Source organism: Sylvia atricapilla, chromosome 6 (assembly GCF_009819655.1).
Source record: "Sylvia atricapilla isolate bSylAtr1 chromosome 6, bSylAtr1.pri, whole genome shotgun sequence".
Lineage (NCBI taxonomy): Eukaryota > Metazoa > Chordata > Aves > Passeriformes > Sylviidae > Sylvia > Sylvia atricapilla.
In genome coordinates this window covers 39,321,748-39,386,239 of record NC_089145.1, presented here as the reverse complement: position 1 = coordinate 39,386,239, position 64,492 = coordinate 39,321,748, and the positions used below count along the sequence as shown (strand labels likewise).

The following is a 64,492-nucleotide window of genomic DNA, read 5'->3' as shown; positions in this document are numbered from 1 at the left end:
AATAAAAAAGGGAATGAGTTGAAAAGACCTGAATTTTGACGCAATGAACTCTAGTGTGGCCCATGGCAGAAGTTTGTGTGAGTGCTCCTCACAGACCACTGCTCCAGCAGGAGAGCTGAGGGCGCTGGAGCAGCAGTGCCTTCCTAAGACTAATTGTTAGGTCTCATCTGGAGTCCAGAAGGAAGCACGATGAGAGCAGGTATTGACGGAGAAACTGAAGCCCCATGCAAGTCACACAGAAGACCACAGCAAACTCAGCAGAAGAAAACAAGCCCCTGAAGAGGGGTCTGAGTTCCATTGGCACAGTCAGCTCTTTGGGGTGGAGGTGGGTGCAGTTTATCCAGTCTGTAGAGCACCTTAACACAGCCAAGGATCAGCATCCTGGCAGCTCCAAAAGTACAGAAAATGGCAATAACTCATGTCAAGCTTTTCTGCTGACATCAACCAGCTGAGTCTGCAACTGTGCAACTCCAGATGAACCAGTGTTATTGCCCAAAATCATCTGGAGTTCTTCCACCAGAGCAGGTGGCTCTGAGCCACATCCAACTTGGCCTTGGACACTTCCAGGGAGGGGTTGCCACAGCTTCTCTGAGCAGCCTGTGCCGGTGTTTTACCATTACCTCATTGTAAAAACTTCTTCCTTATATCCGATTTCACTTGACCCTCTTTTAGTTTAAAACCATCACCACTAAAACTTTTGTCTCAGTCCTATGGGTCACACCACCAAAAAAAGAGAGGGGGGCTGTGCATCAGGAAATGCAGCAGGGCAATTTCTCCTCCAAAAAAAAGCTACACAAAAGACTGAAAAAACACCTTGGTGCCCCAGCTGAGGGAAAATGGAAAGGTAATTGTATGAGTTATGACATGAAGCTCCCAGAACAGCATCACTTGGAGATTGTAGCAGGCCAGGGTGAGGCTGGTGGGTACAAAACTTCATCCCAGGAAAACAAACCCACTTGGATTTTGTTTAAGCTCAGCAGTTTCCATCCTCAGCTCTCCTGGAAAGGGAAGGGATGAAGGGCAAAGGCCATCATTTACCCAGTGTGTAATTCCAGGGATGGTAAAACACATTCCCCGCTTGTACCTACAACCCTCCAAATATAACGCAGAATATAATAAAGCCTGTTCAAGGTAAAGGACTGGAAAGGGCTGACATGAATGTGTTATTCAACCACAACCAAGAAAAAATAGACTTTTATTTTTAAAGTTCTCTCTCTTAAAAAGTTTTTTTTTTCCCTTTGGAAACAATCAAATTGTTTACAATTCTTTTCCTCACCTTTTTAAACAAAACAAAAACTTACTTTGAATCAGAAAATATAAAATATACAAAAATTGATTTCAACTGATAAATATGAACTTAAGGGGAGTTAAATATGGTCTTCGGGAGCTGCAAAATGTTCAGAAGGTAATGTGCAGCAGTAGGAAAAGAGGTTTTGTGAACCCCCTCAAGAGATGCTAAAAATAAAAACCTGAAATAGTAGAAGGTTTAGAGGAATGCAACGGGGGGGGGGGGGGGGGGGGGGAAAGTAAGTAATTGTGGTGCAGAGGAAATACATTTTGTTTTCTCCATAAATAATATAGTGTGGGTTACTATAGAATTTAAGACTCTCTGTCATTCAGAGACTGTTTCAGTCAGATTTCACAGCCATGACAAAGAAAATTCCCTGTGAGGGAGCTGGATCAATCATAGAATATGTGAGAGTCCAAACTACTGAAAAAAAGAAAAAGTAAAAAAAAAAAAAAAAAAAAAAAACCTAACCAGTAACTTGTAGTAATAAATAATTAAAAGAACACACGAAAAAGTATTTCCATCCAGTTTCTGGAGCTTTTTAAATATAACAACCAGTATAAATCTTGCCCTAGCTTAGCACTAAGTAGCCTGAGCACACAAGTTGCAAAGGGGATCTTGTCTCCTAAAAGCAGAATTTCTGCTAAGCAGGATATTAATTTTCAGGTATAGTTTTTAGAGACGTTTTCTCTCAGAAAAGCTAAAATTAAAGTGGACACCAGGGTCAACCCAGAATAGTTGGATCACGTCCTACCAAAAATAAGGATCGCAAGGGATTCTCCCGTTGATATTTTAAACTTTTGTTCATGCAAGTTTTAATCAATTAAAATGCATTATCTACCCTCTTAACTTTCTCAGAGAGGATTATCTGACATTTACTATTCACCAGTTTTGCTGAAAAGGTTAATAGTTCACGGGCTGGAGTTAGGGGTAAACAGAATTGATCATTCCTAATGCCTTGGCTGGAACGGAGGGGCTTTGTGTTGACAGGCTGGGAGATGTAATGAGCCTCTAGTACATTCTTAAGGCTTGTTTCATTTGCCCTGTGAATGGGGAAAGTAAAATTATTAGTCTATAGGTGTTTTCCGTGGTTCTTTCATAAGCAGGCCTCCTGACACCAATTAAAGAGATTATGTCATCAACTGAAAAGAAAGCCATAACCTTGTATGTTAATGCCGTGATTACTTAAGACAGGGTCACTGGGCCCAATAGAACAGGGAATGACCTTGGTGAAATTAACTTCGGAGCTCAATTCCTAATTAACTGTTTTCAATGAAAGAATGTGTGATTTCAGGCTATTGGTTAAAATAGTCACTTTTTTCTGTACAAGGACTTTGCCACCAGAAGTTAGTCTCCAGCAGCATTAATAAAAAAAAAAGAAAAAAAAACCTTAGAAAACCAGGAGTAAGATTAGGAGATGGCAAACAGCATGTTCAGAGCTTTATGAAAGCAGATATTGTCCCCTCGATATTTTGCCTGAAAAACTGCATTCTTTTGAGGCTTCTTTGCCCACAGTGCAAAATTTCCAATCTTTGGGGAGGAAATGACACATTTCACCACACATCCAGGGCAGGAGGAAAAAAAAAAAAAAAAAAAAAAAAGTATTGAAAACACAACACTACTAAAAAGTAGCTATGTATAAAATATAAGCCTGTGTTTGTAGTATTGTTTGTTAATTTAACATTTTTTTAAATGGAATTACAGCATATATAAAAATTTTTCCAGGGAAGCTGTATTTTGTAGCATTGGAGGAATATGAAAAGAAGGCAGGGAAGGGTTTTAAGCAGCTCACTCTCAGATAAGGGTAGAAGTGAGGCTCCAGAAGGATGGCAGATTGCCAGGGCACCCCTGGACTTTGAGTTCTATTGGAGATGCTCACTCAGAGATGCACTCTCAGCCCTGGTGAAAGCACTGGCAGGGGCTGTGCAGTCCCCTTGAAACCTTTTTTGGCACTGAACCTGCCTTGGATCTCTGACCAGCTATGTTAAAGTCACACCTGTACCTGCTTAAGTTTCCCAGGAAGAAATACACACCTGAAAATGCTTTCAGCACTAATAATCCAGCTGATCTGGTGATTTAAAAAAAAAAAAAAAAAAGTTTAACTTGTAAGCCTTTTTCTACTTTCTTAAAAACTGTTTTAGGTGTGGCGCAAATCATACTCAGCCTGGGAGTACAAATCCTGAGGGTGCTGCTAATCCAACACTGCAGGAAGCAGAAAATTCCCTTTCAAAATGGTGGCAAAGTTAGTGGTAATTGCTTCCTGTGTAGGAAGACTTCAGACCTGAGCTACCATTCTGAACAGGTTCCACACCCATAAGGTTGGGTTTCACAGAATCCTGGAATACTTTGAGTTGGAAGTGTCCTTTAAAGGTCCAACCCCCATCCTCAGCTGTGGTTTACAGGGTTTAATGCTGTGTCTGCACAGGGCAGAGGTTCCTTCCTCTGAAGGCTGTGAGCAAGGCAAGCAGAGTGGACCTCCAGGGTGTCACACTGTGCAGGGTGTCACACTATCCCCAAGCCAGGACAGGCCATGGGGCTCTGCATCTGCTTCTGCTACAGAACTGGGAGATGGAGCTCACTCCTCTCTGGTGTCTGTCATGGGATAAACACCAGAGGAGGTCCTGAAGTGGAAGCAGGAACCTCTCCCATCTGCCCACATCTTATTCTAAAGAAGTGATCACACAAAATGTCCCAGAGAGGCCTGGAGTACCAACGCTCAGAGACAGCAGAGGTACCTCTGTGCCACAGGCAAGACCCCAAAGGGAGCCTGCAACAAGGCCAAGGATGAGCCAGCTTCCTGAAATTCCATCTCTGTCCACAATCCACATCTGGGCCAAGCACAGAACGTGGCTGGTTGGCCACTGGGCCAGCTGCTCCTCTCCTCACCAAGAGCCAAAACCCGCCTGGGCTTGGGCACAGACATCCACTGTTCACAGGAACACTCTGAAATATCAGAGCACAAAAAATACTTTTCCCACGGTCTCCAGGTCATCCAGCAGCATGTTGCATTGGCAATCCAGCTCCAGGAGACAGCTAAAAGGACTGGCACTGGGAATAACACTGGTGTGATCACTGATACCTGCCTGGAGATACGGTCTGCAGATAGGAAGGCATCAGCTAAACATAGAGGTCTGTGAACCTGTGACCTTGTATTGCGGGCACAAAACACTCAATTCCCTTCAAACCCAACCAAATGTGGGCAGCTGCTTTCTCTAAGAACCAAGAAAACAAAACTTCATTTGGCTTCCTGGCTTTCTTTATTTCCAGGGCTAAAACATCCCTCTCCAACAGGGCACGGATGTAATCAAATAAACCCCAGGGTTGGATATCACCACCCTCCCAGAGCTCACTTTGGATAACCACCTTTCACACCCCAGCCCCTGGCAAATAAATGGCAAAGGAGCAGTTGGTAAATTTGCTGCAAGGTGCAATTAAAAGCAAATAGAGACATTCTGCCTGCTGAAGGCAGTGTATTCTTTACTGCTTGTTTGTGGAGGAAGGAAAAGAAAAAGAAAGGAAAAGATTCCTCCCTTCCCTGTGGACCACCCAGGGAACTTTTTGTCCCCTAAATCTGACACAAGAAGAAAAAGAGGTACTTGTTGCTTACAGCTCCTATGCACACTCTCCTCCCCATACAGTACCTTGGGAAGTAAATTGCATTAATGTGCTCCCTGAGTAAAACGCAGGTGTTGTAACACCTGCATTTTCTAAAGCTGGATTTCACAAAGAATGTGAATTTTCAGGGGCTCAGAGCAGGTGGTTTGTACAGAGGTGATATTTAAGGGACTTGGGACAGCACAGAACAACTAAATTGGGAAGGTTCATAGCTTTATTATGAATTCCTGCAGTATTATGAAATCCTGCAAATTATTGATGACCAGAGCTAAACCTGGACAATGCTGAGCTGTTCTCAGGAATTCAGCATGGGTGTGATTTTCAGGGGGTGGCACTGGAGTCCCTGTGTGTGATTCCCCTTCTGGCCCATGCTTTAGCCGCTGCCTGGACCTGACAAAGCTGTTCAGCACTTTACAGGATGCAGCTCCTTAGACAAAGCCCCTGAGCCCTGCAGGCTCCGAGCCACCATCTCCATTGAGGAGCCAGCCCAGAGTGGATGGGATGGAGCAGCTCTTAGGGAATAAATATTAGAGTTGTAAAGAACATGACAGCAACAGCACCACGGCTGGAAAGCCTCCTGGTACCGAGGATTTTCTAGGAATAGGGAGCAGCTTACAGGCTGCAAAGGTTGAAGTGGAAGATCTGCTTACTCACATGAGTAAGGGCTACTAGCTGTAGGAAGGATTGCAAGATTAAGCTCTTAAGGAATGAAGTGCTAATGGGTCTGACGCTGAAGTGGCTCTGCAGTTGCTTACACAGCTGAGGAGATGGCCTGTGACATAACACGCTCAGCCATGCAAGCTTCATATGTACATGTCCATGTCATAACACCAGCAACCTGCTAAGTGCACATCATCCCTCCCACCAGGGACATGAGGGTTGCCTCCTTGTAAAAAGCATGTTAAAATCCAGAGAATATCCACTGCCTTGTGCCAACACTCATCTGAACATTGAATCATGTCAGGGGGATGCATCTGGGGTGAGAGGCCCTTCCCTCAGCCCTCCTCCCCCACTTCTCTGGGTTTTTCTGTACACCAAAAGGTCAGAGCCACAAGAAAGGGTTTGGGAAGCTCTATTAAGGGCAAGAAGATGATTCCTGCAGTGGAGACAGCAGGAAGTGGCAGAGCTTTCCAGGGACAAGTTCTGGTGCTGAGGGTGTGCAGAATACGGAACATAAAGAGGCAAACCACTGAACAAAGCTGAGTGATAATTGAGACAACTTAGCTCATTCAAATACAAGTGGAATTGGGGCTTTCCCCGTGGTTTAGAATATTTAGAAAGTATCTAAAATCTGTGTTGCCTCAAATCCAACAGTGAGCATGAGTCCACCTCTATGTCCTTCTAAGTACCATGGCCATGTTTCATGCAGCTTCAAATTAATAATTAATACCTAATTCTAGTAGGTATATTATTGCTACTACTACTACTATTATTATTATTATCCCTGCTCACATCCAGCCTTATCATACTCTCATGGTCTGTCAATAAAATGCTATATGATTTCATTCCAACTCACTACAGTTTTTACCCCAATCAAACCTTTTGCAGATAACTGCTTGTTGCCAGCAAACACAGAAGGAAATGCTGCTTTTTTTCCCCCACTGGGTGCACTGAATTTCCTTGCTGGAACGCAGCACTTCCATGGGGTGTTTGTTGTCCTGGACATACAGGCTAGAAACACACCACAAGGGAAAGAGGTTAAATGCTGGTGTAAATCAAAACATTTAGTTCAAATGCTTTAGAGGACAGAAAAGCAGTGGAAGGCTCTAAATATCTCCTCCAGAAAGCAGATTTACCTTGTAATGAAGGTGGAATAAAACTTTCCAAGGGGAAATGAGAGATGAGCAGCAGAAATGACTGACATCCGTTTCCTTCCTTCTGTTGTGGGCTATTTTCAGACATGGGTGACAATGCCTTTTCCTGCTTCCTCTGAAGTCCACTCTAGTAAATTCAGAATACAGAACTGCAGAATTGTTTTGGTTGATAAGGACCTCTCCTCTAAGACCATTGAGCCCAGCCATTAACTCAGCACTGCTGAGGCCACCATGTCCCTAAGTGTCACACCCACACAAGTTTTAGACCCCTCCAGGGAAGGAGACTCCACCACTGCCCTGGGCAGCCTGTGCCAGTGCTTGACAAATCCTTCAGTGAAAAAAAATTACTCGTAATATCCAAAATAAAACTATCATGGCACAACTCGAGGCTGTTTTCCCCTGTCCTGTTGTTTGTTCCCTGCGAGCAGAGCCCGACCTCCAGCTGGCTGCACTCTCCTGTCAGGGAGTTGTGGAGAGTGAGAAGGTGCCCCCTGAGCCTCCTTTCCTCCAGGCTGAGCTCCCCTCCATCCTTCAGTCCCTCCTGGTGCTCCAGCCCCTTCCCTATCTCCATTCCCTTCCCTGGACACACTCTAGCCTCCCAATGTTCTTCTTGTAGTGAGGAGGCCAGAACTGACCCCAGGATTTGAGGGGCAGCCTCAGCACAGGGGGACAGTCACTGCCCTGCTCCTGCTGCCACACCAATCCTGACCCAGCCCAGGTGCCAGTGCACACCTGGACACAGCTGGGCTCGCCTCCAGCCCCTGCTGACCAGCACCCCGGTTTGACAGAGCGATTCTGTGTCTTCCTGAGCTGGGGGCCTGGTCCCAGACAGCCTCAAAGCCACCTGCTGTCCTGTTTTGGGACACGGCTGCTGGCAGCACACCATGGCTGGGGCCAGTGTGTGAGGGGAGGACACGGAGCTGGGTCAGGCTGGAGCAGCCGGGGCCAACTCCTCTTGGCCTCTGCGATGTTGGAGCACAAAACCCGAGGCTCTCGCAGGCTTCCATTCAGCCTCACAGATGCTTTCACGCTGCGGTTGTTCCAGGTGTTCCTGCTGCCATCCCCCGGGCAGCCGGGCACAGGCACGGCATCTCCTGCCGGCTCCTCCTCACCGCGCTCCGGCACTGCCCGCCGAGGATGCTCCTCTCCGCCTCGCTGTGCTCTTTGCACCAGCTGGGATTGATTTTTTTTCCCCCTGACAAAAGGAGCTGGAGCCCTCTTGTGTTGTTGAGTTGCGTAGCATGCAACGATCCCTTCGGAAATCCCTTCGGATGAAGCCGGCCCGGCTGCACCGGGATGCTGCAGGCTAGCTGCTATTAATAGGAGCCCATCTGCGCTGCTTGTCTTTGCTTGTGTAGCAACATTGCACGTGATAATGGCAGGAAATGGATTTCAGCTTAGAAAGCCACGTGTTTAATTGTAAAAGAGAAATAAAAATCTTATTATTGAAAGCCCTTCTACTCTAATCTCAGCTTCTGAAAAATTTGGCTTTTTCATAGACTCAGAGAAACACAGAATGAATGGTTTGGGTTGGAAGAAACATTAAACATCATCCAGTTCCACCCCTGCCGTTTGGAGGAACCTTTCACTCTCTCAGGGTGCTACAAATCTCATCCAATGTGGCCTTGAATACTGGCAGGGATGGGACAGCCACAGCTTCTCTGGGAACCTGTGCCAGGGCCTCACCACCCTCAAAGGGAAGAATTTCTTCCTAAAATCTAATCTAAGCCTGCCCTCAGTGAGTTTGAAGCCATTGTCCTGCCACTCCAGCCCTTTGTCCAAAGTCCCTCCAGCTCTCCTGGAGCTCCTTTGGGCACTGGAAGGGGTTTTAAGGCCTCCCCAGAGCCTTCTTTTCCCCAGGCTGAGCACCCCCAGCTCTCTCAGCCTGTCAGCTCCAGCCCTCTGTGAATATTCTTGGCCTCCTCTGGATTTGCTCCAACAGGTTCACTTTTTTAATCCCTGCTGTTTAATTAGTAGGATTCAGAATGTACCATATAGGTAAGGAGCATAAGTTAGAACGATGACTGCAGGATTTGGAGTTTCACTCAGATTTCAAAGGTGCATGGGATAAATCAATCTGCTCACATCTGCTGCAGAGCTGTGCAATATGACTGATTTCTACTGATTTCCACTGGTTTCCACTTGATTTCCACTCAGTTTGTCTAAACCTGATCTTCCAGTTTATGGCTACGGTAGAACAGCACACACTTGGGTAGGGGCAGCACTTTGATGGCTGAGAATTCCCAAGATTATTGGAAACTGATCCAAATTTGGTTCTACTTTTCATTATTTTTATGCATAAATAATGCTTTTCTACCTCATTTAGTAATATCAGGTGACAGTGAAGGCTGATATTGAAACCACTTCAAATAGAAGCATCAGGATTTTATTTTTAGAAGCTATTACTTAAGCCACCGCAATCATGCCATTTGTTCAAAGCTGGGGAAAACCTGGGATGATTTTTGCTTTACATTTTCATGTTTGGAGATATTGTGTTTGTTGTAATACCCTTCTGATAAAAGAGTCTCTGCAGCAGTTGGAGCTTTCTGAGCTGATAAGACAACACAGTGACCATCCCTCCCAAAATTCAGGCCTTTTAAGATTCTTCCGGTTGTTTATTCGTAGGAAAAAAAAAATAAGAAATGCCCCCAAACATTATTCACTAAAACAAAATCTGTCTGCATTTGGTTGGACACATAGATAAATTCAGTACAGGTGAAGGTCATATTTGATCTTTCTCCATTTTGCCTTCTGGTTCTCACCCCATGTCAAAGCCCTTGATTATAATCTGCCGCAAAAGCGTCTTTGGCAGGTGATGCATTTCCTCTGCTTGTGGTTAAGCACAACACCTACAGGCAAAATGATCTTTTACAGTTCAGGACTGCCGTGGCAACAGCTGGAAGAGGTGACTGGTTGGTATTTCAGTTTTTCTCGTCTGGGTTTCAGAGGCATCAGGGCCTGAACTGCAGTGAGCTGTGGCTGAGTCCCACCCCAGCACAGCTGAAATGGAAATAATTGATGCTGATGGTACCTTTAACTGAGAGAGAGTCCTTAATACCTCCTGCCAAGAGCAGCTGAGTGTCTGAGCCCAGGCAAGGAGGGAAGGCCCTGACAGAAGACATTATGGTAATGTACTTTAATGGGACTTGCTGATTTGAATAAAGTAGCATGTTAAACACTCCACGGTCTCCTTGCTGTGTGCCACAACCCTATTTACAACTCTGTATTTAAGATATTTGCACTCAATACAATCTGAGACAAGCCAACACGCCCACATTACAGTATTTTTCCATTTATTTTATTCTTGAAAATTTAAAAAGGGTGCATAGAAACTTTGTCCCTTGGTGGAAACCTGACAGCTCAGAACAAGCTTTGCAGCAGTGTTCTCCTCGTTTACCTCTTGGATGCATCTTTTGCAGCGAAATGCTTGTCCCAAGGCCAAGGTCAGCACAAAGTCACCTGTCACTTGTAGGCAGCACTACTGATCTCAGGGAAGAGCTAACACTTGGGTTTGTAGTTGTTGGAGCACTAGCATGCTTTATTATCCATTCATAATGAAAAAAAAAAAAAAGCTAACATTAATAACTGTACATACTAATGGCTGCAGAGCACCATAACCTGTGTTACACGCTGGCCCTGGAGAGCACAGCTGAGTCAGAACAGCAGCCTGGGATGGATGTGATGATAATGTACACATTAAATGTACACGTTAAATGTACACACCCTGCTGCTGCCCCGAGCTCTGCAGCACTTTGTTCTTCAAACACCCTTTGCAATCCAGCCTCTCCTTTCACATCCAGATGAGAGCATCCATTCCTCCTTCTGCTGCTGCACAGCCCCTGTCCCAAATACCTCCCTCCACCACCTTCACTTCCTTAAATCATGGCTGACTTCATCACCAATGGGCCAGGGGTTGTAGGTGACTGTCCTGTGGGAAGCTGATGGAGCTACTCCTGCTCAGCCCCTGCACTGCTGGTCTTGGACCAGAGGAGAATTAGGGCCTGGTCCTCTTTCCATCCCTTCCGTCTACTCAGATTTCAGCCTGCATTTATAAAAAATCAGGGTTTGTTTAAGCTACAAATGTCATTTTTAATTTTAATTTAATCTTGTGTTTAACTTGAAATGGGAAGCCTTTGTTTTCTTTGAAGTTCCTTGATGCAATTTTCCTTAAAATTAAGGAATCTTATAATGAAAAATTGTCATAGAAATCAAAATGGCTTGTATGAACAGCTTAACTGCATCAATATGATTCACAGCTTTCTGAAATATTTGAACCAGTGATTATTTATTTACTCATTGAATATTCATCTTGGTGAAGACATTTTGAAGCTAAATCTTTCTCCTTCTTTTACCTACAGATAAACAGCTGCTGAGTTCTGCTGCTCAGAGCTGTGTGTCACACAACGATGGAACAATTTGGGTTGGAAAAAACCTTGAAGATCATCTCATTCCAACCCCTGTCAAGGGCTGGGACACCTTTCACCAGGCTGTCCACAGAAACTGTGGCTGCTCCATTCCTGGGAGCATTCAAGGCCAGGTTGGATGGGACTTGGAGCAACTTGGGATAGTGAAAGGTGTCCCTGCCCAAGGCAGGGGGGTTGGAACAAGGTGATCTTCAAAGTCCTTTCCAACCCAAACCCTTGGAGTCTGTGATTCTAATTTAATGGCTGAGGGTTGTCTCTGGTGACTGCAAATGGGTAATTCTTGTCTTGAGAAGATCAGTGTTGATGAACAAATTGTCGAAACCTGCTGACCATGGCAAAGTAAAAGAAGCTCTGTGTGCAATTTTTCTGCCCCTTTTTGAGGGTGCAGAGATCTACAAACCAACACCACCCATCAAAGGATGTCATGCTGTGGGATGTGGAGCTGAAAAGTACAACCACCCCCAGAGCCCACGGTGGGGCAGTGCCCAGCTTCTCCCAGCCTTCTGCTGCTCCAGGAGCCTTCTGCAATGGGAATGGTGGGATGGGAAGGCAGGAAGGGGCTGGTGTGGGGGCAAGGGCAGCTGTGACACCACACTGCAATGTCACAGGCTGCTGCTGCTGCTCGTGGGGCCCTGGAGAATTCATGAGAATTGACAGTGAGGTCAGGGAGATAATCTGAAGGAGCTAAAATAGCTGGAAACCTGGGGAGAAAAATGACAAGTTCTTTTGCACTTTTTGAAGCGGAACCTTTTTTTACTTCTAGGGACAGATCATCAGAAGGACTGATATACACAGTGGCTACCTAATTCCTTTAGAAATGTGGGTAACGAATAGCAGAGGAAAAAGAGGTAAGGATAATTTTGGATCTGAGATCAATGCTACTGGAATTTTTCTTTTGATTTAAGAAAATTTGCTGAAGGTATCTCATTGTTCAAAACCCCCAACAATACACCCAGATGCATTCAAGCATGACTAGATGTGAAGTGTAATTCTCTCAATGGCACGACTGTCACCCCGGGATTTTTTAGCATATGTGGGGCAGGAAGGAGACAGCAGTCAGGAAGCAGCTTCCTTGAAAAGACAAATCTTTCATTTTGGATAGACCTAAGGTAATTCCTTTCTTGCCACTGAATTCCTGGTTCATAGTCGTCTGTGAGAAGGTGTTTTAGGGCACAGGTTAGTTCAATGCAGAGAGGACTTTCTGAGCGTCCCAAGTTTAAGTGCATCATGTTTTAGGTTCTGTAAACACAGGAATACAAAGAGGCTGACAAACTTTTGTGAATCGGACCATGAGTCATGATTAATTTATCAAGCTGTTCTAGATGCATCAACTAAAATAACAGAAATATAAACAGAAGTTATGTAATTCCTCCTTGCCTGTGCTTGGGCCTTGCTTGTGATGGTGGAAATATAAACTGAACTAGAGCATATAAAAAGATTTCCAAGAAAAAGCCTTTGTTTAATGTTCCCTATGCATCAGATATTCCACTTGCCTCTCAGATGCATATATTCCAAATCATGCTTTTGCTGCCCACAGAAAATTCCTCCATCTATTTATACTTTCAAATCTATGATCTTACACATTAATAAATAGTAATGAAGTCCTGAAGTAAATACCAATGTGACGGTTTCACTGGAGATCTCACTGACATTTATAAATATCTGCAGCTTTCATGGTTCAGGACACTGGCAGAGCTCACAGATTCTGTTAAACTTTATCATATAATTGTACATATGGTCCTTCTTTTGAAAGTATAATGCAGGGGGCTGATGGAATATTTCTCTTAGGCAGCACTGTGTGTGTTTCCCTGCTTTATGAAAAGCCCTGCTCCTGTGCAGATATATTTTAGCTAAACCCACCATTTTTCATCTCAGCTGACACCAAGCAGCACACAGAGTCTGGACTTCCCCAAGCTATGGAAATGTTGCTATCTTGTGCTTACTCACTGCTCTGACTGAGTCATCCATTTATATGTCTGTGCATTTATAGTCCAGGAGATAATCCAAGGAGACTAAAAGCCATTGCACCCCTTGTGTGTGCCTTTGTCTGTCAAAGAGATTACAGGACTTGGGTCCCCATGGTGGAAAGTTTAGCTCAGTGACCCAAGAAATACTTTCCAATTGAATTCTGTCATTGCCCTGCTCCAAAAGGTAAGACAGAGGAATTTCACAGGACAGCCCAGAACTCAACCTTCCCTGGGACAATACTGGGCCAGAGATTTTGTTGCTGGGATAAGGCCAAGGTGAAGAGCTGTAAAGAATCAGTAGCAATGAGTTTGAGTCCAGCTTTTCCAGAAGATGTTTAAGTGACCAAGAGCAAAGGACTTTTGAGATGAAAACTCATTTCAAGCTCAGATTCAGGAGTAGCACAGGGATTTCCAAGCCTGTTTCTTGCTGGAAATATTCAATACTGCCTAACTGTGCAAAAAGACAAATTTCTCAATAGACAGAGCCCTACATACTCAGTTATCTCCCAATTATACCACAAGATGGGGAAGTGTGAAGGAATTCTCCACTCCAGAGAACTCTGTCAAAGTAAGACTTTACTCCTCATACAGCAGGGAAGGTCCTCACTAGCTTTAGTTTCCCAGAAGTCCTGTCATCTGAGCAGGAATCAAATAGTTGCCATCCCTGTTGTCTGCTACAGCTGGCAGGAAATTGATAACTTCCAGATAAAATAATGGCTAAAACTCCTTTTTTGCACAGTTAAGCTTTCACACTTTGAGCGAGTTCCATGCTCAGTCATCCCCAATCTGACATTGGATGGAGGCCTTGGCGCAGCCAGAATGAGGAGAACTGCTCAGAAAAACTCTCTTTGTTTTTTTGTTTGTGTGCAGATGAGACAGAGAGAGTTGCTCCCAGTAACTCTGCACTGGGATGGTGAAAAGAAGTTCTGTCACCTCCTAGATGGATTCTGCCAGCACTTCTGAAGCCCCAGCACTGCTCACATTTAAAGCCAGTTAAAAGTTCCAGGTGCCGCCTCTCTGGAAAACTTCTTAAAAATGAACTTCTAGGAACTGTTGCTTTAATCCTCTGTCTGGTCCCTAGGGACATGAGACCTGTGTTTGCCACTGCTGCTGCTGAGGATGAGACTGGAAGAGAGCAGCCAAGGCAAATGGGGTGGGCTGCTGTTGAAGCAAACACTAAATCCCAGATCAGGTGGGATTTCTGCTTGCAGCTGAAGGATGGCAGCTCTGAGCACACCACACAAACCCAGCTTTTTCAGACCATGCATAAAGCACCTTCAGACTCTCTCCAGATTTCCAGAGATGTATTTATACTGGCCTAAAATAAATGTAACACAGAGGAAGGGAGAAGGGCTTGCTGCATATGCCACAATACAGATCAAGTCAAGCGAAAAAGCCAGTGTTGGTGGCACATGAAAAATTAGCTCCCTGGAGCAAAGTAGGCAACGACTTATTTATGCTGGCTGGAAAAACTGCTTGTTCTACACACTTGCTTTCCTCTTACCTACAGCTCTCCCCAGGTAAGGGTAACCAGCCTGGTAATTTTGCATATCAGATCTTTTTGCTGGTAATGTTTGTAGGTGCTGGATGTGTGGGTTAACCAGTGGTTCACTGCCAAGTGATTTAAGACATGTAACCCATCCCCAGTTATCACTGTGATACAGGGAGGAAAGGCAGTGATCAAAGTGTGTGCCTAAGGAAAGGTTGTGAAGTTGTGTTCTGACCCACATCTCATAGGGTCACAGAATTAGAGTATCCTGAATTGGAGGGGACCCACAGGAATCATCAAAGTCTAACTCCTGGCCTTGCCTCTGCTTTGCCTCCTCTGTGGCTCAAGACTTTGTCCAACTTGCAGACATGTGTGTGACCCCAACAAATGTTTCATGTCACCACTTGAGCCCCAGGGGCTGTGCAGGGCAGGCACAGCCCTTGCTGTGCAAACCAGCTGGTTGGTTTAGAACCTGCAGAACTGAAGTGTAGGAGGCAAGGGTGAGGGCAGCTGGACGTGCCACCTCTCTGTCCTACTAAAGGAAAGGTAACCATGGGCAGGAGGAAAGGAAGAGGCCTCAATTTGTACCAGGGGAGGTTTGAAATACGTATTAGGAAAAAATTCATGACTGAAAAGAAAGCTGGGCATTGGAACAGGCTTCTCAGGACAGTGGTACAATCACCATCCCTGGAAGGGCTCAAAAAATGTGTGGATGTGGCACCTGGGGACATGGTTTTGTGGTGAACATGGTGGTGTGTTAATGGTTGGACTCAATAATTTTAAAAGTCTTTTCCAACCTTAATTAGTCCATAATTTTAAGAATGTTGCTAAAAATGACCACTGGAAAAATGAAGTTTAAACATCCTTCGGTGAACTCACCAAATTAGTGCCCTGGTTGCCTGATTGGATGGATCACGCAATTTCTCAAGCTGCTCTCTTGCTAACACGGATAATTATCCCAGCTCAGATAAGCCCAAATATACCAAAATAACATCCTTCCCACTTTTTTTTTTTTTTTTTTAAATTTTGATTCTCCGAAGACGAGGTCCTTTAAAGGTCACATCTTGACAGAAATTCCCCTTCTTACCCCCCTGTTGTGCTAAAATAGATTAGTATTATTGACCTTGACAACAATGCCTGAAAGGTTTAGTGACAATCCGTTCTGTATCAACGAGCACAAAAACTGCTGTTCGTGGGCTGGGGCGTTCTCCGTGCACAGAGATCGGCTTCTCCTGACAAGGCACGGAGTAAAGAGATTTAATGTACCCATCTGAATGTGAATTGGATCGTACCCTCCTGACATGAGATCCCCAGCCCCAGGCAGAGCCTTGCCCGGCGCTGTGGTGCCGCATTAGTGGCTCGTAATGGCCACGAGAAGAAACAGAGCATGACAAGAGCTAAATAACATCAGAGCGGGGAAATGGCCAGGTTTCCCCCAGCCCCTCTCCTCTCCCAGACTTTTTAAAACGTGGAAAGCAACGAAATGCTTTTAAAAGGGACTTATTTTGCCTTTGGAACAGCTCTCTCTCTCTCTCTCTTTTTTTTTTTTTTTTTTTTCTTTTTAATAAACATTTTTTTAGAGGTGGATGTGTCACTATGAAAAAAAGCATCCATGGGGGGCTCATGTTTAGCTGGTCTCCCATGTTTAAGTCCAGTCCTCAGCCTGTGTTACACTTATGTGTATGTGTATGTGCCTGTGTATGCTCTTACACTGGGGCAGGAGGTCCCTGTTAATTGAATTCTTCTTTTCCTCTTTTCTTCCCTGATGCCCTCTGCAAAATGATCAACAAAAACAAGGCTTGAAACTCTGGCCTCAACAAGGGCAAATTGAATGTGCCCGTGGTGTCAGTGGGGGCAGGATTTCACTTGTTCAGTCAGAAACAGGTTTTGCCAGAATCCTGACTCTTTCCCCTCGAGTTACGGTGATTACTGGGGGAGAGGGGAAGGGGGAAGGGAGAGGGAAGAACTATAATAGATAAAGAGGTGGATAAAAAAAAAAATCACACGCAGTGGTAAAATGTACCCTGAGTATTGTTATTCTGGTGCTTTATAATAAAATTTGGAAAACGAGGCACATGAAGAAAAAAAAAAACCACGAGATAAAAATTAAGGGGTTTGTTTCAGCGTTTACCTTTCTCTGGTTTAAGGAGTCATAAATAACCCCTCCTAAAGGACTGAGTTACCTCCCGTCATTAGTCTTATCACCACAAAGCCTTTTCTATCATGTTCATTTCAGGGTCAAAAAATTCACCTTGAAAAGCCAGCAGCACACAGCAGATTTCCCTGAGATCCAAGCAGAGAGACTTGTTTACCAGCCCTTTACACTATTCCAGCACTGGGAAACCAACCAAGGCTTTGGGTGTTTGGCCTCAGGGTGTCTTTCTCTGGATCATTGTGTCGGGAAGTAGCATGGAAGTAAACCAACAGCTCTCCATGGTCTCTTTTGGAGATGCAGGATTGTTGCCCAAGGATCAATAGCTTGTGTTTCAGTCCATATATTATTGAATTGGTATGACTGAAAATAACATTTGGGAAGAAGAGGAGTTGCTCACTTCACAATTCCCAGGACTGGAGAACAGTCAGTATGGGGACATCATTGTCCAGGGAGGCCACAAAGGTGATCCATGGGCTGGATGCCCTCTGCTAAGGAGACAGGCTGAGGGAGCTGGGGCTGTTCATCATGGAGAAGGTAAGTTCTGAGGGAGAACTTAAAGCCCCTTCCAGTGCCTAAACAAGCTCCAGGAGAGCTGGAGAGGAACTGTTTACAAAGGCATGGCGGGATAGGACAAGAGGGAATGGCTTCAAACTGACAGGGAACAGGGTTAGGTGGGCTGTTAGGAAGAAATTCTTCCCTGTGAGGGTGATGAGACCCTGGCACAGGTAGCACAGAGAAGCTGTGGATGATTCTATCATCTTGTTCCAACTCCCCTGCCATGGGCAGGGACACGTTCCACTAGACCAGGCCCCATCCAACCTGGCCTGGAACACTCCCAGGGAAGGGGCAGCCACAAGTTCCCTGGCAAGAGAAGTGCCAGTCCATCTTCAAGGCTCCTTCCAACCCAAACCATTCTCAGATTCCATGATTCTTCTCACCTGTGTGGGGAAGAGACTAAATTTGGATGAACATCTGTCTGCACACATATTTCCAAGCCCCAGTGTTTATGTAGAGACCTCTAGAAATCTCACCCCCCTTTCCTTCTCAAAAGGAAGAGCACAGTGTTACTCTCCCAGCTAAAGATGTTTCTCCATTGCATATTTCACCCTCCTGAGCTCATTTGATTCCTTCAGTGGCAGAAAGTACAAAGACTTGCCAAAAGAGATCTTTGACCATGGTAAGCTCAGCGGCATTGCACATCTCTGGTAAGCAGAGAATCACCACCATCACTTGCAGCATTAGTTTAATGCCACACGGCTGCTGCAGGTCCATGAAATCCAGCTTGGGTGGTTGGTAAAGCAAATTCCTGCTTCAGTCATTCAGTCAGTTTGCAGATCAAAGGGTCTTGGTTAAAACTAAGGCACAGGTTACTTGAAATACATTCTTGGTTGGGATAAGCCACTGTGGGGTTCCCTACCTCCCAGTTGTTGCTCCGGGAATGCAAACAAAAGGGGGAGGCAGCAGAGGATGAACAAAAACTCCCGAAAGTCAAGGAAAGAACAAGGAGCAAAAGAGAAAAGATTAATCATTCCGTCACCAGCAGACTCCTGAGAGGTCCATTTTTTCTTCCATCAGGAAAAGTCCTTCCTTTACCATCCACAACAACCACCTGACCTCCTGCTTGCCTTCAGCCCTTTCCCCCCGTTTCAAGCCCGTAATTACCGGCACCAGGTGCATCGCTCCAGCCCATCCCTGGTGCCGTTCCCATTCACAATGTGAAGGATTGCAAATTGCCAGCCTCCCCTGAAGTGCTTTGTCCCAGCCTCCTGCCCCGGGGGTAGCACTACAAGACACAAAGGGGAGGGAAATGGAATTTACTGGAGGAACAAAGGGCATTAGTGCTGCCCGCCTCTGCCCCAGGTGACCTGCGGAGCTGCCTGCGGGCTCATGGTGCCTGAAGCTTTAGCTTTCATGTTTTCAGTTTCTGTGCTGCCTAGCTGTGTAGTTCTGAGCCTCGTATTAAGTGTCAGTCACCTCTCCTTAGAATGGGAGACAAAATAAATCCTTTTCCTTCTGAAGACCAAGGACAACTTTCAGACCTAAAGCACAAACGACAGTGACTGAAGGGAGGAACAAGAAGAATGGGACCTCACAATTGGGCAATTAAATTGGACAATTAAACCCCAATATGCAAATGGACCAAAACTTATAAAAGTGTGAGACCTTGTGACCAGTCAGCCATTTTGTGACCATTCTTAGTCCATCTTGGGTGTATCCCTGGTCAGGTGATTGTACTGCCCAAGGAGTACCCTTAAAAGCCCTTCAATAAATATCTACTTTATTCTCCAGCTCTGTCCAGTCTCTGTTCCAGGTCAGCCTTCCCAAGGCATCAGTTTCTGGTGGCCATTTAGGGACAGTAAGGCATCATTTGGGGCTTGTAAAACCCCGAGCTGCCAGCAGGGCTGGCAGGCAGCTGCACCTGGAGCCACGGCAGCCACAGCCCTTGGTGCCATTACTGTGGGCAAGCTGCCAGTCCTGTTTCAAGGTTTTAATCGCTAAAGTATTTCAGCTGGTGGGCCCCTCGGTGCTGATGGAGGGCGGTCAGCTCAGGCAGTGTTCACCCCGTCCCTCCCCAGTCCCTCACAGCAGAGTTTCCCATCTCTGGATCCCTCACAGGGTGTGGTGTGGTCCTTTGGGCACGGGGTGGCTCCAGGCTCTGCCGATGGCTGCGTTTGGGATCAGGGGCAGGAACAGAAATGCTGTGAACACACGAGGCACCCGTGATGTTGCCTCTTCGTCTCGCTGAAGCTCCTGGAATTTGCCTGTTGCACCCACAGGAGCAGGACTCACCTCTTTGTCTGTGGCAAGAACTCTCCTCAGCCAAGGCTGATCCACAACTGGTACCCCTGGGCTCTGCTCTCAAACAAATTAACAGGAACAATGATAATCCTAGGAAAATGTTCTCATGGCTTGCAGCTCTGTCCTTTGGTTTGGTTTGATGCAGCAACTCCGGGCATGGATGAACCAGGGATGAAGAGACAAAGTGCCCCCCTCTTGGCCCTGACTTTGTGGCACACATAGAATCATAAGTGGTTTATGTTGGAAAGGACCTTAAAGATCATCTCCAACCCCCTGCCATGGGTAGGGCCACCTTCCACTAAACCAGGTTGCCCAGGGCCCCATCTAGCCTTGCCATTCCACTGCATGTGAGATTTCTTGCGAAATTCCTACAATCCCTTTGCACCTATCTGAATCAAAGGTAAAAAATCAAAATCCTGTCTTTTCCGCCCAGAAAAATCCCAACAAAAATCCCAATGCCTTTAAGCTGAAAGAGAGTAGGTTTAGATGAGCTATTAGGAAGAAATTCTTGGCCGTAAAGGTGGTGGGGCCCTGTCACAGGGTGCCCAGAGAGGCTGTGGCTGCCCCATCCCTGGCAGTGCTGCAGGCCGGGTTGGAAGGGGCTTGGACCAACCTGGGAGAATGGAAGGTGTCCCTGTCCGTGGCAGGAAGGTTAGAACAAGGTGAACTTTAAGGTCCCTTCCAAGCCAAACCATTTGATAATTCCATGGCTCTGTTATCCAGTGGAGGGCAGCAGTACTGAAGTTGCTTTCTCTGAGTATCCCTAAGGCAGCAGCTCACAGCAGATGAGGAGAGCAGCAGGGCAGCAGCTCTGCTGAGCTCAGCACAGCCTCCTCCTAAAGCCCCTGCTGCTGCCTGAGTTACCCCTGCCAGAGCTCTGCTCCCCCTGACAGGACCGTGCCCACTGCTGGCTCTGGAAAACTCAGCTCAGGCACCTTCCTGCTCTTCCTGCAGATGCTTCTGACTCATGCTGATCTCCCAAAGATTAGGGAATCCAGCTTTTGAAGTGCTTTGAAACATGTGTTACAAAAGAAAATAAATTAATTGAAGCAACATTGGTCTGAGCCCTATCAAGGCTGAAATCAGACAGAGGCAGGAGGAATGTCCTTTTTTCCATGGCTCCCTCTGACCCATGGGCCGGAGGAGGAAGTGGGCAGATATTTTTAACAGAGACATTACATCACCTTTTTTTTTTTTTTATTCTCCATCTGTATGAACTGTAAGACAAAGTGGAGCCAAGTGTAATTATTCCTAAAGAAATTAAGCACAAGCATATGCACAGCATCAAGGTGGAGATCCCAATACAGGAATCCTCCCAATTTGGCTTCTCTCTGGGCCAAATGAAGATCTGTCCCTCTTCCACCTCTTCCCTATAAACCTGCAGCTACCTGTAAAGCTCCCAGGACACCTGGCCATGCCCAGTACCATCTGTGCACTCACTGAGACTGGTGTAACTTAAAACCAGAAACACTGGGAAATAAATCTCTTGAGGGACACTTTTCTTGGGTATATAAAACTCTCAGGTTTGCCATTTGATGCAGTAAATATTTTCCCCATGGACAAGTTATTCTAAATTGGAAAGGAACGGCATAAAAAAAAGTACTAAAACCTGCCTATGTCCAAACTGGACTTGATCCCAAGCACTATAGGAAATGGGCTCACCAGTGGGATGAGGATCCTATTCCATATGAAGCCCTCACCAAGTTTTTGTCTGTTTCTCCATGGTTTGCCCAGGTCACCCCACAATTACCCATAGAGGTTTCCCTCAGCTGCTGAAAAGAGGAGCACAGAAATGGGTAAGAGGCTGCACTGCAACATTCTTGGAGTTTTCAGGTTCACCTGGATCCCAGACATGACAACAGCCTGTCTGCTTGCCTCACCCCACCGCCTCACTCTTCCTGGCTCTCCCAGAAGAGGATTTTTCCAGCCCAGGAGCAGAATTGGAGACATTGTTCCCATAAAAAGGCTTTGACATCTCTATGTGAAGGAATTTGGTCAGTAAGAAGCATTGCAGACCACAGGTGTGGGTTTACCATATTGCAACACCCTGATTTTTGGAGCACACTGAAAATGCAAGGTTTTTTTAATCAAACTACAGATTCCCCCTTCATAAAAATAGGAGAATACCAGCTTTGGATTGTCTATTCATTTTCATTTATTACTTTTTATTTTCTATTAACTTTTGAGTAATTCTATTTGTTTTCCCATATTCTTTCTATTAGTTTTTCTGTTTTGATTTTCTGTTTCATTTCCTCTGCTACTTTTTCATCATTCTACTTACAATCGGCTGAACAGACAGTTCTGGCCTCTTCCCATTGATCACACAGGACTATTTTGGGTTTCATTACCTTGTTTCTCTGTTTTTGTTCTGGAAATCATACCCTGTCTGCAAAGAGAAAGAGAAGGCAAGTACAGCGTTTTGACCTTCAGATTTCTCTCCAGTTTTCTACTCCTGAGATGCCTGGACCTTGTCTTCACATCGGCTGCTTTTTCTACTGCTCAGCTCAGCAGCAGCCAGACTTTGTGGCAACATCCCAGATTCAGCATTCCCCACTAACCAGGAGAATGAGGCCATCCTATTCTAGGACATCTCCCTGAGAACATGCAGACAATTATTTGAAGCACAGGAGGGAAAGGGGTGAGAAAACTGCAGTACTGAGAGAGAGGCTGTTCCACAAGCATTTACAAGTCTCGTTTATAAACAGATTACTGCAGGAAAGTTCAACGTTCAGAGCTGGCTGGAAAACCCCCTCAAATACAGTTTCCTTTGACTCTCCCTTCTGCAACAGTTGGGACTCAGTCTGAAATTCAAATTAACTTTTATACCCAGACTACAATTCCATTTTGTGCCCCAAAGCAAAATCTCCTGCATAATTGTGTGTATTTAGGTCACTTCTCCATTGCTTGCTTCCGCAAAGAAAATTGCTGATTTGCCAGTGGAGAAAATTCCTAATACAGTTTTCAAAAGCACTTTTGCAATTAGAGATTGTGCTCCTAAACGAGACTGGAATGTAGGCATGGATTTGCTTGGGTAATGTCTTGAGACTTTTTAATGTCTGTTTTTGACAACAGTGACTTCATTTAAACACAAACTGTATTTGACATTTATACAGGGCTGAGCTTGTTTGCCAAACTTTATTAAAAGAAGTATTTATCCTGCTTTCATACTTTAATCAAATATTAGCCATAAGTATGCAATAAGTGCAAATATTAATCTAACTAATTAACATTTAATCTAGAGAAATAACATCATCTTTTGCTGTTCTAAGGCTCTTTTCACTGCAAGTTTTTCTCTGTGCTTAACGCTGAGTGAAGCTCTTTTGTTTCTAAATTTGTGCTGTGAGAGGTTCTGGGTTGGTATCTCCTCTTTATGTCTGACCGTACAGCACCAGCCACATGTATGGGCAGATCCATATAAACATTTTAACTCCTCCAGGTATCAAATTAAAATATTCTGAGCTGACTGCAATGATGAAGAAAGCTCTCCTGGAGGCTCAGTTAATTGGCTGAGACCAAGATCTACACAAAGCAGAGCTGTATCTCTGTATCTTGCAATGAACTAAGGAGCATGACTCAAAATTTATATTTTTTTTACATCTTGAAACCCATGGCTTGTGGCTTCATGAATATTTCTTGTGAATCTGCTCCAGAGCAGGTCCAAACATTGAGCAAAAAGCCCCACCAGGGCTGCACTTCAGGGCAATGACACCAAAGCTTGGGCGGTGGAAAGTCAAAAGCTGATGCTGCATGTACATTTCTAGGCATTAATTAAAAAATCAAATCAAATCACTGCCACCCCACCCCCTCCAGACGCGTGCTAGGGACAACAAAGCATGGCAGATCCACCTCAGGATGCTGGGAGAGAGGGGAAAAAGAATCAGGTCAAAGCACACAATACACAAATCCTTGTGGTGCCGTAGGGCACAGTATGCAACGACCTCAGACTGTTTTGAAAATCGATTACAGAAGGCCTTCAGCTGAATGGAGTCAATGACCCTCTCCCTGCACAGCAACAGAAAACAGCCGCATCTTCTCTGAGCTCATACAGATGAGGGGTCCCAGCCCAAGATCCTCATGGTGGCAAGGACAACGATGGGAACAGCCTCTCCCAGCTACTCTTCCTCAGACCACGTGATGAAAATGTGGATTTTCTTTTCAAAAAGATTTAATTTCCATGAGATCAAAATAGATGAGCCCCAGTTTTCTTCTTCCCCTTCAGAGAAATATCACCAGCTGTGCTGGGGGTCAGGATGTAATAGACAAAGAACGTGTGTAATTCAGGAACTACAACTGCCTAGTGAAATATATGTCAAAAGAGACAGCTAGCCTGAAGGCTTGGGCTGCCCTGTGCCTTTGTCTTAAGGTTTTCTCTGGCTACAAGTACAGGAGAATTGGGAATGGTGAAATGGGGTGAGTTCTAGCTGCTGCATCCTATTGCCAGTGTCTCCTTTTTTGCTCTTACAGGATTTGTAACTCCTGCCCAGTTAAAGCTGCTCTGCTCAGATGGTGAAAGCTGTGACCAGCACAAAGAGTGATGAGGTTTGGTGCCAGGGAGCAGAACAGTCAGACACAGGAGAGGAACACTGAGTCATTCTCTGGGGAGAACAGAATGGCCATTTGGGTAGCAAAATAGAGGCAGCTCTTAGACTCTTGATGCTCCCAACGGACACTGAAAAATGAGTTTGGTCATGTCACTGGTGGGCAGATTACTTCTGATAATTGTTTCCATCATCCTCATCAGAGTAGGACTGGTGAAGTCTTTGGTTCAGTGACATGCACTGAGGCTGCTCTCTCCATCAGTGCCACATCTTGAATCCTGGGGGTCAGTTTTGGGCCCCTCAGGACAAGAAGGACATTGAGGGGCTGGAGTTTGCCCAGGGAAGAGCAACAGAGCTGAGGAAGGGCCTGGAGAACAAGTCTGATGAGGAGAAGCTGAGGAAGCTGGGAAAGGGGCTCATCCTAGAGAAAAGGAGCAGGACCTTCTCACCCTTGACAAATCCCTGACAGGAGGGAACAGCCATATGGGGATCAGTCTCTGCTCCCAGGGAACAGAGACAGGACAAATCGAAATGGCCTCAAGTTGTGCCAGGTGAGATTTCTATTGAAAAATTTTAGGGAAAATTTTAAGGTTTTAAGGAAAAATTTCATCGGACGAGTTGTCAAGCACTGGAACAGGCTGCCCAGGGAAGGGGTGGAGTCACCAACACCGGGTGTGTTTAAAAGATGTGTGAATGTGGCACTTGGGGACATGGGTTAGTGGTGGCCTTGGCAGTGCTGAGTTAACAGCAGGACTTGATAATCTTTTCCAATGTAAACGATTCTATGATCCAAAGAATTGGGAATCAGGTTGGAGAGCATTACTTCCACAGAACTCATAAATTGGAGCACAGGGATTACATCACTTAAAAGCACACACTCTTCAAACACTGAGTACATGATACAGCAGCACCAGTCCACTAGACTAAGCACATTTTCCAGGAAATGGTGCAAAAACCTTTTTGAAGTCAAGCAGTACTGAAAAAAAAAAAAAAAAAAAAAAGGGTCAGAAGTAGCTGCATTTTTTTTTTTTTTGCGTCAGCTAACAGACTGTGCAACTGTGTCTTCTGTTGTTTCTTCTCTCACAAACTCCCCCACAGCAGCAGAAGCAGCAGAGGAAATGAATTGTGAGTGCTGTGCCACACAAACATCTGAAGGGGTTTACTCCTGAGCACGCAAGGAGCTGCCTGGCCTCAGCTGGGAATGGATGTTCAGCACATGCTGCCAGCGTGGGATCCACCCGGGGGGAATGGACACAACACGAGGTGTTCACACCACGGCATGAGTTACCTGCCTGCAGGAAGAGTTTGGCTCTTTAGCAGTGCCTCAAACACGGGGAGAGGGTCCAGCCTGCAGAAAACTAGGGGAGAACCGTATCACTCTCCACAGCTGCCTGAGGGAGCCAGGGGGGGCCATGTAGAATGATACTATCCCTAGTATGAGAAAACCTTGCAAATGCAGAGAAGATGCAAGAGGGAACACAGTTCCCAACAGTGAGGGGATTTTCAGACTTTTACAGAACAGTCTGGCAGCTTCAGGCCAAAAAGAGGTGGACAAGGGAGAAGAATCAAAGGGATCAGGTGCACGGGAGAGGTGGCAGAAGGAATGTGCTTCACTGCATGCAGAGCAAGAGGCAGCCACAGGACAAGACCCAGCTGATCCCTGGGTAAAGGGAATATAAAAATCAGGCTAAAGGCTACAGTCTATCTAGAAACCAGGTGATAAGGTGAGTACAGCCCTATATCAAATGCTAATATGAAATCTCTGTATTGTTATTAGACAATAAAAGCTGGGCTGTGGCCTGGGGCAGGGTTATTCTGGCACTGAACTCATGCCCATGCTGAGGTTTTTGGGTGCAGGCAAACTGAGACCCTCAGCCTAATATCTGAAACAGGGCAAGCTTCACCCCTTCAGGCTGGCACCTATCCATATTTCCTTACACAACAATAAAGTTTTCATACTGAAATTCCCATGAGCTTTAAGAGTGTAGAAGCATTAAGTTAATATATTTTTGCAATTAAATATTTAATTATTTTAATTAATGCTGCACATTAAATTGATATTACTATCATTAAAAGCCTTCTTTATCAGCCTTCTGCTTTGTGGGTTTTTTTTTCTTCCTGAAACTGATTCTTGACATCTGATCAGTCTGCAGTTTTTTACTGGGAGTTAACAACAACCAGCGGGGGGCTGACTTCAGTTGCTTTCCTATTCCAGTTGTATATAACCTGCTAAGACAGCTGCAGGTGACCATTAAAATCCCCTGAATAATAAATAAAAAAAAAAAAAAAAACACCTTTTCAACTTTGCAAGTACAAAGTTCCAAAAACCACTCTGAACTGCACACTTCTAGATACTTACAACATGAACTAAAACATTCTCAGGATTAAGACTGATTTAAGCTGATGGTGTCGCTTCATATTCTTCAGGTAACAGACTCCTACTGTACCCCTGACAGGGATGATCACCAGAAGAATAAATTACTCTTCTAAAAGAATACTTCAAAAGGATTCTGGCATTTTGGAAAAGGTAATTTGGATAAGCAAGAAATGCAGGGGAAAACAAAAAAGCACAGCTCAAAAGACTTGGAGGACAGGCTTGTCCAAATAATCCTATTCCTCTTGGCCCAGAGACTCCCAGGTTGTTTTAAAAACAGATGAGAAAATGCTTTGTTTCCTAAAAAGCCTTTAAAAAATGTTTTATTGCATGCTTGTAATATACCCTGAATTGTTTTGCTTCCTTCTTATAGTATGGGATAGGACTCAAATTTCAGAGGAAAGTGAGTGTTCTCTCTGACTTCCACTTGGTGTTCACGAGCCAGAAATTCTGATGTTCTGTTCAGAGTAAGAGGGAAGAGCCATGATGCAGCTTCAGCAAGATGATTCCTACTAAAGAGAATCAGCAGGACACTGGACGGTGTCACAAACACTTTTATTCCTAAGGAGCAGAGGTAAAGACAAGAAAACACAGAGCTAATTGTATTTTCTTCATATCTGCTCTACTGTAAATATAAACTCCCTTTTTCAAATGTCTGTTCAGCAAACCTTAGACTAAGACAAGTCTAAGTTGTAGGTCACAAAGTTTTCAGTCCTATTTAATAGGATTAAAAACCTGAAGCAAGCATTTTCTTCAAATAGAGCATGTACCCCAGAAAAACCTGCTAACTGGGAGAATAAATGTGTCCCACAGCTGTGGGAGACCTTTGAAATGCTACAGATAATTTTAAGCTCTCCCACTTCCAGTAAAAACACTGTAAAGTTTGCTCTAAATTTGGTAGGTATATATTAACTTCATCAATATAAGAATTCTCATTATACTGGTGAACTTCCAGCCCTACAAGCTCACAAATGAGAGAGCCAAGCACCACATTCACCCAAGTCCCAGAGCCCCTCCTGTGTATGTGTACTTGCAGGGATAATTCTTAGTTATTTCTATCGCAGGATCATGAAGGTTGGAAAAGACCTCTCAGATACAATCAAATCTTCAGTAAATATTAGATCTTCTATTTTTTGCCAAATTCACCTCTGTTTCTTCAGAACTTGCTAGAATCATCTCCTATATTCTTAAAAATTGCTGAGAACTAAAACTGAAATGAGCTAAATGACTTAACCAGGCTTCAGGGTTCTGCCTCTTTTAAATTTGCTTACATAAATGCAGCTTCATGAAATTCAGCCACGATGAACACCTGCAGTTGGCTTAATATTTCTATCTAAACAGCTTGGATGGCATTCAAATTTATTATTACATGTCAAGATTGAAAAAAACCATTTAAACAAACCAACAATCTTTTTCAGAGGTATATTATTCTTTGGCTTTGAGGAAAATACATTAAAATGCATATTTTCCAGTTTAGGATAAAACAGTCTTTTTATACACTCTGAGCTGGAAAACAAAGGGATATATTTTGTCTCTCATGTCTGCTCCATTAATGTAAACCAAGGATAATAGTCAATCTTATCGTAGCAATTCCATTTTTTTAATCCACAGAAAATATTGTTATTTTGCTAGAAAATTCAGTGGTTTTGAGTTTTCATCCTTAAAGGGATGGGGCTGAAATCTTTTAAGTTCTTTTAATACAGAAATTTGCTCCAGGTCTCAAGTGACAGCAGAATCCCCTCCTGCCCCCGCCCTAGGTTTTATTTATTTAGTCCATGGCAGAATCCTTCCAGCTCTGTCTATAAAGATTTCCACAGATGACAAACGTGAGCTGGTAACACACAATGCTCATTTTTACTTCAAATCATAAAGGCTAAAACCATATTTATTTTAGCCTTTAGCGTCCTTAAATTCTTAGAAGTTATATTACAAAGGTCTAGCTTTTACTTTACAGTACTGAATCTGAATCAGGGCAAAAGATACAAATGTGTTTTGCTCCTGTGTGATGTAGTATTCCAGAACTTGGACATCCTAATCCATCCCTAGTTCTCTTGAAAGCCCCAGACCAGGCAGCCTCTGGGGAATGCTGCGGCTGCAGCCAAGCACATGCAGCTTTATCTTGGAATTTCAACATGAAAGCGAAAAACCAGCAAAAAGGAGTGAGTTTTATAATTGCAACTAAAAGTGATCACGATAAACCCTCAGTATCTCATTTTAATCTAACTCCCTTGAGCCAGAAAACTGCAGGAACCCTGTAAAGTTTGTAAATCAGGGACAATAAAAGAGATGCGAGGACGGTGTAGCATTGCACTCAAATACACGGACACGATGTAATTGCCTGTTTTATTTAGTGGAATCATTTTTGTAGATTAGAAATATTTCCAATTCCTGTTTACTCCAATGCAAGCCTCCACCATCAACAGGCATAATGCAGTTTGTTCAACTGATTCTAAAAAAAAACCAAAACAAAACAAAACAAAAAACCCAAAACCAAAAAATAAACAAACAAATAAAAAGGAAAAAAAGGAAAAGAAAAGAAAAAAAAGTACAATCTCAAAAGTTAAGTTAGAAACTAAGTTCACACATTTTCTTTGGGACCAGGAATCTGTACATAGTACAAAATATACATTTATTGAACTTTCTGTAAACACACAGTTTGAATTGTGTAAAACTGTAAATAGTGGGTGAACTACGTGGAGAATAATTTATTATATATTGTTATACATTCTACTTAAGGAAAATAGTTATGCTCTTGTATATTACTCTGTTAAATTTATAAATTCCATAATGAAGCTGTGTAATCTGCAAACATGCTTTTCAAGCTTAAATCTCTCCATTCGTAACACACATTTATACAGGTCATCAATGAAAAAAGTTACACTTTCCACAAAATAGATATAAAGAGGTCATGAATTTTCTAAAAAGACAGGCACAGCATGTCACTACAAACGAGACTCTTATGGTATGGCGTGGAGTCAATTCTGTGAGAAGACAGGTGAAAACTCTCTAATTCAGCATGTTTGTACGTGGTCTTAGGAACAAGACAGATGCTAGAACCCAAAATCTCTGCTCATAAAGATTTTTAAAATAGCTGGTCCTGGAAGTCAAAGCTCACACTTTTCAGATATCCAGCACTCCCTGGATGGGAGAACCTCGGCTTTTGTCTCCTATCAACTCTTGGTCATGAATAATTGACTTTTCTGAGCTGTGAAATACCCAGCACCATTTGCCAAGAATATTTGCATAATTCAGCACTTACTTCAAAAAGTGGATTCCTGGCACCAAACAGTTAGATCAGGTTAATAAACACAATTTAACTCTTGGTGCCCAAGGTGATTAGCAGGAAGAGGCTAGGAAACCCCAATTCCCAACTCCCACAGGCTGCAGGGCATTAACCCACAGAACATGGCATAACAGCATCCCAGCACTGGGGACTCTGGTGTGCAATGCCCAGTTTCTAATTTAAGAGGCTGGAAATTCCAAATTGCAGCAGACTTCTTGGTCTGGCATCACTCAGCAAGAATAAAAAGGTTCCCTATAAACACTGTGTAAGATCCTTTCATAGAATGGTCCATAGAATGATCTTGGTTGGAAGAGCCTTAAAGATCATCTAGTTTCTACCTTTCAGGAATTCATCACTGGACATGGATATACTTCAATGTAAGTTCAGGACATCTATTCTTACATTTTCAGGGTCTCATTGTCTTTCCATCCTGGATATGTTATTTTGGTTTTCATTTATTTGCAGCTAAAAGCACTGCATCAAAGACCAAACCTCTTAAAGTGTGCTGTTCTGAGGTTTTAAAAGCAAAAAAAAAAAAAAAAATCTTAGATGTTTAAAGAATTAAGAAATTATCTCAGATTAATCAAACATTACCACTGTCTTCCCTTTGGTTTTGAAAAGCTTCTTCAAAATCTAAACTGAATAAAGCTTGCTTTTGTTTTTCATTTCAAGAGAAGTGGGACAGTTAAGGCTCCAACAACATGTGCAAAATTTGTATGTTGTGAGCAAAAGCTCCATCAAAGTCAGCAGGATGTAAAGTAAAGTTTGTGCCTGATTTTCCCAAACCTGACTCTAATTTTCCCCTCTAGTGTGGACAAAAATACTGTGATCCAGCCTGAAATCCCAACACTGAAAATGAAATCGGCTACCCAGTATTTGCACTGGCTGGAATTCAGTAATAGCTGAAATTAAACTCTGGACCTTATTCTACAGGCATCGATAGAATAAAAGTATTGAATGTTTTAGGACCTGCCAGTCTGTTTTCTCCTTTTTCTTAAAGGTATTTCTCAAAATAAATAACAATAGCAGCTCTTTCAACTCCAGAGGCCTCCTCACAACACACACCTGGGGAGTCCTGTCCATGTGTAAGAACCCCAAACTCCCACCAAGCTATTCAGAGTCAACACTTCAAGGAAGCAAAAAGGAATTTGAGCTTTGCCTCAATGCTACTGAGCAAGCTGAGAAGTGCAGATGTCGTCCTCGTAAAAGGAAAATGGTACTGCCTGACACAGCACCCACCCTTCAAATAAATGCCTGGTTACACAGTAGTAAGGACCATCAATTTTATTCTTCCCATTTTGGAAAAAAAAAAAAAAAAAGAAAAGGAAAAAAAAAGAAAAAAAAAAAGAAAGCAGATGCCTAGTGATATTTTAAAAAGTATTTGGGCAGGAATCAGTTCAAGTTACGTGTAAAAATCTGTCTATCCATAAACCACTCTAGAAATCTGACCTGTTATGCCACTTCTATCCAAGTTTTGACACTTTCAGGTTTTCTTGGTTCTATAAAAGGCATTTTTGAAGCTAAGCCCACTTCTCCAATTTTTGTGGTGCAAAAGTTAGGGGGTTTCGTAGTCATTGCATTTAGAGCAAACCTCTCTCAAAACACTTTTGTAAGACATCATTATCACTCCTGTTCCCTTAGCCTGGAAGCAAAGGCTTTAGAAAAATGTGTACAAGACATGGGGAAAATAAAGATCTGTTTTACTGCTACACAAAAGGAACATCAAACTAAAACACAGAGAAAATGAGGAATATGCACAAAGCCTAAGTAACTACAGGTCAATAACTCTGACACAATCATGACATTAAAGCTCCAGACATTTTTTTCACATATTAAATAAATGGCAGAAGTATTTATCATTTTTCTAGAAACAAATTGTCAGTGGGAGACAACGTAAACTCAATTTTAACTGGTCTATTTTTTTTCCTACTTGAATACATTTAGTGGTCCATGATACTAAAGAGAAGCTTCGAGTTTTCCTACAGCTTCCTGACCTCCTGCGAACACGTGCCACAGCCCAGGTGGCTGCTACCTCATTTACAAAGCAACATTATTAGGCAAAATAAGGCCACAGAGTGCTTCAGATGTGCACACCTGGGTCTGCAGAAAGCTGCAGACTGTGCAAGCACTCCACAGAAAAAGCTCACAAAAGATCGGATTCTCTGATCAATATCTCAGACAAGTCAGTCAAATTTATTTAGCCACAGTGTGATACTTTTAAATTCTGCTGCTTTTTTACAGCTTATAGCAGGAATCACAGTCATTTTTTTTGTGCTACAGCATCCTGGAAATTCACATCTGGAGCCTCTTTTCACCACTTGAAAAAGCCTCTCCACTCAGGCAGAGTTTACAGCCTGAACTGGTCTAGAGAGGCTCAGGTACAATGACCCCAGACACAGTAGGTGCAGTAACAAGGAGCCACAGTCATTATCTAGGAGACATTATTTTCCTATCTGGTGAAGCTTGGCACCAAGCAACAATTCATTTTCTACACAAGAATGGCAGATACAGCCCTGTAGCTCTATAGTTCTGCTCTATAGTTTTGTTTCTGAGTCTATGCAAGGTACATCAGGTTTGTATCAAATACTGTGTTTGCCAAAGGATGAGGAAAAGGGCACTGTTTCCTGAAGGCTAACCCCTTTCAGACATGGCCAAGTTTAAATACCAAGGAATTGAAATACACCAAGTTATTTGTGCTGAACAAATGAACTGAACATAAACAGTTCAAGAAGGTGCACGTAGAGATGGAGGTGAACATCTTGGCGTGACGAAATCCTGATATACATTGAACTAAGGTAAACTGTAACAGCCATATCATTAACCTAATTGTGGCAGCCGTGCTGTCTCTCCCACAGGACAGAGCTCCAAATCTCTAGGGAACATGATCACAGAGGAAGGTTGTCAGCACAGAACTCCCACACAAGACACTGAGACCAAAGTTTGATGATTCCAGTTTAAAGAAAAGAAACGTTTATCGAAGCAAAATGTTTGTCTTAAGTGGGGAAAGATCTGCAAAGGCTTCAATGCTCTCTTACACAAGCCATGATTTATCTGGGTGTGGTTTCCTAAACTGTGGCAGGAGGGGTGGGGCAACCATTCCTTTGCTCTCAGTCCTGTCTCCCTACTCTCCATTTTTCCCTAGCACCAGCACCCCACAGCTGGATTTACCCAGCTCAAGAGGAGTTTTCTTCTTTCTCCGAACTGCACTGCACACTCACGTAAGGACAAGCACTGGCACAAAAAAAGGCAGTAGGGGCAAACTAGGAGCAATGGTTTAATCTTGGTGTAAGATCATGAAACCATATCCTTAGACCATAAACTACTAAAAATGGAATGCAATAGGAAGTGTCTCCTACCCCAGTGTATAAGATTAAAGTGGGATTCTTATCAGGGAATCAACTGAAGTGAATACTGATCCCTAATTTTGTTAAATCATCTTAAGCTTCCAACTCTTGAACTGAGCGAAATGGCTCAGACATGGAGCTCTAGAGTGGCAGCACCAGCTTTGCAATAAATAATGTAATGGACCTTGAAGTCAATTTGCTACAAGTCAATGTTGAAAAGATCAGCTTTGGCACCTGCAGGAGCTCTCAAGGTAAGCACTACCGTGACTCATCTGCTGCTCAGTATTCAGCAGGCACCTCACTGACACAACCTACGACTGCGGCAGTTCAGAGCAGTTTAACAAGCTGATCAAACTCCTCTCTCCAATTCTGACTCCAGCTCAAAGTTTAACTGGATGATGGCCGTGCCTCAAGGTTGTGGTGGGGCTGCTCCTGGGCCAACTGAGAGCAAGCCCAGCTGAAAGGCTCAGGCTCTGTTTCTGCCCCAGCGCAAGTACGGGGGACTCTACGGATACAAAGGATTTACAGAGCCTTGCACAACAAGGATCCTACTCAATGACACTGCATTTAGTTCATCCAACATTAGTTTAAAGCACATTTTAGAAGCCTCTGTCTTGAACATATTTTCAATGCTGAATTAGTGAGAATTATTTGGAACAGTTGTCTATAAAGCAGTTACAGGTATTCTCCCAGAACGATCAGCAAAACATTTAATCTGACTATAACAAAACTCACAGAAACTGTAGCCAGTGAAGCTGTCAAATGTAGAAGGAAAACAAAGTTGCATGGCATACGAAGCAAAGTAGTTTTACAAATGTAATTTCCTTTTAAAAACAAGCAAATCGGGACCATCCTATTTGAACATGTATTTAAAAATACATCTGTTAACATCACACAATTTTCATTTTTGTCACACAGGAATCTTTTTTCCAAGAGGGAAATAAATAGCACACAATATTTCAAAATAAAAATTGCTGCCTTGCCCCTGAGGTGCTAACGTTTTTAGCATTAAAAAAAAAAAAAAGTTTCTGGTGCAAGAAGGAGATGCACAAAGGTGCAAAAGTGCCTTTTTTCTTTTCAGAGCAGTGAAAAAAGTACAGCTTGCCTCTTTTCTAGGATGCTTTATACACTTAACTGGTTTATTCTGTAATCAAAGTCTGTATCTAAAATGGCAGTGTTTATGCATACATCATAATTCAGTGCTCTGAGCTCATCAAAACGCTGAACGTAGGCGGGAGAGAGAAAGGCCTGAAACGGCCTTTCTGCCACTACCCTCAAACCTACTCACATCGCCTGTAGCAACAGCAGAATTATTTTCTTTCTAAACCTTCAGGAGACCTCCTCAGAAGAGGCTTCAAAAAAATCTCCTTTGTCACTGAGACAGTTTAAGTGATTATGGTTTGAAGTATGGCTTTTCACACCACAGTTTTGCTTCCGATTTTTAAAGTTTAAAACTCAAAGGTTCCACAGTCCAGTTCAAGGTTTTGCAGTTTCCAAAACTAAACTTCAGTCTCTATGAAGAAAAAAAAGACAGAGCTTTATCTGCCTAGTCCTAAATCAAGTTTAGCTTTTTGCACTAATACGCCATGTATTATTAAATACGCTCATTAATTAGGTGCCTGTGAAGCTATAACTTAACATCATTATAGTTTTGCACTCTACAACAAAATTAGACATTTTAAGCATTTATTCATAGGTAGGTAAGGAACTGGTTGTTTAAGCAAAAATTGCTATAAATTTATAAATACAAATAGTGCTTATGTTTTCTTCATTCATGCTTGAACAGATTACAAACTGAATACAATGAAGTTACGTTTAAGCACCCCACATAGACAAGAGGGATAAAAGAAAAGTTTGCTGGTATATACTATACTTAGTTCCAAGACACTATAAGTTACTTTTTCACTGTTCAGTGTTCCCTAACTCTGCATTAGTTTTAAGGCTATATATACAAATATGTATATGTCAAAGTTAGGGAAAGACAAATATAGCAAAATGCATTGTACTACATTTTCCTATCAAAAAGTAATTATACACCAAGTTCTGATTCTGTTTAACTGCAGTAAATGTTACAATCTACTTGTTTTACTGATTTTCCTTTTGAGGAATCTGCCTACTAAATGAGTAAACTACATATTAAATACAATATTCTCAACCAAAAAGACAATACAAGGTGCACAAAACAGCAGTTTTGCAAACACGACTGACTTGAAAACTTAATTTTCGTATGCTCAATGGGAGAAAGCTAAGCTTAAATCAAATTAGTTTATTATCTTATAAAATTTTAAATTAGGATTTTAAACAACAAACAGTTAAATATTGTCAACATGCTATACCTCAAATCACAAGTACTGTTTAACCACTAGTCTCTCATTCTAAGTAAGTGGGTTAATTAAAAACACACACCATAAAATGTTAAAGATTGTCAGGCTTTGACAAATGTATTTTTATCAAACAGTAGGCAAATTCAAACCAATGCACATTTTCAGTAGGGAGTGGGGGGAAAAAAAAAGCAACACCAAAAAGCCTGAAAAGACCCACATTTGTAAAAAATAGGGTAACGGATTAATCCCACATCATTCTCTAGCATATGGCTATGTCTTGGGCAATAATCAAAATCCTTCCCATTTTAAAAATGGGCTACCAATTAAGAAAAATACTCTTCCACAAGTAAAATATAATTTACAATGGCACTGACATTTTAAAAGGCAGGAAAAGAAGGAATTACACATTTATGGGTAAATGTCTTGTTTGTTAAATCAAGCTTTATTGATAAAATGGAATTCAGAGTATTTTACTTGGAACAGCAGCAGACCCAGCCAATCAGGATTGTAAAAATGCTGCAGACTCCTACTTTATGTAGAAAGTTGTCTTCGTGCTCAGTGATTAGTAGTTTCAGGTAAGGGTTAATGAAAAAAGAGGTGCAAAGAACCAAGGCATTCTAATCCCAAGATTGGTACATGTATGAACAGGATATTGTTAATAGGGCATGATTTAACTCCCACTGAACTCAAAATCACAAATCCCTTCGACTCAATGTGAGAGCAGGAGTGCATCCAAGACAATGATATATGTTTGCTGAGGAATGTGCGCTACTCCTAAGTTATTTTTCCATTGCCAAGCGAGATTCACACACTAATTTCAGGTAGGCTGCCCATGAGTTCAGCCTTCATTTAAACCAAAAAATTATCTTTAACAGTTTTGTGCACCTCTTGAGCACCTAGCTGGCTAGGCTGCTGCTCCTTGCAATCCAAAACCACAACATGATTTTTAAAAGGGATATATATCGTTGTATCACACAAGCCAAAACATTTCTTCTAACCTTTATAGTGATTTAAAGCGGTTCATAATTAAATATGAGCATTTTGTACAAAGACAATTGCACTTTACAAAAACAAAATCATACAACATAAATTGCTGGAGTCTGATTTACAACATGAATTTATGGTTTGAAATCACGTTTACAGAAGTCTGTTTTACAAAAAAGATCAGTTCCTGGGCTAGATGTCGTACTGCTGTAGTCACTCTCACCAACACATCATTTCCCCTTCTTTAATTAAGGTTGAGGATGGATGTTAAGAAGGGTCACTGAGGTTGGGCTGCACTTTCATTTGCAGGATGAAACGTGAACTCCACAGCTAGATGAGCAGTTTTACCACATATCATCAGTTGAGGCAGAATCCTTAAAGAAAAAAGAAGGAACCCTTTAAAGTCTGGAGTGCCCATCCTTGCGGCAGTTTCTGGATAATCCAGACTGAAAAGGGTAAAGACTTAAATCATTTCAGGAGTCAGTTTTCTCTCCCCTTTCAGAAATAGCTTTTAAAAAGTACCTAAACCCCACATATTCTTCATTAATGAAACATTAGAACCAAGAAATTTCAAAATATGACCAAATGTTTCATCAATCCTGAAAATAAGATCCTAGGAATGTTACTCAAAAGCATTCCCATAGCCTTTCTAGCTCTTTCCTGAGTAGTTAAAAGTAACGCAAAATGCATACACTCAGCTCACAGGTGCGAGAAAAGAGCAGGGTGTGCTCATGCCATGTGTTATCACCATTATCATCTTTTGTGTTCTCAGCCCTCCCTCGCTGCATGGGAAGATACAGACATCAACTGACACCCTGTTATAACTCAGAGCTATTTTAACACTTTTAATTTAAGGTTACAGAAATGTAGTTTAGGCAACTGAAGGAAATTGTAATTTTGGATGGTAATAAAACTGCAAGGGGAAGAAAAGAAATGTATATAAAAAAATAATAATTGAAAATAAATCCATGCTGTGCTTCAAATCATAACTGTATGGCCACACTACTTGGTATTTCAACCTATCCAATACCTGAGTGTCCCAAAAATTCATTCCATTTAGGCCCACAGGCAACAGCAGATTTTGTATAAGTACCACAAGCCTGACAAATGTTTAACCAATTCCTGGTTTAACCAGGATTTAATTTTATCAAGTTTTTTTTTAACCCATTTGCCTTTGTGTCAGGCCTGTTTCCTTTTCCCTTGCTTAGACTGCTCTATATTCAGCTTTCTCCAGCAGCCTCATCAGGTGGGCTCACAGGTTAACCACGAGCAATGGGGCTTCAGTAGCACAAAAATCAGAGCAAGCTGCTCCTGTGCACCACCTTTATGGTTTCAGCATCACCTGCTCCTTTTCCCTAAGCAATTAAGGGGCAGGATGGGCTTTTATAACAGCACATCCTGGTGCTTCCACGGCTTCCATCATTACTGAGGCTGCAGGAGGTAGAAATATTACACTCCTCTTCAAAAACACTGCCTTAGTGATTCCTTGGAGAGGAAAGAGACTAATTAACTCTCTAGCAATGCCACACAGGATAATTTCTTAGCACTGAAGTTCTGCACCCTTCATTCAAACTTGCACACAGAATCTATTACAAAGCAGAGAGGAACAGTTGGCACGGAGGTGTAGTTAAAAAAACATAAACTGAAATTGCCCTTTGCAAAAGTACCACCTCCAGCTTTTCCTTCAAGACCAGAAGTAGCAAAGGAGAGCAAATATATGAAGGAGCAAAATGGTTGTTTCAAGAATGAAGAATAAAAGCAGCATGAGTAAAAATGCAGGAGCTGCTTGCCAACTATTCCATATGCAAATTTCTGTATCCCAGTTGCCAACATGATCACAAAGTTTGTGTACTGTACATTTGTAGAACAGCAACATACTACAGAATGTATTTTGAAGGTAAAGCATCCTCTTTCAGCCCCTATTGAGAAATTTTCAGGCTAAAAATAGAATGAAGGCTGCCAAATAAAACTAGTGCCGAGTTGTAAAGCCAACGCACAATCTTTATGTCTGGCTGCATTTCACTTATGTCACATCCAAGCATATAAGTAATTTCTGCTGATAGCTAAAGGATCAGTTTAACTGCTCTATGAAATACTGCACTTTCAGTGACAGAATGTTGTTTCTGGTGATCAAATTGCCACTGGAATCATGCTCATGTTCACTGTTTGGTTTTTCTTCCCCCTATCCTGGTAATGGATTTATGTCTCTCTCAGCACTGACATATAAGAACCCAAAGTGTTTGCTTGCTGTAAGATGCTCTATGCTTCAGAATAAAAGTGTTTATATAGTCCATTTGGTAAACTAATATATTCTTAACACATCTGTTTAACCTTTAGATATAGCATTTTTCTTCTTGATATTTAGGAAAAAATGTTTCCTATAAAGAAAGGGGGAAAAAAATCCCCCCAATGACTCTTTCCAACATTTGGCAGCACTTGGAAAACCAAGCAGGATTGAAATAATGAAATTCCAGAGGACAAATGAATCAACCCTACTGGAGTTTTGAGATGATGATCAGCAGAAGCCAGTAGAAAACAATTACAACTCACAGTCCAAAGAGCACAACAGTGTTACTCCTTTCTTGTGGGAAGGGCTCTTTAACAGGAATTTGCTATATCTTTCTTTACAAAACAGCTAAAATAACTGAGGTGGAGGGAAAGAGAATAAAAGAAAATATACTTACAGCATCATCGTTTCTGTAGGGGTTCAGTCTATTATACACAGCTTCAATCACACTCCGTCTAGAGCAAAAAGAAAAAAAAACAACAAACCACAAGATTTTAAGGCTGTGGTTGGGTTTTTTTCCCTCCCAAGTCAAATTCCCAATTTTAATTTAAATGCAAACTCTAAAAGATTCCAAATTCACAGAACCATGTTTACTGCAAGTTAGAAGTAAGTGTCCTTAAACATTCCATATCCTTTAAAATCTTTAGGCTGAGGACAAACAAGGCTGACTATCCCTTAGAGTTCGGCAGGAGAAGGGCACAAGCTGACAGTCAGGTCTTCACTTTGAAAAAGGGCAGCAGAAACCTCAGTGGACATTGAATGTCCTGGTCATTTGTGTGCCCAAGAATCACTGCAGTAGTGCCTCGTGTATCACGTGTTACTTCCATAGGGGAACAGCACTGTGTTATTTTTTGGACACACAAAAGTTAAATTCTGAAGTACATTTTTGTTTGTGTTACGTCCTAAAATGTACTTTCCATGTGCAAACATGAACAAATAGTTCTAGAACAGTACTCTCCTGCAATCTTTTCTTAAAAACAAAAAAGGGAAAAATAAAAGCAAAAAAAAAAAAAAAAAAAAGAGCAAATTGCAGTTGTGTGCATTGTATCTTCAGACTGAGATAAATTTTGTCTAGTAAAAAATATATTACAAAAAATTTCAAGCATTTTGACAGTTATCTCCTTTTAAAAACGCCCATGCTTAGCATATTTAAGATAGCTTGAAATTAAACTTCATCTCTGGGATTCTTGACTTTTCTAATACTGATAGAAAATTGATAAGAAATAGCCTGAAAAAATATGAATACAACATTTGCAATCAACATGCAAATGAGCGACATGATTTTTATTTATTTCTTTTAACATAGGGTAAAAAACTGAGAGTCAAAAAACCCCTTGAAAACTGTAATAAAAAAACAACAACAACAAAAATATAACAACAAAAACCCACAAAAAAACCCTCAAAACAAACACAACCCAATGTGAGGTGAAGGAAAAAGCTGCCTTTGCCTTTCCCAGTATATTAGGAAAAAACTTTGGAGGGAGAACAGGAAGGTAAGAGGGGAGTAAAAAACAGAAATGATGGATCATGACAGATCAGAGTTTAAATACAACTTTCTTTTGGATCCCCTTCTGCAGAACCAAGTAAGATGAAGCAGCAGACTGTCATATAAAACAAATTTCAAAGAACAACCTTTAAACTGCTGATGAATGCATGCAGAGCAATCACAAAGGAGTGCAAGAGAAGGAAAAAAGCAGATGACAAGCTTTGTAATCACCCTGCAACACTGAAGAGTCAAGAACTACCATGTATAAACATCGCAGTGAATGATTATAGGGCATGAAAGAAGAGGCTGGATTTAAAGCAATAAAATCAAGCAATTACACACAAAGTACATTGCATATATGGATTGGAAAGCTTCCCATATCTTTCAAGAAATAGGTATCTTTGAGTCTAAATACAGGCAGGTTTCTTGGAAAGCATTATTTTCCTTCCAAACTGGCAACAGGGCTTTAAGTTACATCAACACCCAATTAAATCAATGTTTCTCTAACTCCCTATTCAAACTAGCATCGCTGAGACACAAAATCCCACTGAAGTCACATCACTTCAGCATTTCTTCACAACCGTGATGCTACTTCTAGCCAAAGGAGATTAAGAAAAATCAATTTGTATGCTGCATTTCGTGAGTAACTGACTCACTCATACTTCCAACACTACAGCAGCCCATCCTAAGTAGATGTTACTATACTTTAAATTGCCATCTCCTCTTAGTCAAACAGCTCTTCTAGGAACAATATTGTTTTCTAGAAGCCATCTTTACAGTTATCACTTTATAGTTTATTCCATTTATTAATTTATAATTTATTCAATTACATGCCTGAATGTTTTGGTGTAACAGGTTACACACCTGATGTTTTGGTGTAACAATACAAAAATCATATTTTGAAAGGTTAAAAATACTCTCTATCTTATGTGCCAAATCCATTTTAACACAGCACAGGCCCATGAATAATCTTTTGAACCAAAACACACTTGTTCTGGGGGACAAACAAGCTAAGCACATTGCTTCCCTAAAGACTGAATATTTGAGAAACCACAGAGCATCATCACTGTACCCTTCAAGGACAAAGTCAGTTATATAAAGCTACAAATTTAACTTCCACTTTTCTTTTTTGATAGACTTCTATCTCACTTTCAGATTTGTCACAAGCAGAGAGGAACAAAGGCAAATTTTTAAGCAATTACAACATGGCTACAGACAAGAAAAGAAAGCTGCCAAGCAAAACATTTTATGCATATCACTCCTTGTTGAAGTGTATAACACTCCAATTCAAGTAATTAAAGTCAGGGCATTATTTTCACATGTTCAAATGTAACATCTCCCCAGAAACCCCAGTTAATTACAAAAAACAGACACTCAGGCCACCCTTAAAATCCTCTCATTCCTTCCCAAAACTATGGTTTGACATTTAATTTTTGCAATGATTCATAGCCAACTCCATTCTTAAGCTTGTCCTTTTCATCCAGAACAACTGAGTAATAAAAACTACGGAACAGATCATCACCTTTTGTCCTGTGCCCTTCCTCCCCTCCCTGCCCCCCAACTTTTAAGAGTGGCCTTGAAGTTCAAATGTGATTTAAATCAAACCCCACATGGACACTGAGGTGAACTCACTTGCTTGCCAACTCCCCCCCCGGCGGGAGGTTTGGGATGCTCTCAGTTGCTAACGTACGCATCACGTGGACTAAGTCTGGCACTCCTTCACCCTGCTTCTTTATGATCTCTGGGAATCAGAAGTACTTTTTTTGTAAGTGCAGTCCAAATTTAACTTAAAAAGATTGAAACACTCAGTTTTATAAAAAGGCAGCTTAACATTAAAAAAAAAAATTAAAAAAAAAAATGAAAGCGACAGACCATACTCAACATGGTAATTGTTAACTTTGGTTCCATAAAGAAAAACCTGTAACAGATTTGACACAGATTTACTGCTGTTAACATGCTGACTTGGTTTTAGAAATACACATCTACCTAGTAACAGTGGGAAAAAATCTTTACTGGCTTTTCTGCTATACATTAAATAGAAGATGTAATATCTTCCCACAATATGCCCAAGGTGTGGGGCAGATATTAACATCAGCTTTATCACTGCAACACAAAATAAAATATTACTGCCATCACAGAAAACAAAATATTTTTAAGAAATAAAAGGTTAGACATGTCAGAAGTAATTCCCATGGCTGTATGTGTATTAACCAATACTTGTACCTCATTGCATTACAGCAACATGCAAATTTTAAGAACTATTACACATAAATTAAAAGCCAGGGACATGACATCTAATTGACAGTTTCAGTCTCAACTCAGGAGATATTTAAATACAGGTCAGAAACTTAAAGCTGATCCAGTCCAGCTTCTGCGTGAAGAGAATCTGTATTGTAGCCACAGCCACGTTTGTCAAGACATTCATCCTTTAAGTTTATTCTTAGGCCTGGTTGGTTTGGGGACTTTTTTGGAGGTGGTTTTTTTTTGTTTGTTTTTTTTTGTGGTGGTGGTAGGGTTTTGTTTGTTTAGGTTTTTTTGGTGTGTGTTTGCTTTTTTCACTTTTCTCCTCAAGACAAAAGCACACAATTTTATTTGAATTCAAGACATTTCAAACCAAACCACCCATGAAGAGTCACTCAAAATAGTAATTTTACGAAGTTTAAAGAACAAGAACATTTTAAAAAATGCATCTCATTCATTTCTCTGTAAACATGAGCTCTCAGAAATTGCAAAACACATGAATTATTAAGACCTGGTGCTGTTCATCTTCAAGTGAATCCTGCAACATGCATACAATAATGTGTACATATGTGCACATCTAGACATGCATGTATGTACATGCACACTACTCTTCAAGTAACAAAGCATTTACACAGTTTGAAAGTAGTTGGAATTCATCAGTACCACTTTTGAAAAATACTCAAGCATTCAGATTTTGCCCTAAATTTCCAGAAGAACATACCAAGTTTCCATTTTATAATTTGTGAGACAAGGCACATTGAAAGCTTTTAAAACCAACATGTATCCAGTCCTTTTTAGTTAAAACAAAACAAAACCTAAAAAACAGCAATTGTGAATTACTTTTTGTATATGTAATGGTTTTCAGGGCTGTGTGTGTTTACAAAAACCATCAGCTCTGTTTTGCAGTCAGGCTGTGTAAATTATTTGCAAGGTATAGTGGAAACACTGCCTACTCCTCAACCAGCATTAAACTCTGCAGCACAAAGCTTTAAGCTGTTTTCTTCAAACCCTAAATTTTAGGCAGATGACACCACACACCAGAGACACCTCAAAAACTTGCCATTTCCTTAAAATCTACAGCCAAAGTTCATTTTACCATCTAACATTTAGCAAAGAAATAATCTATGAATCTTAAATCTGAATAAGAAGCCAAGATCTCAGATTTGGTTTGCCAAGTTCCTTTATTGTGCAATTTTGAACATCTAGAATATGCTACATTGTGCTAGTGCTAAAGTTCTGCTGTACAAAAATAAGGAATTTATAGTTGACCTATACTACACAGTTTCACAACCTGTAACTGCAGTACATTTAACATACAGTCTCCACTAAATGAATACATTTATATTTTGATAAAACTATAGATACAGACTGAATGAACACTGAAGACACAACAAATGGAGTCGGTCTGCTAGCTGTGTTTAATTTATTGGAATTATCTTGTTTCAATACACCTTCAACCCACCCCCGAGTCTTTAATTTGCTTTTAAACCTTCTACACATTGTCATGGCATCAAGTACTGGAAAAATGTACTTACAACCCTAAAAGAAAGGATTCAAAAATGGGAATTCCATACAAAGTTTTAGAAAAAGTCAGAACTTTGTTTATGTGAAAATTAGGGAAGGAAGATATAACAGCTAACTTAAAATTATTTATCTCTACATAGGTATAAATACTGCAGGGATAATCTATTACGGAATGATTTTTATGTAAAAAATGAGAACAGAAAAAAAATTTTAGACAAGTTTCTTTTTAGAGTCAACACATCAATAACACGTATTAGTGCAAATCATAGCAACACATTTTGGAATGACTGATTACTTCTACCATGAAGTTCACATGATACTTTAGGAGTAACATTGATTTATTGCAAGTAATGGCACAAGGATGCTTCTCCACACTTGCTGCTTCTTCCATTATTTGTTGCAGCTACAAATCTGGACCACAAACACATCAGGAGAGTCTTCAGTGACATAGTAGGTAGAAATGTTTCTACATTTTTAAAAATCTGAATCATCTTTCCTTATTCAAGATGACCATCATTATTAAATCCTATTCAGTTTTAAAATTTGCACTAGTTTTTAGCAGTATAAAGGTATATTCTGGGCCGAGGGGATAAAAATACAACCAGAAAAGAATGCACATTAGAAAGGATTGACTCCCATTACTTGTTGGACTTCACTGAGTACTGAAGTGCATAAAAATACGTAATATGCGTTTTGACCAAGTTTCCATTTTAATGAATTTATAATTTAAATTGATATTACAGATTAGTAAGATCATTCTAAAATACTATTTATATTTTTTAGTTTCTTCAGCCAAAAATCAGGCTTTTAAAGTTAAGCACTGCCACTCTTATAGTATCCTAAGATAAGAGCAAGATTATTCACTGTAGTGTATAATGTTTTAGATGCTGCAGCAGTACTACCTTACTAGTCAATAAGGCATTATCCATTTACTTCACAAATAATGCAATGGCACAGCAATTAAGTTAAATATAACAGTTATCAACTCCTGTTCTTGAAATTCTGCTTCACTTCAGGCCTTTCAATTTTCCTCATGCATAAGCCCTAAAAGGCCAAAATTCTGCAAATAGCTGATACAAATCACTGCTGGGTTGAGTAGTGTTTACTAAATATTCATTAATTTAAATAATATTTTTGTGCAACAATGGACAAAAGATTGAGGATAACTCTAAATATTAAGCAGAGACCCTTGAGGAGAAGTATAATATATTTCCTCAAGTTGTTCAGACATCATCCCATTAAATTAATATTAAAGTGCTTTATAACTACATACAGAATCCTTCTGCCTCTATGCAATTATCACACTTTGCTCATTCCTGCAAATTTCCTATTTGTATGAATGCAAAGTACCAGCAGCCAAATTCCTTGTATGTACCATAATCACATGCAGGTCCAGTGTTTAGGTTCTTCCTTTATAAAATGAAGCAGCTGTACAAAAATGCCAGCTCTCCTCACCATAATATTCCTGGGGTACGATGAGGCCAGCTGAAGATGCAGCCTTGGCTTCATCATATTTTCATATTCCAGGTCATGGGTGTGTCTGAACTCAGACACAATATCTAAGATAGGGAGGCAGTACTTGCCCAGATAAGGAGAGTCACCACGCTGTGAATCAATGTGTGAATGTACAGCACACTTGTTCTTCACCCAGTCCGTGGGTGGACACACACAGTGAGCTCCTCACACGCCTGGTGCAAAGCCGCTCCCTGCTCCGCACAGGGGGAGCCATCTGACACTTCCCTCCCGCAGTGCGACTGCACTGGGATATTCCTGCCATGCTGTCAGGGAGATTCACACCAGCACTGACTGTGCACCAACCTCTCCTCTCAGGCAAGGATGGAGATTAAAATACAGAAATGTCTGCCTGGCCATTTGTTCAGGGGCAGAACAGATGCAGTTTGCCGAGGCCTGGCGAGAGAGGCCTTTCAAAAACGTAGCACTTTCTGCAGGAGCACCTACACAAGGTTGTAAGTGCTTTAAAAATGGCACATGGATTTATCTGAGCTCACAAATCCCATGCAGGCAAGTTCTCTGGGTAATTTCTGGAGCTGCACTGTGTTACCTTCACGCAAGTTAAGGAGGAAAAAAATGCATCAAGTACTCCTCTAACTTACTAATGACTGCTACCATAGTTGTGGAGAGCTCTGCCTATCGTGCCCTGTGTGCTATTAAGGATTCTTGGGAGTACACACACACATAACTAGACTTATAACATATAGAGGAGTCCACTTCAAAAATAGACTTAACCTATGCAAATAATGCATACAGCATGTCTTAGATTTCAGAAACAAACTCCAAGCTGTATAGTTGGTTTTAAATATCAAAAGGCACTAAAAATGCAGTTTTAATCAGAAAGTATTTGAATCAAATTGATTTCAAATATTTTATGTGATCTAAAAAGCCCCAGACTCACAATTTCAACTTAAAGATTTAAGAACTCCTGAAATACAAATTTAAAGAAAAAAATTTTAAGTTACTATCACAGTAAGATGAGTTCCCAGATTTTGTCATGAATGCTTAAAGATTAGCTTTGACAAATTTCTGACATACTTTCAAATAAGTAAATATGTAAGCAGGTGTTAAAGATTACAGTAATCAAGTTGTAATCATATTATTACTGGAAAATAAAATATTACAGCTAACTGATTTGTACTTAACTATATGGGAAAATGGCACTCAAATTCCCATCTCCACAGACACTTTGTAAGATATTCTGATTATTTCATTTAACTCCATGTAACAGGAACCAGGAGTCACTGGTCTGAAGTCAGTGCTGTCAACAGACTCAGGAAGAACACTGAGCATAAATGAATTCTCTGCCATCCTGAGTAATTTTCAGGGCTACAGGTTGCTGCACTTTCATAGCAGAACTTTTTCAGGACATATATAAGTGCCTTTTCAGAGGTACACAGGATGGCAAATGGCACTTGAAGGTCTATTAAAAAGCCTGTAGGTGTTAAGGGTTTAGTTGTTGGAAGGGGAAGGGGGCCAGGGGTCTGTTTAGAAACAAAGTTACTTATTTTTTTTTAAATGATCCACCTTCTACTCTGCTTTCCAGGTACTTGTCCAACTCTGCCTCTCTTTTCACCGCCTCTGGTGATACCTTTGGTGCATTCGGAAAACAGATCAATATCACACTCATGTTGTCTCGACTTCCCTGGTGGAAAAGAAAAAATTATTTGAGAAATGTATACACACTAGGCTAAACACACATCAAAGCATTTTAAACACAGAAATTCACAAATCATACGGTATCAGAATCCAACTTTCACTATTATGGATTAATACTATCATTAGAATTAATCTCCCTGTACCCCTTATAGGATTCCAGGCCCATTCATTCAGTACAACACTTAAGTCATTGTTTTTTCCTCTTTTATGGTCTGAAGACTACCTGGAGCCAATTACAGACACCCCACTGTCATCTAAAAACTGACATTAGTAATGTATAATTACAAAGTGTATTTTATCTTGTTTTAAGTACCATCCAATCATTTTGGGAAAACAGCTGATTGGGTGAACAAAACGATTACTGCTCAAAAGCACTAATCAGGAAGGTGCTGAATTCAGACAGTGCTTCCACCAAAAATCACAGCTATTAGGCTTTTCCTTTTAAAACAAGAAATATTGCAAGTGAGAGAATTTGTTAGAAACCCAGCTGTAAGATGCCCAGTGCAAAAACTGTTTACATTTAAAACTCCAAATAAAGGAACCCCAATACTTCAATATTTAAAAATACAAACACATTCTGCTAATGAAAAGTAACTGTTTGGTTTACTTTCAATACCCTTGTGCTTTGGCCTACAAACATGCATCCATAGGCTTAACTTTTAACACTAATTAACTCCACTGATGTCAGCAAGATCAAAAACAAGCCAGTGTGCAGAACAACAGTATATGGGTACGGGGAGGTGCTGACAGTTGCCTCCTGCAAAGTTCACAGTATCCACAAGCCACTGTTGCTTTTCTGGTATTTGTTTTTAGCATGATCAAACAAAAATAGTAAACAAAAATATAACCATTATCAATCTGCCAAGGTGTTGGACAGCAATTACAATTTTCCAGATGGGAAACAATGATCCTGTTAGCCATGTGGGAAGAGCAGGGATGTTGTCTTGTTTCTTCAGAAAAAAAAAGTCTTTTTTACTCTATGACTTCCAGTTTGCTTTTGCAAAATAATTATCAAGCTATGAAACTCAGTAACTGCATCACAGTGCAACTTATTAATACAAAGTAGAAGTTAATGCAGACAAAGTTACAGAGTTTTGTTAAACCAAATAGTCTTATCTTCTACTTCAGCTGGTTTCAGAGCTGTATCACACAACAGTGAGTAAGAAATACAGTAATTAAACCAAAATTAAAACTATTTAGGAGCTACGTCTTCAAAATATGAAGTCAAGGTTCATTGATTCTGCATTTATCTTGATGTAAATATGACAGTAATGTTACTATTATGCGCCCTAGAAAGCAGGGGAAGATTAGGAAGGGGAAAAATACTCTGTACCTGATTAAGTTTTAAGAGTTAATGTTTTGTAACGCATGTTATGAAATAGAAAAGAGCAGTTATGGTCTTTAGCTTGCCCATAAACTCCTATCACCTTCTAATTTTCCATTGATCAGAGTGTGTCTGTACATGATTATAACATGTTAATGAACCAAAACCACCCAGAGAAACATTGTTTCTGTTTTGTGTTTTCCTCCTCTATCACTGTTTTTCTAGGAAACATGGTTACAAACACGTTACCATAAAACACTGAATACTTATAGACTGGAAGTGAAGTTATTATTAACTTGTTCATAAACTTCTAATAGTGAAAACACAGTAAACTCCTTCTCTCGAGTCTGGCTACCTTGTACAAGCAGGTGTCAACTATCTCATTGCAAACTTTCTCAAGGTCATCAGTGACTTCAAGTCTGGATCTTACAAAGTCACAGAGCTCTTCATTTCCCATAACATCCCAGATACCGTCGCAAGCCAAGATGATGAACTGATCATCTTCTTCTGATCTCTCAATTTCATAAACTTCAGGCTCGGGTGAGACCAGCTGTTCTGTAGGACCTTTCCCATGGACACATTTGTAATCAAAGTCCCCAAGTGCCCTTGAAACAGCAAGGGAGCCATTCACACGCTGAATCATTACAGAGCCACCTGCATTCTGTATTCGCTCCTTCTCCAGCGGGTTACTTGGTTTGTGATCCTGTGTGAAGAAGTGAACCTTCCTGTTTCGACAGAGCAAACCTCTCGAGTCTCCACAGTTGATGAAGTACGTGTGTTGGGGAGAAATCATGACACCCACAGCTGTTGACCCACTTCTGTCTGCGCCATGCTTCTTCTCAGAGATGACTCTCATGTGTTCATCAATTTGCAGAAAACCTGTTCTGATGCCGCTCTTTACACTTTCCACAGATGGTGGCCCATCTGGCCCTTTAAAATCCTGGTTGCTCGTGATGTGATCTAATAAATGCTCACAGCAGTACTTGGCAACCTGTGATCCAGCATGCCCATCATAGACAGCAAAAAAGGACCATCCATCAAGTCCGTTTGGCAAACCAATCACGGCCGTGTGTGCATCCTCCATTTCCACGCGCCAGCCTTGCATACTGCTCAGACCGTAACGCAGCCCATTCCCCTGCCCCTGGGCATTATGCTTCTCCATCTTTGGCTTGTCTAAAAATGCTCCCATGGTGACCTCCCTTCAGTTCTACAAAGGGGAAAAAAAAAAAAAGGATTATTAAGATATTTCTTAAACATCTTGTTTAAAAATCCTATTGGAAGATGTTAAATAATTGTACAAGTAATGTTAAGATGACCGAAATACACAGCTATAAAGCTGATTTTCGATGTCTCCAGCTGAATTTGCACTGCTTTCATCTAATTTAAACAAGGACACCATTACTAGCTGAACTGCACTTTTCATATTTTTGTATTTTCAGCTGTTTTACTTGAAAAATTTATATTCACTGTCATTCATGGTTCTGACAAAAGCCTCTAATAGAACTATGTTTGAAATCAGTTTCAAAGAGGACTTGTTAACTGGCACACATCTGAATGGCTGTTCTCTGCAACTACTGAGCCATGAAAGAGTTCAATGTTTCCAGGACACTGGCATTCCCTAGATCCCTACCTGCTGGCCACAAATTCCTGCTAACACTGCTTTTCTGGTAGTGATGGGGAAATGAAAACAAACTGATGAGGGTTGGGGTTTTTTCCCAAGAAGGGAGTTTCAGAGTTTTTTGGGGTTTGGTTGTTATTTGACTTTTTTTTAAAGAGAGAAATTATAAGAATGACCAAGAGGATGCCAGAGTCTGCATAAAGCAGACACTGGATAAACTAGCAGCAGGACTGGGAAGGAACAGAGCAGCTGTCCCTTTAGGCAGCAGCAAGCCATTAGTTTGGCTCAGCCATCTTGTGAAAGCTCATCCTTAGATTTTCAGTTAAATTACGCAGCAGCTTCTCAGATGTCTGTGCTGCAGATTTACTTAAAACCCTCATGTATTCATGCTTCACTGAAAGACAACTGCCCCTGACAAGTCTGAGGATATCTGTCTGGAAATAAAATCACACGTATTGTATATTCTTGTGTGAATCAAGATTCAAGCCAGACCCATACACTGCACACCCCCTCCTCCTTCAGCTCCTCCTTGGGATGTGATGCAGCAAATATTCATGCTTAAGAGAATAAGAGTTGTATTTGCAGGCAGTGTAAACTGACTGGTTTATCTTCATGGTTTTCACACCCTAACCATCCAACCCACCCTTCTAATCCACATTGCTTTATTTGTGCATTCATTATTAAAAAATCATACAAAATAGGTCACACATTTTACATACTTGCAAATTATGCCCAGGGAAGCATCAAAGAGTCTGCAAATCACTGTTGTACAATACAAGGTAATGGAGCAAAACTATGAGCTTTTCTATTTGAAGACTGTGGACAAAAATTAGCTGTGAAAAGAACCTCAGAAACAGATTTTACCTGAGGGCCCAACTAACAGCTGCAGAAAAATCAGCACACCAGGGGTTTTAGAAATGTTTAACTTGAGTATGGAGTATATTTGACCCGTTTTCTAAGTGACAACATCACATTTTTATAACATGCTTTTATCGCAATACAGCACCAGCCAGAAGTGACACCATGTATCCAACAAAGCTCTTCACACTGTCTTTTCTAGCCACTTTCGACCTTTCTGAAACATCTGTGTTAGAATAAACAGTCAAGAAATGTTTATATTTGATCTCACCACAACAGTGATTCAAATGTGAGGCACGGGGACTGGTTATGCACTCTTTGGCTCACATGCTTTGTTAACAAAAACAAAACACATACTTCAGCTGTATGGGGATGGCAGCAGCAATTCACCTCTGCTTCCCCTCACCTCAAACCCTGCTCTGGAATTGTGTCTCTTCTCAAGTGAACACAAAAATATTGATGCCTAAGCAAGCTGTAACTAACCAACAAAACAGAGTGTGCATGGTGTGTGTCTTGTGTCCCAAGCACATGCAGGAGGTTCACATTACTGCAGTTGCTAGGAAAAAAATATGACTTAAGACTTTTTTATCTTCACATGCAACTCTAGTGAAGTCAGTGTGATCAAAATAATTACAGAATGCTGCTATAAATCACATGGGAAATTATTTTGCTGAATAATACTTTTTATTCATTCTATGATAGAGCAAGAGTCTCACACTGAATGTTCTCTTTGTTGAGATGATTAAACAGAATGCAGATACTCAACTTTTTCACCTTAATTTAGAACTCAAAAAGTAGAAATTACCCTGACAAATATACTTTTGTGAGATATTTGATCTCACTGCTATTTAAAATAAAACAGAAAAACATTAAGAACAGGGTATAGTTCCACTGACCACAAGCACTGTTGAAATCTGGACTAATAAGGGCCATTTTTCTTCTAATCTCTCACCTTAGTATGTACACAACATTCAGAGCTGTGCTTTGTAAACAGTTTGTCCTGCTCAGTAGTTTATAATGTAAATTAGAAATATGTACACACAGTCTGTGTGAAGTTCTAGCAACTACAGATCTGCTAGCACACCTTCTAAGTTAACAGATCACTCTCCATTTAAATACCAAATTGCCTTATTCCTTCCCAGAAAGGCAACCTGAAAGCTGGTGGTCTTTTCAGCTAAACTTCGTAGGTGAGATTTTGATCTAGGATTCCTCAGGGGTGAGAGTTGCCCACCATGGATGAGAATACAGCCAAGCAAAAGGAAAACCACAATGTGGCCATGGAACAACTCCTTCAGAAATTGCCCACAGCCCACAGGATGAAGTGAACCCCCTCTGAAAACTGCAATAACAGACTGCAGTTGTCTTCCCTGCCACACTCCAGCTAACCAGACTTCCACTAAAATAGCAGTTTAAACCTGCAGGAGAATAGGCCAGGTTTCCAAAATCCTCACTGTATCTGCAGAAAAAGCATTGTTTACTTGTGGATAGGATGAATGTGTCAGACCTTTGGGTTTTTTCCCGAATTTCAGTTCTCAGTCAGAAAAATTTCAGTTAAAACTGACCAATCTGTGAATTCTGATGAACTGGAGACTATCTGCTACTTCTCCCCCAATACACTTAATGTACAGTTAAAACCTGAAGAATTTCATGAGTCTTAGCTGAAGAAAAAGACTCAGTTTTAAAAGAAGGGACGGACACACACAGAGAAATGCTGACACAAGAAAGCCATGCCTCCTTCCTACTAAAAATACCTTTTGGACCTCTTTTTGACTCCATATCTATGGAAATATCTTTCAAACACCGCTGTCTGTCTAAATTATGAGCACATTTGTCATTCTTTGGTGAGGTGCTTTGTGCACTACAGTGACTGAGTTGGAATGACACCTTTGGTTAAGCACATAACTCTGTATGCAAATCTGATTAACCTATAGCAGTGCAAGTGCCCAAGTTACAGCATGACTTTGTTATGTAAAAACACAGACCCAGAACAGACTGCATGCAATGTGTGCAATACACAAAACAGATCCTGAACATGGCTTAACTCAGCCTCTCTTTATGTCTTTAGTCATCTTTCTTCAGAGGAGCCCTCATTTTATGATCTTTATTCTCCAAATAATTTTACTATCTTAATTCAGTCACACATTTCTACAGTCATGTCAGAACACTGTAGTCTCATGGCAGGAGACAGAATCAGTTCTTTACTCTGGAAGCTTCAACTTTTGAGAGCCTTGAATTTTGCACTTATGTACTGAAGGAGACAAATATTCTTCCTCTCCCTATTAAAGGCAAAGAGAAAAGGCACTGTAATCATGAAGTTTAGTGGCAAACATACATCACTTTTTTTTCCCTTAAAGAAGGACCATTCTGAACAGTACTGTAAGGATGGTGCCATGTAAAAAGGTCAGAGGTGCAACATTGTCTTCATAATTGTGACTCTCATACGTCATCTGGTGCTACAACTGCACAGCCATCAGCCACGCAAGCTTCAATTTTAATCTTATTCTTTCGATCACCATTTCCATATCAGTGACTTCCATTAGTTTTAGGTCCTAAAAGAGAAGAGCTTTCTGCAGTCAAAGTTTCTGAATTTTGGCTATGAAGAACAGAGAGGCATCTGAACAGAACTAGATGAAAATGAACCCCTGTGAACAGAAATGAATGTGCAGGGGGTGCATCTTTGCATCTACAAGTGCATTTTAACCACAATTTCTGAAGCACTGATTTCGTAGAGGTCAAACTGAAGGACAACCTCTCCAGCAAGTGCACAGAAAACTTAAGCTGCAGTTTGCAGAAAGAAAAGTAAGAATACTGTACACGGCCCAGAAAGATCAACACAAATAACAAGATCTTGGATAAAACATGAGAGTGCCAAAATTCAAAGGACTGCAGCATTAGAAACAAAACTGAAATAATGAATGGAGCATGCCAAAGAGTCAGTAGCTAAACTCCTTGAAAGTAGATGCAACTGGAGAACAGAGTGGCAAAGAAAAAAGGAGGGTAATTAGTATACCAGGCCATGGACAACCATGGACAACCACAGATACATCACTGGAATGCATGAAATCTCTTTGCCCCTTCATTTGTTCCTCAAATTGTGCTATCCAAGCAGCGCAACTGTAATGCTTTCTGCTACATAGGAAAATAAATTTTACTGTTTTGCTATTTGCTTGTTCATTTGCCTGAAGGTTCAAATGAAGATAAGCCCTAAATTGTTCATGTAAGACAGTTAATGCAACTCCACATACCCCTACAGAAATACAAATTTATTTTTCCAAGGAATTTAGACAAAGATTTGATCTTTTTGTCCAAGAAAACTAACCACCCCCATCTGAAACTTTCACTTGAACAATATGTAAATTAATAATCCTTTTTAAACAATGCTCAAGTTGTATTCATTCCACTAGGATAAGCTGCTTACATGAACCACACTGAAGTCACAGGCACTTGTTCTAACTAAGCTGAGAAATATCCCCGCACTCCAATTTCCTGGAACAATTCTCTCAGTGACATTACACCCTGTGTGTTGTAATGAGGACCACAGAGAAAGATTACAACCTTTACTTGAACTACAGGACACAGAGCAAGCCACTAAGTTATACAGACTGCTACTGACTAGAAAAAGGGTGTTTGCTCCCTTCAACTCCAGCCTGATCTGCAGTATTTTTTCCCCTCTGCCTTAAGCAGGCTGGATGCAGTAGCAGACAGCACGTAATTGTGCAAACGTGGAAACATTTTCAGAAGTTACAGCCTCTTGAATAAAAAACTCACAGCACACACTGGATGCCCCAAATCAATTAATTTTAACAAACAACATGTCAGAGAACATCCCAGGGATCGGAAGAATGACTAAAATAAAACAGAACACGCAGATGAGGAGACATAATTACACCACAGTCATGGGCTGAATGAAGTCATGAAAAAGCTCCTTGCCAATGAAACTATTTAAAAACTATTGGAGGCTATATGACTGAGTTCTGGCACTTGGGGTTCGAAACATCAATAAAACAGCAAAAAATTACAGTTGATGTTTCTGAATGTGTACTTTCAGACAGGAATACATGGCCAGCTACAAGACATGAACTGTTTATGAAAAAGAAGTAAAAAATAAAATACAGAAGTGGGGCTCGTTCAATAAACACAGACTAACCCACCATTTCCCCACCAGAACATTTGTTTCTTGGGGATGCAACTGTAGTCTGTGTTATATTTCAGTAAGACAAGTGCAAAAAGAAGAACATAAACTACCCATATGGGTAAGAAAATTTCTAATAACATTAAGAACTTTTGGTTTAGGACAGATGTAGGAGGTATGGCTTGCAGTAGACAAAAAAACGCCAAAAAACTCCCCCCAAAACCAACAAAAAAATAGAGGAAGCAAGTTAATAACTCTGTGTGTATGAAGGAACCTATGAACTGCTCCAAACCTCCCCAGCTTACCCTCCCTCTCTCCCAGTAATTAACATGCAACAGCGATGCCTATTACAACTTCACAGCACAGCAGAAAATGCTAAATCACTGCACCTCTGACACAAACACCTATGAGCTCTGAGCTCTTAACAGCTGGTCCACAGGCACTGCCATTTCACTGAGCTAAGTCGTTCAGAGAGTTGTTTTTTTTGTTTTTTTTTTTTTTTAACAGAACTTCTGCTCTAAAATCCCTTCTTGCTAGGAGCCGACAAGCCTTTCCAAATTCCTCCTTGTACTAAGCAGCAAAATATTTTATCCCACGTGGTGTGTATGGCAGGGCAGGTAGGATTTAGGAGAGGATTATTAAAGCCTTCTGGAACACAGAAGGTAACCATTTCTAAGTTAACACCCTCTCTCCAACAACATGTTTCAGCTTCTTCTTAAAATATTATTTTCTGCTCCTACCTACCTTTCCTGCAGACAACTAAACCTGTTCCAAGGTTAAATGAGAAGGTTCTCAATATGAGTGTGTTTTGGCTGAGGTTCAAACTCTCTCCAGCAGAGACATTGAAATAGGTAATTCACCTCTAACAAACTGTTCCTTCAGAAGTCTGAAAGATGGTGATGTAGTTTCCAGAATTCTTCATGGAGTTAATTCTGCAATCTGATCAGTTATGGAAGAAAACAAGTTCTTTCCAGAATCACCAAGACCCCTGGCGAACAAAAAATCACTACATTGATTCTGAGAGGAAATATAACTTGCATCCACAAGTGCCAGTCACTCATCAGGATCCTAACGTGACTGGCACCTCAGAACATGATTAAGTGAGCATCTCTTGGCCCCGACAGAATTCTTGCTTCTTTCTAAATATCCGTACTACAAATCAGAAGTGGGAATAAGAGAAAAAAAACCACAGCAGCATCAAAGTATGAGCAGCCCAATCACTATGAAAAACTATGTAGACAACCAAAATGGCACTAACAAGAATGACGAAAATCAATGAGGTAGCTCTGCATAAAATCATGTGCTGCTGTCTAAACAGCATGGGAATGAAAACGCCAAGGTCTTTGCTTGAAAGCATTAATAAGCAGAAAACATGTCCATGCTGGTGCTGAGTTCAGCACCTTTCTGGTTATACTTCATTTTTCAAAGATTTCTTACTTAGAAGTGTTGGAAGATAAACAAAAGACACCCATTTTAGACAAAAAGCTTAGACAACTGCTTTGTTAACAGTGCAGAAATTCCTGCAGGCTCCAGCCGAAATTCTGAGCACCACTGAAGCAACAGAAAAAACAGAACTGGAAGATCCAAGGAAGCTGCAGTCTGTGTAGACAGAATTTGGGAGAAAAGAAAGGCCTTACTTCAGTTTATATATCAATGAGATGCAATGAGATTCAAATTTTTTGAAGGAGCAAGGCAAACAAGTGAATTTAAGGATTCCAACCAAGCTGCTCATGACAGAAGGAGTACACAGAACTCCACACAGCAACAGTTTCACCACAAAGAAAACATGGGTGAAAAGGAAACAGAAAGAGACAACCCAGAGGAATGGAGCTATACTAAGTCATAAAAGTTGAATTACAGATTTTTCCAGGATTTGTAATACCACGAGTGCTCTGCCACTCTCATTTCTCATCATAACAGATCATTTCCCCACTCCTAAACATTGTGGGCTTAACTGAAAATTCCTACTTGAGGACAAGCCACTCAGAGTGCAAGTAATCAACAAATCTGAACATATCAAATAATTTAAATAATAGCTTAAACCCCCTTTTTTCCCTAAATTTCTTTTTTTTTCATCTCTTTATTTACAGCTTGAAGCCTCAGTTTTACCAATCAAACAATATCTGCCACAAAAAAAAGTTAAAGATTCACAGAGGAAAGTTTTCTTTAGAGGAAGACTCACATAATTCCACTGCCATTTCTGTGTCAAAGGAAAAAAACAGACCTAACCAAACAAAAAACATTTCCTTTTTAATCAAGTTCAGATAAACCTATTCAGAAAAATCAGGACAACTGGGGAGTCCTAGCCCATGTTGCCCCTACCCAAAAGAGTGAGGGTATTGGGTAAAGAGCCTGTAGACCAGAATGGCTTTTGTCCATGACTGTTCTGGTTGCTCAAATGCAACTGGAGTGAAGTCCAGCTACTGTCAATTTGTCTTTGTCAGTGTTTTAGCTAAGTGTTAAAATAAACCAGGAAAAAGATGCTCCATGGAAAAGGTCCCGATGGGATTATTTGCTGAGATTCCAAAAACAAAGGGAGGCTCGAATAGCAATAATTTAAAAATCAACAAAACAGCAACTATATTAACTGAACTATTCCTGAAATATGGAGAAGAATTTACAGTCACTCTCAATTCAGGAAACTGCCTGGTTTTTTTTCTTTTTTTTTTTCTTCTTAGTTGATATTGTTTGTTGTCTGTGGTAATGTGTACAAATTCTTACAGAACCCCACCATCCCTCAGTTGTATTGTTTCACTGATAACCTCACCTTAAACATCTTAAACATTTAGTTAATACAGTCCTATATATTTCAATTAAATTGAACACATGGAATCATCCCTCTATCTGCTCTTTAATTTCTCTTCTTTGTGTATCTAACTGCTCATCAATGTCACTGCTCCTTTTAAAACCTAATTATTTAAAGCTTTCAAACTTTAGATCTTCCTAACTTCAGCAAGAAACACTAGCCAACTGTTTATGGTTTGTCTTATGAGCAATTTATTTTAACAATATGGCAGAATGAAACCCAAGTGAAAATAAAGTTTATACAGATAGAGCCAGAGAGTAAAATAAAAATAAACTATTTTGAGAAAACGCAACCAGTATGCGTGTGTCCAATAATTAGAAGATGATGTTTTCATGAAGGCCCCAAAACTTCCTGTTTAGTCAAGCACTCAATATTATGAAATAATACATAAGCAATTTCCCAGACCCTTCACTTTACATAAAACATTTGTGGAGTTCTAATCTCAGTAACATTAACACTATTCTGGTGAGGATATAGGAAAAGCAGCATATAGGGGAGACTTGAAACCTGAGGACTACACATGGGAATAAAATGGCAATAAAATAGGAAATATTCTGAAGTTACAGCTGTAACCTGGCTTTGCTTGTAAGGAAATGACATCAAAACTATGCCAGAAGCACATTAAGACCTGGAAGTCAAATCCTCAAAGCTTAGGAAAAGCTGGAGTTTGCTCATTTGTACACACACAGAGCTTTTATTTACAAAGCTATTTTGCCCTCATGTCCCCAGCATTCCTATCTCATTAGAAGAACAAGGACAGAGGATGACTGCAGCAATAAAATAGATTTTTCACCCTACACAAGGCTACATAAAAAATATAAAAAAGAAACCAATGAGAAAAACAACCCTATTGTTCTTAGCCTTTTATGCAGACAGAAGCTTTCAGGACAGAAGGCTTTCCTCTGAGGGGCACACTGATTGCCAAGTTCACTTCTACCACTACCCACAAAGAGGTGATTTCCCCATGATAAACAGGCAGTGAAGGTGTTCCTCTCACTCCAAACCAGAGTTCATGACAGCTCTAAACATTCCGGTCATTTAATGAGGACACTGTCAAATTCACCTGTTCTTCCAGAATTACAGCAGTGCTAATGCCAGCACTTCCTAAGCTTACAGGGCCTTGCTCTGCAGCCTCAAAATCGTTTTTTACAGGGAGCAGCAGCAGTTGATTTTTAACAAGGGTCTGTCCAAATACGTGCTGTAATTGACTGAGGGAACTAGAAAATTATTTACTGACAGCAACTGAGTCTTTCTTCATTAAATTTTCCTACAATTTAATGCTAGCTGCTTAACCGCCCACATTTTTCCACATTCTGCACTCCTTTCCAAAGACTGGGTTTTACTTAACAGCTGGAGAATTCCTTAAATTCATCTCCAAACACAAAGAGCTCAGGCACAATTTACACAGTTCTCGTGGCTACTGCGTTTTAGGGCATTTCTAAGGAAAAAAATACCACAGAACTTAATGGACAAATAGCTATGACATACGGTCAAGAAGAAGACTAGCAATCGAATTTCAGATGACAAGGACTGTTGGCAGTAAAAATGAATTGCACACACAGATACAGAAAATCCTTCAAGTTACAGCTGAGACTCAAACATGAGAGCACATTTCATTCTCTAGGTCACAATCCAGCAACATGACAAATCTGAGCAGTCCCACACAATTCAGCTGCACATGGCATATCCCCATAAGCGCACTGAAGTGCTTTGCTTTCTTTAAACTGCAGCTATCAAACTACAAGTCATGTTACACTTGAAGTTTGTTAGGTTTGTAAATTATTGTCTTAGAAGACTTTAGAGGCCTTTTTATCTACTACAGTATTCTTACTTTTGAGAATTAACCTGTTAGCAATGAAGAGGCTAACATACTTCTTCCTCTCTCTGTAAACAGCATTTCTCTACATTTCAATATTGAAACATGGTTTGCCAGTTTTGCTTTTTCCTTTGTAGCACTCTTAGATGCTCTTTTGATACACATAGATATATACTGCTATAAAGTTTACACTCTAAACAGTAGAAGTGTACTTCATTGGAACTGTCAGTGAAAAAGTTCTTATTCTGTTGTTTTATTCACATATAAACACCTTTTGAGAAGAGCTGTTAAAAAAATCTGAGAAACTGTTTCATGTATTTATAAACACACTCTGTTCTGTAGACTCCAACAAGCAGCTGTAATATCCATTAGTGAACTGTACTGGTATTTGTGTTGAAACACAAACAAAATAAATAAGAAAAAAGATAGCAACTTGACAAATCTATAACTCAGTATGTGGTTTAACACAGAGCAGAGTTTAGCAGACAAATACAGAAAAGCAGACCTTGCAGCAGTGGTTTAACACCAGTAACACCCAGTGGTTACTGCCTCTACCCAGGAACAAAAATCAGCGTATTCACTCCCATGGTATCAAACTTGCTTTCTCCTCCTGCCCTGATTACAATTCCGTTGGTTTAAACATTCTTCCCAGTCTTAAGAGTCAAGTGATTTACTCTAGAAATATTAAATCTTAATAAATGCTAAAATTTTCCTTCACAGACAGAGAGCAACATAAAGAAGCTACAAGTAGAAAATGTTATCTCCACTGTGATCTGCATCACATCATAGCTCAACATATGAATCCTCCTTTAAAAATATCTTTTAGCTCTGGTAAATGGAATGTACATAAAATGCCATAAAATGTACATTTATGCACATTCCCAGGATCTTCTAAATATCCTAAGAATGCTGTCATTTTTTCAGGGATTACACATTGTATACACAGACTTGATACTTTGCATTTGCCATTCATTCAATGAAGAGAATTGTAGTTAAGCATGTGTAAATGTTATGGAAGTTTATTTCCTAGCCTAGTATTCTAAACTGAAATTTGGATCATGTGATTAAAACTACAGAGATGAGTAAGAGTTCAGCAACCAAGTATTATCAAAAAAGAGATTAATTTCCAAAAGAACAAATGAGACTACAAGTTGCATCATTTAGAAGGAAACAGATGATACATCATTTAAAAAAACCAAAAAACAACTAGAAGTCAAGTATGATTTATGAGAAAAGAGGAGCAAAAATTATAAAGATCCACATGCTGTAGTAAGAATAAATGCAGTTTGTCAGTTTGTCTCAGGTTTAACTATGATAAACCACTATTGTCTCGACTTCAAACATTACTACTGTTCAAGTCTTTAAAATGTCTCTGGCTTGCAGAGGCAAAATGAAATCAGTTATTTTACAGTACTTCCCATTCTAAAGCTTGTTTATTTATTAGCACAACCTGCATCATTCCATCACTTAATTGCAATGCCATTCTGCTCAGCCAATTACGTAAGTACTTTGTACATCAGAATAGACCTGAACACATGAAAATTAAGCCAATAGCAATGTCCACATTTCAGTAAGAAATATGCTATTCTTCAATCAATTATATTTAGGTCATCTTGTAAAAGCGGCTGCTTTACATTCCCTAGTTCCAGTAAAAATGAAAAGTGCAATAAGATCTCTTATTGACAGCTGCATTCAAAAACATACCAGTTACATAAGTTTGCAAATTATACTGTGCCAGAGTTAAATATCTAAGCATTTTAACAACAGTTCTCAAAATGCTATCTCAGCAAGAATGACTCAACTCTACTGTTTAAGCTGCACTCCAGATAAGAAACAACCAGCTCGATTTTATAGAAAAAAACAAAACAAAACAAAAAACAACAAACCACCAACTTTTTAGTATTCTGCTTTAATTCAAATTGCTCTGAGTGAGTTCTGCTTGTTTGGACCTGCAAGCTTTACCAGCCATTTGGCATTTCCATCTCTCCTTGCTTTCAACAAAAGTATCCCAAGCATACCTAGAGACAGTTAGGGAAATACTTGGAAAACAGGTATAGTTTTCTACTGTACCTCCAGGGGAGAGATTTACCTGACAACCACCAAGCAGAGGACTAAACCTGTAAACCAGAGCTAGGCCCTGCCTATGAGAAAAACATGGCTTATGCCAGAAGAGAGTGTGAGGACAGACAAACTCTCTCCGTGCTTATCCGAGGACTTTATCAGAGATCTCTGTGAGGAAAACTGGCATGATGCATCAGCAAGTCTTTCAGCCCAGTCTCATATACAAAAGGGAGACCCAGAAAGGCCTGGGAGTGAAAACTTTAGGAGCAGCCAAAGCTAGTGCACCAACCCAAGCTGCTGTCCTTTAACATCTTCCCTTTGAACACTACTGGGACTGGACAGGTAGAGTGCAAAACTTCCCTGGCCCACGTTCTCTCTGATGTAATTCATAGCAGAAACTATGAATAGCAACAGATGGGAAGCTATCAGAGAAGAAACGTGGCTAGAAATTGCACAATTCTTGGTCATTTGGCGAGTCACCCTGAGTCCTGAGGAACAGCAGCCATCCAGCCTCAATTCCACCAGTACTTCACAAAACCTGCTTCAGCCACCGAATCACTCAAACAGCTCAAGAAAGTGCTACAAGAGCTCATATTTGGAAATGCATTTCCTAGAATCACAAGAGTTAGAACTTCTACTTTATTAATTGATTCTGTTTACACTGATGCTAAATATCATAATCTAAAAAAAACATACCACATACCTTCTTTCCAGCTCCTGCTCTTGTGATCTAAAACTGTCTTCTGCTTAAAAAAAACATAAAAATTTCCTTTGGATTAAATACCTTAAGGACCTTAAACCTTAAGGTTATAACAGAGACCACTTCAATGCACAGCACTTTCCCATTTGACAGAAGGGACAGCTCAAAAAAATTTAGTTCTTCCCAAGTGCTGCTGCAAACTCAAACATCAGTTCTGTAACGACAAAATTTTGCCACCCACACGGTAACACTAAGAAATATTTTAATCGCACCAAATAAATACAAACACGTATCGAACAGATGTCTGCAAAATCAATTCTCCTGAAACTGTCAATCTCCAGCCTGTCTTAACGTTGTGTCACAGCTACTACAACACAATCTAATGCAACAAAAAGGTTAGACATACGCTCAGAACCTCTGGCATTTCTCACGCAAACCCAATTACCCAGCACATCACCGCACAACTTTCTCACCGAGGACAGCATTTTCTTCCCCGGACTTTTACCACGCACGCCGTGACAGATCACAGATCGTCAGCGCAACCTTTGCTCGCGACATCGTTTTCAAAGGCACCGAAATCTCTCACAAACTTTCAACGCCCGAAAGGCGTTGGCGAGGAAAAGCCGCCCGCTGCATCACAATGTCACTATTTGGGGAGCGCTTGATGCTCCGACCCTCGCCAGGGTGGGGTGCTTTATAAATAGATATGTGTTCGGTTGTTGTTTGGGGTTTTTTTGTTGTTGTTGTTGTTGGTTTTTTTTTTTTTTCCCAGTCGGTGCCGTGCCCCGAGCGTTTAGGTGGCGATGGGAGAGGAGGCTGTTTATAGCCTTTATTAAATGAACTCCGGGCGAGGAAAGGAGGGGGCAGGGAGAAAGGGAAAGCTGCTGCTCCTACCTGAGCCAGGCCCAGACCCCGCTGCTCACCCTCCTCCCGCCGTGCCCGGGGGGCTGCGGGGACACCCCCACCCTCAGCAGGCGCCTGCAATGCAGGGGCTGCGCAGGGGGCTCCGGCAGCCGCATCCCAGCGGGATCGCTCCCCCCTTCCCCATCCATCTCCCTCCCTCCGGCCGCCCGACCCGCTCCCAGCTGCGCCGCCGGGGATGGCGCCGAGCTCCCGCGCTCTCCGCCGCCCCCGGTTGTTTACAGTGCCCGGGGCCCCGCAGCGCCCCGGCCCCGCCGCCCCCTCACCCCGCCCCGGCCCCGCACTGCGCATCGCCACTTACCCCCCCGGCCGCGGCGTCGGCGCCGGCTGTGCAGGCAGGGCCGCGCTCCCGGCGGTGCGCGGGGGAGAAGGGGAAGGAGGGGGGGACGAGGAGGAGGAGGAGGAGGAGGAGGAGAAGGAGGGGGGCACCCGGCTGGCGGCCTCGCCTCAGCTCATTCACAGGGCGGCTCTGTGCCCAGGGGGAGCTCAGCGCTCATCTCGCCGCCGCCGCCGCCGGCCCCCCCTCCGTCGCCGTCCCGTCCTCGTCCCCCGCCCGAGCTGCTCCGCGCCCACCAGCGCTGCGCCGCGCGGAGCGCCGGCCGCGGACGGACGGACGGGCGGGCGGACACACGGACACACTCGCACTGCGCTGCCGCCGCCGCCGCCCCTCTGCGCAGGCGCGCCCGCCGCAGGGGAGGGAAGGCGGGAGCGCGCGCGCGCGCGCGCCCCCGCGCCCTTTCCTTCCTCGCCGTCTCCCTCCCCCGTAAAAAAAAAAAAAAAAAAAAAAAAAAAGAAAGAAAAAATCACATAATTATAACACCCCAAAAAAAGGGACAAATGGAGCTTGACAGATGAATAAAAGAAAGAGTGTTAAAAAATTAAAGGCGGAAAAAAAAAAAACAAACCCAGCACCCCGGCAGGGTACCCGGATGTCGCACGGAGCGGGGCCGTTACGGGTATTACATCACCCTCCGCCCCGGGCCCCGCGCCGCGCGGGGCGGTGACGTCATCGGCCCCGCCCCTGCCCCTGAGGGGGAGAGGCTGGCGCGAGAGCAGGGGGTGGGTGATCCTCATCCCGATCCCAATCGTGATCCTCATCTCGGTCCGGATCTCGAATCCGAATCGTCATCCCGGTCCTGTTCCGATTCC

The 64,492-nt window shown here is 41.4% G+C and overlaps 1 protein-coding gene across 2 annotated transcripts; it reads right to left on the bottom strand.

Moving 5' to 3' along the window:
• Window positions 1-28,787: 28,787 nt before the first annotated feature.
• On the bottom strand, window positions 28,788-64,223 carry PPM1A (protein phosphatase, Mg2+/Mn2+ dependent 1A). 2 transcript variants are annotated; one of them, XM_066321608.1, is made up of 6 exons: window positions 63,645-64,217; window positions 48,787-49,638; window positions 46,976-47,093; window positions 41,804-41,912; window positions 39,083-39,140; window positions 28,788-36,772 (listed from the first exon to the last, which is right to left on the bottom strand). In XM_066321608.1, the coding sequence occupies exons 2-6, from the start codon at window positions 49,618-49,620 to the stop codon at window positions 36,743-36,745; spliced, it is 1,149 nt and encodes a 382-aa protein (XP_066177705.1). In that variant the 5' UTR covers window positions 49,621-49,638; window positions 63,645-64,217; the 3' UTR covers window positions 28,788-36,742. The 2 variants fall into 2 exon arrangements, with proteins under 2 accessions (XP_066177705.1, XP_066177706.1); XM_066321609.1 differs by lacking the exon at window positions 41,804-41,912 and having other exon boundaries at window positions 63,645-64,223.
• Window positions 64,224-64,492: the final 269 nt, after the last annotated feature.

Bases quoted from the DNA above. Each gene is read 5' to 3' on its own strand.
- PPM1A (XM_066321608.1), bottom strand. From the start codon at position 49,620: ATGGGAGCATTTTTAGACAAGCCAAAGATGGAGAAGCATAATGCCCAG. The intron at 39,141-41,803 runs GTGAGTTCACCT...TTTTTGCTCTAG, and splicing joins GGGGGGGAGTTGGCAAGCAA to ACGGAGTGTGATTGAAGCTG. The intron at 36,773-39,082 runs GTAAGTATATTT...TTTTTCTTTAAG, and splicing joins CCTACAGAAACGATGATGCT to GATTCTGCCTCAACTGATGA.